Below are 69,742 nucleotides of genomic sequence, written 5' to 3'. Positions count from 1 at the left end.
AGTGTGTCTAATTAGCAACAAATGCAGGAGTCCCATGTCGCAGCAAGATTCCCAAATCTGAAACTTCATGCTTAGAGACTAGTAATGCTCCTAATAGAGGATTAGCATACCAAATTTACCATGTGACAATGTGCAGTTTTAAGCAGACATGAAAGTAGCAAAGGTATAATAACCAAGTGTACAGTTGAAGCATGCACTGCCACAACATAAAAATGAGATTAGGAGAGAGAAGCTACCAAAGCAGTGCGGGTGCCTGGACAAGGTCTTGACCATGCAATTTTGAAAATGCCTCGCATGCCCACGGAATATGACCATCAGCCAGCACCCTGTCATGGTGTCAAATAACAGAAAATGAAAATGAAGTTCAGAAAAACTCAACCAGCAAAAAAAATTTAAATTAAAATTGTTGGAGACATTTTGCTCAATCCCAGAACTTGAACTACAGCTGAGGTCCAATCAATTTTCTGAAGTGGGTTTGATACTTGGATGGCTTCTGACAGCAGACAGCCACATATGCCAAGTGGCTTGAAATGTGAACAGCATGAGCAATGCTGTCAAGAATGTAATCATGTGGCACATATCCAGATACGCACAATGGCACTGAAAGCGATGCCATGAGGGAAAAAAAAACCTAGCGGAACTAGAGAGTGAAGATTACCGTTGCTTCCTCACAAATGAATTCCAGAGATGCATCATTTGCTTCTCATCTTTGGTAACATCCACAAAATCATCGAGCATCTGCAACATATCAGCGTGCAACAACATTAACCATAAAGCTCCATATATTAGAGTAACCACATGTCATATTCTCATAGAAGCAACAATACAAGGACAATACGGATGTCAAATTGGGCCTTTTCCAATGCTCTACTTGGGGGCTACCACTATGAAGTTATTTAAAGCCTTTTCCAAATGAGACTGTCAAGCAATGTTTCAAGAAGCAATAGGCAAGGGGAAACTTTGCAAGCACCCAATCAAATATTCAAATATTCTTCATAAAAATCGTTCAATCTAACTTCATCGATGTTATCCTATCCTTGATTCTATTCAAATGGGAAAAATTAGTTCCAGGGACTCCTCATGCTTCAGGGACAGCTTGGAGACAAGTATTAAGTAGTAGTCAGTGGAATAGGACATGGTTTTACAGCTAAAGATTAAATTGTCATTTTGTCTGACGAAGGTAATAAGATGCACATTCCACAGATTGAACAAGTTTTACCACACTGACAGAAGACACACCAAATACAAATTCACAAGCACACATGCACATTATTACACATTAGCATACCACATGATGCCAAGCAATTACACCTTGACCAACAAGAACAATGGATTAGCAGATTTTGGAAGATGATGGGCTGTGTCGTGAGAAGCCATATCAGTATCAGAAGCATATTAACTTTCAATTTCCGCATCATGATTGACCTAATAAGGGTATTGGTACTGAAAAGCACTCTAAGATGGGAGCGCCTTGTGGATCCCAGAAGGTGGAGAAGGCATGGAACAGAAAATAAATTGCCTAATCTTCCGATAGTAATCTAAGTTTGCATCTTTCCAGCAAACCACCTCATCATGACTTCAACTAGCACGTCAATCAAGAAAAATTATACAATCTTGATAAACTACCGCTATCCTTTCTAATTAGCTCTTGAAGATGAATACTATAGAAACAAAAGATCACCAAAAAGAATACCAAGAAGCCATAATCATAACTCTTCTTCAAAGCAACTTTCAAGACACCAATTAGCTGTCTCACTGGTCCAATGTGACAAATAGGCTAACACTTCTGATAGAAGCTGGAGTTTTGCTGTTAAAGTACAGGATATGCCAAGTACACGCTGAGTTGTCCATGCTAATAAGAAGAGAAGTAACTGGCAAGTAAGGGTTATACGATGACCAAACATACCCTTCTATCTTCGAAATCTGCAACATCGTCATCAACTTCATCCTCACTGTCCCGATCTGACAAAACTTGCTCCAATGCCATAGGCTACAATCACAAAAGCAGGAAAAATCAGATATATCCATGGGATTCCAAAGGCATTAGTTTTAAGTAACTACATAAGAGAAAAGAATGGTCGATGGAGATGGAGATGGTATGGTCAAGTGCATCATAGTCATTTGATCCACCCGGCGTATGGAAAAGAAAGAGGGGAAGGCCTATGAACATAGTTGAGGAGACAGAACAACGTACATGTCTAAACTTAGAGATGGAGAAGAAACAATCACAAAAAGATGTCAATGGTAGTACAAGTAGATCCAAACCCATTTAAGTGTCAAGGAAATATGTCGTCCATCATCTTTTTGTCAGCACCTACAAAGTTGCACCTCTAAAATTCTATTGATATCGATGTTTAGTTCAATTTCCTTGCAACTTTTAACAGAAAAAATGGCTTTTGTACAATTAACGAATGCAGAGATCGTAAAGCTCGTAAGGAAACGAAGTCATAAATCAGCATAAATGTGACTAGTCACCTGTGCTCTATGTGAGTGAAAGAACTGTCGCTTCTGCAGGAGGGCCCGGCTGAAACGAAAGAAAGAATAACAAAAGATCAGCCACTAAAGGTAAAACGTGTAGTATCTGCCCTCAAGCAGATTCAGAACTGACATCTGAACCAAAATTCAGAACAAAAAGATGGCAAATAAACAACATATGGCATAAAATCCCTTAGAAAGCCAATTTAATAAAGATTATGTGATTCACTAATCCTTTAACTCCCTCTAAAATGATGCAGATGTAAATTGATGAAACTTCTAAAAACTCTTACTCACCACCTTAATAGTATTAGTAAGCATTTTAGAGAACTCTTAGACATCCGAGCCCTCATTTTCAGATATACTTTTCTGACCCAAATGCGTAGGTGTGTATACTTGCTTTGATAAAAAATGGTTTTTATTGGCCCTCACGAATTAAGGGTTTAAGCAAGACCCATTTAGATTCTGCACATGCCAGCAATTTAAAGTACGGGTGACAAAATACAATTACTTTTCGTTTCCACATATCACATTAACCTATGTTCACGGCACCATCTGTTGGGACTTGGGAGGCTTCAAAATAGTGATCAACAAGCTCTCATGCTATGTTTAATAGGAGCAGAAAGAAGGCAAGCAGGGACAAAACCAAAACATTTTACCATGTCAACTTTGAAAAAAATCCTTCCGTCAGTTTTTTCACGTCTCTCATCCTCCAACCTACGTCAACCAAAAAAAAAGGCAACAGAACCTCTAAAATTTTCCTTTCGTTTCACTTCTACCAAACAAACCCCCAAAGTCAAATGATAAAAGTCATCTAAGCTAGCTGGTTCTGGCGGATATGGCTGTTGCTCTGCAAAAGAGCTGCAGAGATCCAAAGACACTACCCCAGAAGCTATGGCCCAAAGATGAGTCACAGTTTAGTGAAGGTGACAGTCACTAACCCCACCTATATGATGCTTTGACTATGATTGACTAGTTTCAACTTTCAATTGGTCTAAGCATGAATTCCGCATACGATCAGTGCAAGAATTAGAAGAGACAGTGAAAAATAAGACCAACAAACATACTTTCTAGGGTCAGAACGTTCAACAGATAGCTTTCTTGTCTTTGCAAATTGTAGCATAGCAGGAGGTCCAAGGTTGCTTCCAGGTAGGGATTGGACACATTCTGGATCTGCATATGAGTGAGCTGTAGCACTTGAAACCCCAGTGGCATTAGGGCTCGATGTATCACGTTCCAAGTACTCAGCAGGACCTAAATAATTATCATACAAATCGTTTGATCTGGAAATAGTAACTATTATAATTTCTTTTTTGCCAGTACGGAAATAAATGAACCCATTATTATTAAGGAAATACAATCCGAGATGAGGCTGATTGTTCAAACTCAAACGGAGCACCAAGAAATAAACTTATATCACATTGATTATCTAGTTTCGCATTCTTTTCTTTTGAGTAGGTGAAGAGGAAAAAGGTTTGTTGAATCCAAACAGCTGCCAGAAGTGATGAGAATTAGTTTCCAGCTCATGACAGCAGTCACATTTCTCACTATCTTTTACGACCATGTTAAGTGGACTCTTCTAAATGTATTAAGAACCTGTGTTGGACTTTAATCTCTCAGTACGGATAAAGTTACACGTCCCACATATGTTTTGGAATTCACTTAAGAAACATATTAATTCATTCAAGTTTACCTTACAGCCACGCAGAAAACCCCAATAAAATGCAAGAAATACTCTATAGCACCTTGTAAATCAGCAAGCAAACGGTTATAGGAGAATTAGATGAATCCGATACTTAGACGTTTATCCACACACGAGTCCACGACTCTTATAAATGAATTTATTTAACATAGCTTGAGGATCGGCATCGTGACTGTAAGAATATGAAACACGTCATACATATTTGTCACCGCAAGGGGGGCAGTTCTATACAAAACAAATCAAAATCGAGTGAGCATGACCTATGCAATGGGAATATTTAAATGTAAATTTGGGAAAGAAAATTAATAATTTACTACAAGTTACAACTACTTAGACGTGTCCACGGCGACACAAATGAACAACTTGTTCATCATGTGACGTATACTCAAGAAACCATTCTCCAGTTTAGGAGAAAATTGTTCAAAGCTTGTCAGTAAACAAAAATAACTACATAGCCACAAGAAAGCACATGTACCATCAGTATTGCTTCGTAGCTCATTGATTGCTGCAGGAAAGTTTGAGTCCAGGACCAGTGGACGCACATGCTTTGCCTTTTGAAATATGTTTTTGGGTTTCCTGCGTCTCAGTGGCTTTGAACTGTACATCCATTGTGCTCACCAAATTTAAGTCATTGGCATCCATAGAAATAAAACCAGTAACCAAGCAACTTAACAATTCTACACCTAAGCAACCTAAACTGACATTCCTAGAACTTACCAATGGACGAAGGTTTGTTGCTTAGGATCGACACCGTCTGCAACAACCTGAGTAGACAAAATGGAAACAACGATTAACGGGTAGGAATGCCTTCCTAGTTCATATCTCCACAGGAAATTTGTCTGATATCTTCCCTAACTTTGTCAACAAATTAAGGCCGGGTAGTTGAGGTATCAAAGTAGTAAGAAAGAAAAGAGAAGGAAAAATTGTAGTCACCATCCCCTACTACACTTCCCAAAAATCTATCTTTCAGGGTTGAGCTGCCCCGTCAAGCTGTAAAAAAAATGGGGATCTTCCCCCCAAAAAAACCAACGGAGGCAGCACCACTCCCTCTTTGACCCAAGTTCTTGAAAGAGAGATTTCCACAGGAAGTGCTGTATGACGGTGCAACTGCGGGTTTTCACCTGCGTAACTTTCCATCAAGAAAATACTAACTCTAGAAGGAACAACGGTTTGAAAAGAAACCTATGTCCACACGCAGGTCTTCATGATTTATGCATTTAAACAAGTATGTAGATGTCACCAGTTGATCACGTAACTATCATCAATCTTGGGAAGGTATTTCACAGGAAATAGTATCTAACCTCAGGTTTCCATATCTCTGTTTTTACAGATACATTTACAGCTTGATACTCTTCGGTGACCTACAACAGAAAATGAATGGTGATAGTTGTAATGGTTTGAAAGTCAAATACTCAAATGCCATTTCCGATTACTGAAGTCTACTAACCCAAAACTCAAAATTGAAGAGATCATGCGAAGAGGACAAGTGAAATCTCAGACCCTATGTAGAAGTTGAAGGAAAATGTTAGAATGAACTCCTAAAAGCAGATAATATTCGTTTAGTTTCATTCAAAAGAGTAGAAAACGAAAATGAAAACCAGCATCTGTTTTACCTTAAAGCTAGCACATTTTACCAAGCAGAATGGGCAGGAGAAGTCTTCTGTCACTACATATTCGGAAAATACATCAGATGACCAACAGGAACTCGAGTCCTAAGTACAACAGTTTCTGTACTACAAAAAAAGCTTAAAATAAAGAAACAAATCCAAACATTTACCAAACAAAAAATAGACAATACCTTCAGTCCTCTGCAACTTATTATTGTAGTATCTGTAGTTGAAAATGACATTTCCAGTTCTCAACCTAGACAAATACAAGCAGCCAAAATCAGAAATTCGTAAACAATGTTTAAAAAGAAGAAAATACTAAATAGAACAAAAATAAGTATAGTTCATATAGCAGACAAAGTGTGGAACAAGAAAGAAAAAGTGCCTGTATGGCATTTTTGATGATCAAAAAAAAAAATGTAGCAGCAGCAGCACATCAAATGAAAATAAAGTAAGAAAATCCACTTCAGTATGGAGATTTGAGGACTGCCATGAGTTTTAACTTCTAAATATTAACAAGAAATCAAAAAACACTCTTTTACTTAACTTCAGGGCCTGATCCTGATGCCGATACCTTAAAAACCTTCAAAAAGAAGATACTAATGAATGAAATTTTTTGCCGCTCAAAAAAAAAAGGAAGAAAACAATAAGCACTAAAAGAGTCACCACAGCTTCATCATGTACCTCTTAAAAAATTGCAAAGTTGGATTCTCCACCTAATGTAAAACTTATTGTAGATCGTGTTCCCACTACAATGTTGTTTTAGGAGGCCCCGAAATGAAAAATCTCAGGAAAAAACACTAGAAGTACTTCAAAACCCAAAAGATATTATTGAAGGGAACTAAGGCTGTTAGCTTAGTTTAGATGTAACAACCCGCACCAGTTGACCTGTTTAACCCTTAGCCTAGCCACGTGGCTCAAAAGGTTAACCTCGAGTTAATAATAACTGGTGGGTCTTTCCTTATATACCACATAACTTTCCTCAAAGTTCCCGATGTGGGACATTACAATCTCCCCACCTTGGCTACAACGTCCCCATTGCACCACATGGTCCAGCAACTTCCACTCACCTAGCGATGTAGGACAAGTACCCGCTTAAGCACGTCAAGCTCGTCTCATGAGGGACCCGCCCAAGCACGACAAGTACCTCAAGCTCCTCACTTATCGGGCCCACCCAAGCACATCTCCCTGCGGGACCCGCCCCACTCTTACGATTGGTGTAAGTCTTGATACCACCTGCGACCCACAACAGCTACGTGCTTAACCCTAAGCCTAACCACATAACTCAAAAGGTTAACCTCGAGTTAATAGTAGCTGGTGGGCCTTTCCTTGTATACCATGTAACTTTCCTCTAAGTTCCCAATGTGGGACACTACGTTAGATGTCCATCTTTTTCCTTAAACCATAGGGTTTTACCTCTTAAACCATAGGGTTTTACCTCAAATAAGTGGAAATACATTGGAAGATAAATGCCCCTAGTTCAGTAGCAATCAATAAACAACTAAATCAAGCAAGCAGTCCATCAAGCAATAATCCAATTGATGAAGGCACAGAAGAACTCCTGAGTACACCTTTTGCCGATAGAAGTAAAGCATATCTGATCAATTCAACCCTTGTTAACCAGAGAAGCAAGAATGCACCAAAGTTATATGAGACGTTCCCATCCACTAATCCAAATTATTCACTTCCCATGCATATAGGCTATAGCATTAAAAGCAATTCAACTATAGACAGCGATGAACATTATTGAAAAGTTGTTGCTATAGTCTCTGCTTTAGGAATAACGTCATATACTTGTAGTCAAGAAAATAACAATATAAACAGTTTCAAAGCAACTAATGAAGATATAAACTACAGGTTGAAAATTGAAAACCAAAAGGAACAATCAAATGCAGGAGAAGAGACCAACCGCATAATATGGGACAACGAGGTAGGCATGTCATTGTATGAGTATGAATTATATGGAGACTTTTCTTTAGCCCCAATCTCCTCTGCAGAGATGATGACTTCCAACTGCTGTGGAGTATTCTATTGAAACCCAAACATTATAAATATATATTTTTTTTAAAAAGACAACACTAATGAACAATACGACAATGGTTACCCAGAGTTCAAATATAAAAAATTTACTTCTCCAAAAAAAGTATCAAAGCACAATTAGTCAAAGATTAAGAATAGAACAAACCGCAGTTCCGAAACTGTGGGGCGTTTGGAATGCAATATATTTCTCCTCATCCGTACAACTCAACTGCAAAAGGAAACACAAACTCGCAACGATGAGTAGAAAGTAATGGATAAAAACAATGAGAGAAATGACAAGCATCCTGTACAACCAAAGGTCAAACACTAGGGGGAAAATAGGTTTTCTGCTCTGCTATAGGATTGATATAGACCAAGGTTACCCAGATCACAGACCGCGATCGTGGTACATCGTACCCTTTGTAACACGGTAAGGTGGGGGTAGGTTTCTTTGGATCATTTGTTCGGAACAAATTAGTTTGTTCCGAAAGCAGACCAATTTTTCAGATTAGTTTAGTACTAGTAGCCTATGTGGCACCAACACTCCAAAAGGGTGCCATGTCCACGTATTGGACACGGGGACATGTAGTCCAATAATTTTTATTATTTTTTGATAGGGGACGCGGCAGGGACACGCCGGGGACACGGCTGGGGTCAAAATGTAATATTTTTTAAATCTTGGGGGGTTAATATGAAATTATTCAAAACATTTGGGTCAAACTGTAATTATGCCTTTGAAAAAAATTAATACAATTTTGAAATTATTCATATACAATGGTTCATAATTTTTTTTATATATATATGTACATATATTTATTTTTTATTTATTTATACACATGGCGTGTCCCCCGCCGTGTCCATATCCCCATTTTTTTAGAATTGCCATGTCCCGTGTCCGTGCTACATAGCTAGTCGCATCTATATATGATGTACTTATCAAATCAGTAATGGGATAAACTTATGATGTCCTTTTTATAATATGACAATCTACTTATCATCTATGTGCCATTTTCATAATCAGATCGCCAGAATCTCTATTTCAGTTTGCTACCGATTCCTGTCCCCTGATTGAAATTGTTCGATCTTGATCGCAGTTTGTAACCCCTATAGCGAATTGTGGTAAGTTGGTAACCCTGATACTGTCAGAAAGAACAGTTCAGGAAGCATATTTGCATTATGTATCCCTAGATGTTATGCTAAGAACATAATTCAAGTCATACAACCTTCTGAAAGAAAATTGACAACAAATGTACTTAGAAGACCCACAATTGCCTCAACTTCAGCTAATAGATTTTAACTTCACTACCTGAGAACGGCCTTACTAACTGGTGTCAATTTCATTTATCAAAATTTGATTTTCATCCCAAAGTTTGGAAAGACAATCTTTTAATGGATCCAGTTTCCTTAAGAACTTAGAGAACAGCTCTTTCTAAAACAGCATCGGGGAGAAGTTTTTCCAAACACAATTTCTGTGTTCCCGCATTGTCTTCTTTCAAGAACAGAAAATAACTGTCAAAAAGAACATGTGACTTGCCCTATAATATTGACTCCATTATGCATTCGTTAAATTCAAGTAACGTATAAACTCAACAGAATTTTGATCCAATCACTAAAACTACAACACAATGCAATTTACATTCTCTTAATCAAATCAGATGACAATAATGGTAACAGAAGTCTTTCAATCGAGATATAATGGTAACAGAAGTACTTCAATCGAGATATATGTATATATTTTCATGTGCTTGTTGTATACAAGGAAGCATATGATGTCTTCAGAGAAGAAAGATCTCGTGTAACTGAGAATATGCATGATGAAACTACACCAAATGAAAACTACTTAGGCTGCCCCAATCCTGTTGGACAGTCAAGCCTTCCAATTTTCCGGATATTTCTGCTACCAAGCCAGTGGAATTGGATGAATGCAGCATTTAACGCATGCACCCTTAGAAAGTTGGAACTACTAAAATGGACTAGCAAAAGGGACGGACTGAGTAGCTAGTCAGCACTAGCCTAACAGCCAGGGCACAGGCCTATCACCTCATGTCACCAGCAGTGGCGGAGAAAGGATTTTGTTACCGGGGGGGCCGGCTTAATAGACATATATTTTTTATCGGAACGTATAATTATTATATCATAAGATTTTTGCTTTTCAGTTCATTACATTTGTACATTGAATTGATTCTTTAGGCTATTTCAACTATCATGTGCTTATTTTTTATTTATGAAAGAAATTGAGAAATGAGAATGTAAAATAACCAATTTTTTATAAATCGAAGCAAAATTATTAAGATTATAAGTAACTATACACAAATAATTATCAATAATATTTAAAATCAAGTATATATAAAATAAAAATTTTAAAATTCGGACGCCCGGAGAGCCAGGCCCCCCCGGGCCCCTACATACCTCCGCCCGTGGTCACCAGGGTGTTCTTGGATAGCTGAGGCAACAGAATGAGTCTCACAATTCCCAAGTAAAAACTCCTCCTTCGCATAAGAAGGAATTCAAAGATCTCCTTCTTCGCACAAGAAAGAACTGGTCAAACCATTGCTAACTGGGCAAACAGCATGAGTCACACATTCTAGTAAATATGAAAACCAAGCTCTTTGGGCTTTATTAACTCAGCAGTCATGTTTGCCGGAATTGGAGTTGGTACTAATATTTTTTCACCTACAGGGCAAACACTACTTTACTGGCTTCAAAAGCAATAATACAACTATAAAATGAGAATAGCAAAAAAAGCATGAAACCAGATTTCTGATATCAAGCCCTTGTTCGGTTGTGGGTTTGAAAAAAAAATTCCAAACCCAAATCCACTCATTACCTATATTTTCAATAATTACTTTCATTTCTCTCTCCACTCATTACCCCTATATCCAATCATTAATCTCATTTCTCTCCACTCATAACCCCTATTCCCAATTATTACCATATTTTCTCTCCTCACTCATTACCCAAAAACCAAACCCAAAATTTTTCCAAACCCATAACCGAACAAATGACCCATGTTTCTTTCGCTTAACAGTGGAGAGGATAATGCCTCCTTATGTTATGCACTAATGTCCCCTTACACAATGGCAGCATTCCTAGTGATGCGATGTGTGCAAAGTTTTAAAAAGAGGGCATACCTTCACAAAACAAGAGTGCATGTCAAAATTTGACATAATCTCAGCTCTCTCCCCTAACTTCAAGTTTGGAGACTTCTCCCAGGACAAATATAGTAATTCCATCGGCATCTTGCCCAATAAACACAATCCTTCAAAATTTGCTGCTGCACACAAATAGGGCCCAATGAGGTGGCGAAAAACAGGTTCATGTAAAGAAAAGGTGAACTACAAGCTCACAAAGCAAGAATACGCCGAACTAAGAGGTGAAGTTACAGCCAACAGGAAAAGATGAGATAATTGAATAATACAAAAGGCATGGCTGCCAATAGAGAAAGATGAAGGTAAAGGAATATAAAAGTAGCTCATTTCCTACTATCTATAATTACTAACTTTTAGCCTTTACGTACGGCTCACTGCATTATCCAAATCAACCATAATGTTAACAGGCCATGTCAACTTCAACACCTAGGAGGTGAAACAAAACTATTCAATGAAAAGGCATAAGTACAAGGGGACCTCTATGTTTCCTCCTTTTGGTTACATGTTTTCACTAGGAGAAAATAAATGGTGAAGCTCAACTGCTCAATATACTTATAAAAATAAATAAATAAATAAGAAGCTCAACTGCTCAATATTCAAGCCCATTAAACTGTGTTTGTTCAAGGACAGTGACAGGAAAAGGAAGCCATTTGTGTTTGATCCTGAAGGATATTATGCTAATGTAATTCTCATTTAGTTAAGAATTCCCATTAAATCTAGTAGTTTAATTTATTCATGTACTCGTCCTTTATGGTAATTACAATATTTAAGTGTTGACCTATAGATAGGTTGATTGTACTAGAATCATTGGTTTCGATCTAGAGAAGTTAACTACCCTATTGATGTGGACACCTATACTCTCTTCAGGTGTGAATCCCAAGGTCTTCCTTTCCTTTAACGTTAACTGATGTCAAAGATTAGCTATTCACCAGCGCTAGAGGAAACGATGGCAACATTCAAACTAAACAAGCTAGCATTGCATAGATGACGCTATTACACAACAATGTTACGAGCTTATGCTATGAAATCCATCTAAAGACAAATCTATGTACTGTGTTTGCGTGATTGGTATGTTGACAGGATTAAGGATAGTTTGATACTTGGTTTGTTTACACATTGTATCCTGATCGTCCAGAACTCCAGAGTTTGGTTGGCATAAGGTGAGGCGCCTAGGACTTCAACCATTGGATACCAATGTTCTAAAAGTCAATAGGCGCTAGTCAGGCAGTCAACCACCTTCGAGCGATTAATAGGATTAATCGGTGCATATTAATTAGTAATTGGCGATTAATCGTTAGTCGGACCTAATCGGATAGGCCCCGCCAGAGATTAATCACCAATTAATTCCTTATTTTAGAACACTGTTGGATACAGAGCCAAGCCTTAATCCACCATCTACCAAATTCTTAGCCATTAAACCAGATTCTTCATAATGAGATGTAAGAGTTTCTTTCCTTACCAGAGAGTGGGGGCCAGACCAAAAAAGTACACAGATACAAAAAAGGGGAAAAACCAATGCTTATATCTTAAACCCCATAGTTGCAGCCCAAATTAACGGGCCAATTATTAAGAGCCACGACAGACGAATGAAGCAAAGATGGTTTACATCTAAGGCACATCTTACATGGAAAAGATGTCATGCCAATATGGTTCTTGTCTGAATCAATAGCACAACCAGAATTTGTGACTTCAGCTGCAAAAATATATAACAGTAAATATTGCAGGAGACAGCAAACTGATAAAAACAATAAAAATCCCGGCATACCGCAGCTGACAAACAAGATGGCAAGAGAGCTAGACTTGACCTCTGCTCCCAGCTTATTAATCTCGGGAAGAATAAAATTTGCTTGAGCTCGGTTTATCCCCTCAGCTCCATTGGTCAACAAACATGCCCGACTGAAGCGGTATACTGCAGAATACTGTCCCCAAGTGACATCAGGGGAAGCAGAACATTAACTTGAGTAACTGAAGGAAAAGATTGACTTAGCTAGAAGGCATTACTACCTCTGCTACTGCAACATTAGAAACTGGCCTTGCCAAAATTATATACAAAGGGAAAAGACTTTGTGCTGGCATCCCATAATTCGGAGTTCCTGACAATGAAATTGTCATTTGAATCCTACAATTTTAAAGAAAATAAACCAATTAGTATCCTAAAATAGTGTAAAAAGATCCAAATCATGTCGTAGACTCATATATGATGCTAAACGACGCGACTTGTATCTTCGAAATTAAAATCATCACAATAAGCATGTTTTAGAAGACCTCTGTCCTTTACCTAAGGACCTTATAAAAGTCCTTCAAAGCCCTAATAGCATGTTTTCTGAAAGAACAAGATACTTAATTATCGTACTATAACTCCTATAACTCCGCTTGTGACATGCTTTGAGTCATATCTAATACACAGCCAAACCCAAGCTTGGATAAAGGAGGAGGGTTGCGTGGTAGGTAGCCAGAACGTAAAAGACCCCGTTAGATCCTTTATGACATGAATCCAACATCAACGCAGAAAACTGATTCATTTAGCCAACCCCAACTGATTGGTATCTAAAGCTCAGTTTGGTTTGTTGAATGTCGCATCAACCAACAATTTATCTGTTATGTTTACAATTTTGACTAATGACACTCACCTTCGATGTAAAAAATTCAATTATTTGCTTCAACTCCCAATAGTTCTTTAACATGTGCTAAACATTTACCTATCAATATATTCACGTATTCTTGTTAGGTAATACCTCCTAGTCCTAAGAAGGTTGCAAATGAACCAAGTTGCACCGTATGTGAATCTATGGACAATAAACTACTAGATGGGTTGCACTTTCTCACAACTACTATAAGTCGACAATCAATTTGTTTTTCATACAGAAGGTGTCGTATGTTTGGAGATATGATGTTCGACAATCTGGGATAATTGTTATCAGTAATAGTGTCATATAAGGTTTAAGAACTTTAACCTTTTTTTATGCTTTGCTTGTATTTTGTACTGCAGGCATCTTTGAAGAAATGATGGCTGCATAATAATGTACATTCAGTCAGAACCGTTAAATACAGAGAAAAAAAATAGATGAAAGATCTATCTAATGCTCCATCAAGAATGAAGTAATTGAAAGGAAAATGCAGCCCAGCAACTAAGGATAAGATGAACGAAATTTGTGTGCCCAGACATTGTAGTAGCTTAAATTGTGAAGGCCTCCATCACCTCCAACCTCTGCACACAATTATGGGATACAAAACACTCTTGTACACCAGACAAGTGCCAAGCACCAACAAGATGACCATAGCTAGTGGGAAAATTCACCAGAGCAACCGTATCAAATCAACAACACCAAAAAAGAGAGGAAGTTTAGCTGGTGAAGCACATTACACTCCTAATAGCACGCCGTTGAAGAATGTTGTAAAGTTCAACAGGCTTGCAGTATATTGAAAGGCTCTCCTCAGCTGCGATTTCCTCCTCCGCAGACAAATGGACACGAGATTCTTGGCGGCACATCTGATCTGCACTTCTAGAGTAACTGCAATTGCAAAGAGAATTCCTGTTCCATGAACTGGAATAAATGAAGTGTTCTATGCTTACAGCAATCCATATAATGCAAGTAACAATAACGCTGTCATATCTTACACAAACACGGGAAATTATCTTTCTTTTCCCATGAACATTTAAGAAATCTTTCTTCTGAAATGATTTACTCTATACCGAATTCCATAAGATGCAACAAATTGTCATTTCAAACACAAAAATAGTTGAAGAACCACTCCGAGTGCAAAACCTTCACAAGTGGATTATTAACTCACTTCGGCGATACTAGGAAACAATGTTTCAAAAACCGGACTGGACCAGCAGGTCCAACTGGTTGGCTCGTCAACCAGAGCCTTTAGGTTTCAAAATGCAGTTCAACCAGTGAAACGGCTGAACAACTACGGTTCCAATGAACTGGCCCACTAAAGACATAATAGTGTGCGGAGCTAATGGCTCGTGGCTCTTCCATGGATTCAGAAGAAGTCTAGGGGTGTGTTTATAACAGATGATGAAACTTCTATTTTTCCTCTCACCCGAAGTGATACTAAGTCACAAATAATTAAGAAGATGCATCAGCATCTTCCACTGAGTTTTTCCCTTCTTCAAAGTGCAGCCATACATATTACAATTACATTTTGAAACTTTGAACTATATCAGACTTATCAGTAATACACTTGTCCAAGATTCTACCCACTGGATTATTAGGATAATTTAAATGCTCATTGCAACTCTCTATAGAGAAAAATTGCAAAGAACTGTAGATTTTACAGAACTTAACTTATGCTGCATAATATTATTAAAATACACTATGAGAGCTACGATGTGGGAAAAAAATTAGAATGATGTGTAGGTATGTTTATATTCAATATACATACTTAAATATACAAAAAGTTATAATCTATGAAGCACCCATGTTTATAATTAAAAAATTCCCCTTGATGCCTTTTCAATAAACTTAATACTAAACAATAAAAAAACTTATGTAGCACCGACACGGGGCATGACACCGACACATAAGTTTCAAAAAATTGGAGGGCACAACACATTATATATGTATTTTACTTTTCGAATAGAAACTAAAAAAGAAGGCTGAATTGTAATATGCAACCACCACGTATACCTTAAATTATATTCATCATTATGTCATTCACAAAAGTATTTCAAGAAAAACCATTTCCTCATGTGTGTCTTTCTAACCAATAAACCATCATTGTCACGCAAAAAATAAGACTTCCGTAAGTTTTCATTAGATCCTTCTATTTCGTTTATCACCCCCGACTTGTTAATTGATTGTCTGTAGCATTTTTTTAAAGTTTGCCTGGGGAGTCCAAACAAAAAACGGTGAGAAAAAAAGGGGGCACTTTGAATTTAAGTGTCGCATCCGGAGGATAGCGGTGTCCAAGAAGTGTCTAACGTACGTAACCTCCAACAAAGTGTCCTTGCTACATAGGTTATAATTGTATACATGACCGTCACGGATCAATTCCGGTTCAACCGGAGACCCGTCTGCCCAGTCCCTTCTCCGGTTCGCTCACCGGCCCAGTTTAAAAACATTGCTAGGAACGTAAACAAGTTAGAACAAAGGAGAACGTACGTGGTTTCACGAGCAACTAAGGGTATGCCCGGCATTCTGGTTAGACAATGATAAATTGAAAATTCATGGCTATCTCCACTTCAAAAGACCGTAACTAGTAGCTGCCAAACCTGAAAGAAGCGGTCAACAGGGAATAACTTCAATTACCAACGAAAAATAACCAAAAAAAAAATGAAACAGCATCGGAATTTGAAACCTTCTTCCAAGTTGACGGAAATTCGTGTTCAAGGGCTGGCCCTAAAAATTTATCAATTTTATTTGCTACACGGCTACACCCAAAAGTAAGAGACAGAAATAGCCGGGGAGGGAGGGGGAAGAGAGAGAGAGAGAGAGAGAGAGAGGTACCTGTTGTCATCGTCGCTGGCCTTGAGGATCGTCGCCGGGGGAGCTGAACCTTGTTAGATTTTGGAATAAGATTTTGATTCTGATCGATTAGTATGTTAGGGCTGACAGTCGACAGCCTGACACAATATAGTACTCCGTAATATGTATTTTCGGGTTTACCAATTTCAACCTTCAACTATTTTAACATAGCAGTTTTACCCCCAAAACAAAAAGAACAACTGACCCGTTTTGGCTAATAATCCCGCATTATTCTTTTTTATCTTTATTCAAAAAAATCATGATCAAAATTTTCAAAAATTTCTGTAATTTTGAATTACTTTTGTATTTATTTATATATTAATTTTTAGCTTCGATCATATTTTTTTATTTTTTATTTTTTATTATTTTCTTGAAAAGAACAAATAATCCACAAAACTAATAATGCCAAAAAAAATATTTGAATAACAACAAAAAAAAACCGACTTAGTTATTATGTCAAACAGTAAGTCTACTGGTACAAATTTTCTGTACAGATTTTGAGTACAGATTTTTGTGGGGCCCACTACAGGTCCCACATAAATGATCCGAACCGTTTATTAAATGTAAAACAATTTTTCAATGGCCGTCGTGAAAAATTAGTTCAATCCGATACTTATAGATGCTCGATCCAATCATATAATGTTTTATTATTCGGGAATCGAAATCAAAAGTTAGTTGATTGGATCGAGTATCTATAAGTATCGGATTGAATTGATTTTTTGCGGGGGCCCTTGAAAAACTGTTTTACATTTAATGAACAGCTCGGATCATTTGTGTGAGATCCGTAGTGGACCCCATAAAAAATCTGTACTCAAAATCTGTTCAGAAAATCTGTACCAGTAGACTTACCGTAAGTCAAAACACCTCTAAAGATTGTTATTTATGGTTTTATCAAATCGTACGGATGATACAGACGCATTGTCCAACAGATGTCCCAATTGTCAAAAATGCTACAGGTACCGAAATTGGGGGACCGAATTCGGACCGACGGCCGCCGGCGGGCCGTCTCCGGCCACCGGACGGCCGATCCGATATACATATACACACGAAAAGGGGTGCTCCGATCAAGCACCCTACACACCTCGGATGACGTTGATTCCCGCGCGGGGCCCCTCGGTTTTTTTTTTTAGAATTTTTGGACGGCTCGGATCGGCCGTCCGGTGGCCGGAGACGGCCCGCCGGCGGCCGTCGGTCCGAATTCGGTCCCAATTTCGGTACCTGTAGCAACACTCATCCCCAATTGTGGACTAGTGTGCAAACGTGCTTTTAATAAGGGTTTGAAAAAGAGTCCTCCTATTGGGACCAATCGGTCCCCGTCGAAATCGTACATATATACATAAAAAATAGGGTGTTTGGATTAAGCACCCTACATATATTAAATGTCGTTGATTCTTGTGCAGGGCCCCTCGTTTTTTTTTTTTTTTTTTGAACGGCTCAGATTAGCCGTCCAGTGACCGGAGATAGCTCGACACGGCCGTCGGTACAATTTCGGTAGAGGACCGATCTGTCCCTATAGCTTTATGGTTTGAAAAAATATAGTACTCCCTAACATAGCATTAAATGAGCAGTTAATACGATTGTACTCCATCCGTGTTCATTCTTTTGTCCATCGTCCTATTCGAATCGGATAAAAATTTAATTATAACTTTTAATTGGTAATACTATTTATATGCAATATAAATCTTGTTTAATAGATTTCAATAAACTCTTTTAAACGATGTTTTCAAAATGACTTGAAATATTATAGATTGTAAGATATAATCAATCAAAAAGTGGCATGGACTCCCAAAAGAGACTAAAAAATGGAAACGGAGGGAGTATTTTACTAGCGAGTGAACAAATCTTGCATGGTTTTTACTCTTCTTTTTTTGTCAATCAATAAAAGAAGTCATTTTTACATCAGATTTAAAGTACAGAGTCTACGAGACAACCAAACCAAATCCAATAACTCAACAAATACAAGAAATAAGCCAATTATAGGGTAGAAACAAAGAAAGAAAGAAAAAGCCTTCTGAGGGATGAACATTCACATGCAGGTGAGGAGACTCAAACTCCTGACCTCCTATTGAAATGCAAGAGTCCTGACCAACTAAGTTAGCCCCAATTGGTCCGAAGGCCCGCGGCTCGCCCTAAGCCGGCCCGACCCATTGGGCTTTTACCCGGCCCGAGCCTGTGAAACGAGCCGGCCAGCCCGGCTCATAGTTTGTAATGGGCGAGCTCGGGCCTATAAATTTTTACTCGGCCCGGCCCGTGAGCCCGCCCGGTAGCCTGCCCGTGGTACCCGTCCAAAAGCCCGCCCAAAGGCCCGCCCATGAGCCCCAAATCCCACAAAATCCTTTCTTTTTTTCCTTGCCCAAGGAAATTTATGCCCGCATTGTGGCCCGCCCGGTTTTTGTCCCGCTAGCCCGTGGGCCGTGCTTGGGCTTCAAATTATAGTAAGTAGCCCTGCCCGCCCGGCCCGCAAAAAGCAAAAGCCCAATCGGCCCGACCCGTGGGCGGGCTTGGATAGTGTCTTGACGGGCTGGGCCAGCCCGGCCCGGCCCGATGATGACCCTTAGTTCTAAGGGGTTGTTCTTTTAAAAAAGCCACTGGCTTTTTCCGCAAAAAATGAGCCAAATAAAGCCACATAAAGACAAAAATAAGTCAATAAGCCACTTTTTTCATCTTTATTCAAAAAATATTGGATTTCGATCAAAAATTTTTACTTTTTAGATTCCTCTTGTCGTGAAGATGTAATAATCCCCCAAAAATTGACAATAAGCCAAATGATACGAAAAAAATTGAATAAGGACAAAAAATAAGCCACTTTGGCTTATTTGTCCGAACACCCAGTAAATTTTGTAGTCCATGATTCTTTTTACTCAAAAAAAATTGTATAAAGTAGTGGTAGACCTTTATGACGTAAAAGCTAAAGAAGGTGGTGAGAACCAAAGTTATTAATCTCGTACCAGCAAGTGTATCATTTTTTCTATTAGGACGGTACATATCAATACCGATGTATATCTCAGTATCATTTCGGATTGATCGTAACATATATTTTATATAATTTAAATATTGGGACGGTTCCACTCACACTCATTTTGACACCTATTTTGACACTTCACCCTTTCGGGTCTCACTGTGCTATTCTAAACCGTTGATCTTATTTAAATGAGTAAAATAGAGGTCTTGCAAAAATTTAGCTTATTTTGATATCGGTAAGAGCTTGATCAAAATAGTTTTGCCAACACCAGTTTCTGTCACAAGTTCTATAAAACTATTTGGATCAAGCACTTATGAATATCAAAATGAGTTGATTTTTTGCAGGACCCCCAATTTTACTAATCTAAACAAGATCAACGGTTTGGAACATCATAGTAGGACCCGAAACAAAATCGAGTGTCAAAATGGGTGTGAGCGGAACCAGCCCCTTTAAATATATGTACAAAAAACTAAAAAAAAACTCAAAGTAGAGGTATAAAATAAATTCTAACACTTTGATATACCTTAAAATTAGTCCTAATAACAAATTAAGATGATTAACATATTATAGACTCCAAATTTTGTTGAATTATCTTAAAATTCAAGCATTTTTTAAGCAAAAGAAAATATATGCATTTTTTTTTTGTCTTGGCTGAGATTTCGGTACAAGCCCGGTATCATCCAGTATAGGTTGGTATTTGGGATGGTACAAAACACCTACTTATATGTACCGCTTTATGTACGGTACGGTACGGAATTGGAGTTTGGCTCCTATCAAATCCCAAAATAATTGGAGGATCATCAAGTCCTATTAATAAGGTGACACATGGCAACTATAAAATCTAATGGCCAAGATCATTAATGGCCACATAATCCTTGTTATCCAGCAAAACACTGAATAATTTCACTTGCCCTTAATTATTTGAGAAACCATCGATCACCGCCCTTCCCTCCATTTCCGTCCAACCCTCCACTAGCCATCACCACCATCCATTCCCTCTACGTCCCTCTACGCCTCCACCATTTTGTTGCCTGCTGAAGCTGCCAACAAATTAAGGATATCAGCGCCACCATACTTCTCCAACCTCCAATCCCACGACATCAAAATTACAATTTGTGGATTCTGCAGAGCGAAAATCTCGTTGCCAATCAGTATACCAACTCTATACTTCGCTTTATTTCTATCGCCTTGTAGGATCTGGTTTTTGAATTCCACAGAATGTGTTTTTCGATATGTTATTTTTCAGTTCAGTCTCAATCTAATTTTGAAATTCCAAGGAGCACAAACCCACCATTCTAATTTATCTCTAGAAAATCGGGGTGTACGTGTCCTACTGCTATCGATAATTTTGTAGTTCATTAAAAGATTAAAAGATCTGGTTCATTAAAATTGTCAATGGCCATGAATGAAAGAGAGGGGTAAAAATAATTATGTGTGCTCATCCTCGTATCCTTTAGGGAGGTTGTATTTAGTGTTATATTCTTAGCCATTAGATTAGAATCGGAGGATCGTCCAATTCCCTTAGGATTGGAGAGGAGCCAAACTCACAGAATTGATAACATTGGTAGGTAATGAGGTGGTAATGTTTCTCCATTTTTAGGTAATGAGATCCCATCCGCTTTCTCAAATAAGGACCGATTTTCAAACATAAAAATAATGGATTTACAAAAATAATTTTTAATTTTTTTTGCAGGGTTTAATAGATCTCATCAAAATCTATTGAACAAAATCTATATTGTATATTTTTTTTATTTCATTAAGCCTACTATTTTTAAACTTGAAAATTACAAATAAGTACTTATTTTTTAAAGACCCAATCCAAAATGGCCCTGAAACACAGTTGGACTAGTGTAGAAGTAAATCCAAATCCTAAGGATACTGATCAATAGTGTACATAGGTCGTGTGGGGCTCATTTCGAGGCCCTACACGAATGATCCGATCCGTTGATAAATTTTAAAATATTTTTTTAAATGATCCGGTAAAAATCAACTCAATTAAACATATATCGAGGATCCATAAATGTTCGGAAAAAAAAATCGCTGCCATTATGACTTTAGATACACCGTATCTACCGTCATTATGAGAGAGAAAATCTATCCCGAATCTTTCCTGTTATTTCCTTCGCGCGCAGGTAAAAATAGGTTGGCAAATCTAAAAACTAACGCATATTTGGAAGTTAACAAATGCTCGATGATTCTTGTCCATTTTAAGGCAGCAGCAGTCAAATCCTACGTGTTCCTTAAAATTTACAAAAATGATCCTGCACAATAAATGTTTTAATCCATTTTTTTAAAACATTTTTGGTAATGCAGGGTGTTCCGGACAAATTTGCGCGCACTTCGGACTAATCCGTACGGTCCTTTGGCTCCCACAACCGTTTCACACGTTTACGCGTTGAGGGTCAGCAAGTTTTTCCATTCATTTAACGCCTTTTTTTTTTTTATGAAATGTTTTGACTAACATTCTGAGTTCTAATTATTTTTACTTGTTTATAGTGCTTGGCGTTAGTTTTTTTGTTTTTTTTGTTTTCCCGGTTTTACGTAAAGCCAACAAAAAGTGTGAAATCAATAAATGTTAAATACGTAAAATGATTTCTTTTCTATATTTTATTCCTGTAACTATTGCAGTTTCTGTAATATTTTGGCCATTGAAGTTGTAGTACTTATGTTATTCGGTTCTTCAATTTAGCATCAATTGGCCCATTAAAACAATTTTACTAAAAAAATAAAGAAATTGGTCTCTATTTACCTAAAAAAAAAAAAAGGAATTGGTCTCCATCGATAAATTTTTGGTAATAAAAGACCAAATGGAAGAAATTCTAAAATGAATTTCATAATTTAAAAATATTTGAAACAATTCATTTTGGGGCCTACTGAAAAAAAGATTCATAAATTATCTTTCTTATTTTTTGGACTGTTCGAACAGTTACTTCAAGGGAATAAATTTCATTCGCTTATAGAAACCAATTTCCGCAACTCTACTTTTTACTGATGGCGCTCCAATTTTAATGTGAAGTTACTAGTAACTTCATGGATAAAGTGGAACGCCAGCAATAAAAAGTGAAGTGCGAATATCAATTTTCTTTACTTATTTATGACAAAATAAGGTGAGTCAACATTTTCATTTATCATGGAATCTGAATAACTAGACATGGGGCTCATATTCCTGGGGTTTATAAACCAGCAATACATAAATGGCCCATTGCTTTAAACCCACAGAATTGTCTATCTACATAAGCTTTTTCCTTCTTCTTTTTTTGGCTTGGCAAGGGAAAAGTTTATTTTGTTTGAACTCCACTTTCTCATAAATAGTAAATGCAATCCAAAACTTGTCATTTAGTACTTTAAATTACACCCAACACAACTACTTAAATACAAAATTCAGATTGCGTTTATATCAAAGTGGAGAGCAAAAATTATTTTCTAAAACGTTATTGATAGCTCGATAAGGATACATTCATGCATGAAATAATAGAAAATGATGAAACTATTGCATCATAGCTAAGAATACACATCCCAACTGTGTGGTTATTTTTTTTAAAACTGACCCTTCCCAACTATGTTGACACCCGTATTTTAGTGTGCAACCGAGATACCGCAAAACAATGACTCCATCCAGCAAAATATTGAATGAAGCTGAAACACCCAAAACCATACGGGGAAATATATACAAAGGATTAGTTTGGTCTATCTACAGAACTTTGTTCCACTGGATCATCATAATTCCTGGTTTAATTAATTACTACCTCTTTTAATTGGATATCAGAATCTGTTTATCTACCAAGTACCAAGCTGGATTATGCAAATCGGATTACAGCCAAACTTTTAGAACTTTAGATAATAAAAATAATAATTAAGATTTTTAACACTGGAAGGTATTTAAAGTTTATGGAATTGGCTTCACAGGCCACGTACAGCAGCACCTGTGAAACCTGTGGCAAAATGGGTATGGACAACTATTTTTATTTTTATTTTTTAATTATGTGTCCGGACCGATTAATTATCATAGAGTTTTCTAATTAAAGGACCGATTAACATTTGATCACATCAAATTTTTTGTTGTTGGGACCACTGCTACTTTTTGCCCCTAATGAAGTTTAACCTTGTTCGGCTAAAAAGGCCATTGTAGATTATTTTTTGTCCTTATTTGAAATTTTTTTTACGTTTGTTATTTTTTTGTGAATTATTGTTTCGTCTCAAAAAAATTATGACCGAAATTCAATTTTTTGAATAAAGACAAAAATAAACCAATTTTTTCATCTTTATTAAAAAAAAGAAGAAGTTTTGATCGTAATATTTTATTTTTTAAATTCCTTTCGTCATGACAAAACAATTATCCTCAAAAAATTGACCAAAAACTAATAAATGGAATTTTTTTTTAAATAAGGATAAAAAATAATCCAGAATGGATTATTTAGCCGAAGAAGGTAATGAATTATGAAAAGGATGTGTAAACTCTATGATCCCCATAAGCTTGATTGCTCGTACAGTTGCAATATGGCAGATTCATCGTAGGTTTCACATTAGTGATCCGTAACATTCATTTCTTGAGCCCATTTAAAACTTGTTTATTTAAATAATTAGGCCAATCGAAAATGAAGAGTAAATATGTCGAACCATCATTTTGTCGATGGAAAAAAGTATTTCAATGAAGCGTCTATTGATATCCGATCAAGTCGATATTTTGGAGGCATAAAATTATCATTACCATCCATAATATGAACGATTTGAATTGTCAAGATAGGATCATGGCAATGCACAACCCAATCGTCCCAAAAAGGTAATTAAGATGAGTGTAAAATGGCAATAAGAAAAATAACACATAAAACTATAGTACGCTTTGAGAATTGACCGTCCCAAAGTGTTTCTATGGTCCAAACTTGTCACTATCTCACCGGCAAGATATTCACAATTCCAATAGTAAGATACTAACAAGAGAAAAACTTCTTTACGGAAGCTCTGCAAAGAAGGTTTTTACGGAAGTGAACAATCTCACCCGTCCAAAAGTATTTTGGGCGGTTCAGATTTTAAATAAATTATTAAATTATTCGTGCGAATAATTTATTTAAAATTTGGACCGTCGATTACCGAGACAAACGGCGAGATGGGGTGGCGCAGAAACCTTTTTTCACGGAGCCTTTGTGAAAAAGACAACTTCTACTAACAAATCTGAATCGAGATATCCAACCAAAATCCTCTGCAATCCAACTTGGTAGAATCCGGATCCAGCCATAATTAATGACACTCAAATCTGTGTGCAATATATACTTTCCAAGATCAATATAGACTTTCCAAGATCAGACGGTAAAGATTTAAATGGGCTCACATTAGGAAGCTAAAAGCTTTTTGGGTAGTTTCCAAAAATAATACTACAGATAAGCAAATAATCCCCCAATCTCGGTTTTCAAAATGCCTGACACATACCTTCGGAGGAATTGTGGTCGCGAAAAACATTCAAGGGCTCTCTCTCTCTCTCTCTCTCTCTCTCTCCGTCTATATAAAAGGGATAATGCTATTCGAGATTCCTTTACATACATACAAAAAAACTCTCATCAGAGAGGCGGTATACTAGTAATTGTTGTGATCCGTGGTTCTGCTTATATATAGAGGGGGGAGAGAGAGACAGACAGACAGACAGACAGACAGGAGAGAGAGGCAAGAAGATGGTGAAGGAATCGGCGAGAAAGTGTTCTCATTGTGGGAACAACGGGCATAACTCGAGGACATGTTGCAATGGAAAAAGTGGGGTGTGCGTGAAGCTTTTCGGTGTCAACATTTTGGCCGAGAGAAAAGGAGAGGATTCCATGAGGAAGTGCAAGAGCATGGGGAATATTGTTGCATGTCATGGAGAAATCGTCGCCGCCGATGATGATGGGTATTCGTCCGATGGCCCCGTTCATTCCAGGAGAGCCCATGAAAGGAAGAAGGGTAAGAAACCATCGATTTCATGTTTATGTTTTTCTGGGTTATTTTTTTTTCTTCTGTATATATGTATCTGAATCAATGGTTTTGGGTCTTGTTATGATCTGGGTTTCTCTGATTTCACCTTTTGGATTATAGTTGTAAGAATTTTCTTGCTATCTGTTCTATGTGATGTTGATTTCCTTCAATTTGGTGTTTCTCCAGATTGCTTCTGATTCTTGTTGTATTCTTGTTAACTTTTTCTTTATTCTATCTAATTCAGTTGACAATTGGAAGGACAAAGGGATGATTGTTTATGATTAATGCAGATCATATCTGTTGACGATGTGTTTTGTAATTGATATTCAATTTTTGTTTCTATGCCTCTTGCTTTTTGCCCTTTCTTGCAAACTTAACATGTTCATAGTTATTCTGCTGATTATTGTATGCTAACAAGGACTTACCCAATGCCCTGCCAAAAAATTGCTTCCCAAAGACGTATATATTCTTCGCCCTGAGGGCATTTTGACTGATAAAAAAAAAAAGAAAAAAGGACGTATATATTCTTCAGAAGAATGAAAAGTGGAGGCTGTTGTGGAAAAATTTAAGGAAAAGGAAAGAAAAATAAGATAATCAAGGAGGAAGCTGAATTTGGAATTTAGATTCCTCCTTTTCCCTCTTATCTTAGTATATCCCACACAATCATGATCCAAACACGCCCTAAAGCTCATCAAACTCTGGAGGGTGAATTTCTAGTTATGACTTTCACTTGTTCTATGCAAGACTTTATGTGGGTTGTGGGAAATCCTTGAATTAATTATGTGCTCTCCTTTTCTTTCATCAGGGGTCCCATGGACTGAGGATGAGCACCGAGCATTCCTTGCTGGATTGGAGAGGCTCGGAAAAGGAGATTGGAGGGGAATTTCAAAGAATCATGTGCGGTCAAGGACTCCAACTCAGGTGGCTAGCCATGCCCAGAAGTATTTTATCCGGCTAACTTCAGGTGACAGGAAGAAACAGAAACGCCGGTCAAGCCTCTTTGACATGTCTGTTAAACAGCCTGGAACTCATGACTCTCCTCCTCCCCAAGTACCCCCAGACAGAACTACTGAAATCCTGCCTCAGGTGATTTAGTTGCACAACTTGCTCCAAACAAATCAAACTCGTTTCTTTTCTTTTTCACTGATGATGTGAGAATTGGTTGTAATGATGTCTTGTGCTCTGTATTAGGGTGATGATTCTCCTGTTGCTGCTAATTTGAACCACCTTGGCCACAGCAAAACACAGGTGGTTGCAAATTTGAACTTCCAATGCACTTAAAATTGTATGGAATTGATAATGGATGACTAGTTAGTGACTAACTGGCCCATTATCTTTACAGGCAATTGGTACCTCCGCAGAGGTTGCAAGACCGTTGGAAGTGACCCCGGTTGTACCCATAGCTGCGAGTTATGGTGTTCCTGATTTCCGTCAAATGCCATACATGCCCATGGTAAGATGGTCCATATGACTGCCTGATTACATAGAAGTACAAGTTTTAGGGGTGGACACAGTGTTTGGGCGTGTCATCTGAGGGTGTCGGAAAATCCTTAACCCTATCACAACTTGTGTTTACTAGTAGTATCATATGTTTACACAGTAACAGAACCTGTCAACAACGTCGTCAATCCTAGTATGACACTTGTTGACATGATTAATAAAATATTTATCCAATTCAACAGCACATAAGGATTTGTTATCCTTTATCCAATGACAGTTATTTTTACAGATAATATAGGAATATACAAACGTGTATTACATATGAGCCAGGATTAGTGTTAAACGGGAACATATTATTGATTAGTGTTGTGTCAAGTACAGGATACACGATTCGAAAATAGCCAACATGCGTCATTTTCATTTTCATGTACTTTGAAACTACACCCTAATTCGTATATGGTTTGACAGTTTGAGTCCTGTCAAGAATCCCCACCCAAAATTAGTTCAGCCTATATTGAATTTTTGACATTCGACATTCTTTATGCATTTTAAGGTCGTTAAACAATCAATCACAGAAAAAACCCAAGTACATAAGTCAATACATATTCTTCCATTGCATAGCCAGAATTAGTACATTGATTCTCTCTTATTTATGCAGGTGGGAGTCCCGAGCATCGGGCAGAATTTCCCCGGAGCCACTGATATTCCGACCGTGTCCTTCGTTCCCGTTATGAATATCCCTAACCATGGCTATTTCTACATGCCTAATAGCTATGGAAACTATGCTACTTGTGCACCTTATATGTCTCAGCAGCTCTTACATGGACCATCTCAAGCTGGACCCCTGAACTTCAGTGGCTAAGATAGGCAGTCTGGAGTGTCACATTTGGAGTGGTTTGAATCTCAATCAGTTATAATTAGCTATCTATGACCTCCTCATATTAATATGGGAAGGTAGATATTGAAATTGGATTGAGGAAATTTCATTTTTGCCGAATAAGATCACCCCGGCCATTCTTTTGCTTGTTTTATTTCGGTTTTGACTTGCTGTATTGGCTCATGAACTCCATTTAGTTATTCCATCCTTATTTTGTACTACTACTATATCCCCGTAAAGTTTGGCCTGTTTTTTTGCTAAACAACCAAATCTGTTGTAACAAATTGACAACGTGTTCATCTCGTCGTGACCTATCTTGTTGTCTGTCTAAATGAGGAGACTTGAGCACCTCATGCCAGTTAGAATAAATGAGGAGACTTGAGCACCTCATGCCAGTTAGAAACAATAAGTCTAGGAGCACAATTGTGTTCACCTTGTTTTCAGTTTTATCTTTTTGTTTGGCACATTGCTTACGGACACTACACACAATTAGGAGCATATTTCCAAATGATAGCCAAACTGTTGCATTCCCCAGGTTACGCCACAAGTCTTGAATAAATGGGAATAATGTATGGAATGATCATTCTCATGTCTGTTTGGCTCAGCAAACAAATGAAAGAATGTACAAAACCAATGGGATAATCGTTCACCGACTTCAGTATGGTCAGTCCATTGCGACCGAGAAATTGACCATTTTCATTCCTGCAAATCAACTTCTTACGAGAGAGCAGTTCTGATAAATACAGTATGTGCACTACTAGAGGAATTGGGAATTCAGCATGATTATATATAATTAATCATTGACTTAATCCATGTTTCTACTATAGGAATGCCCAAAAGTATTCACAACTTTTCCTCCAGAATCCAGATATTTCCCTCCAAACAGACTCAGTTACTAAAAAGCTTCGCCCTTTCTAGACAATCGACATGAGGATAGAAGCAAAAAATAAGGTACCGATGGGTAAAGCAACCGTGTACGAAGCTGTTCAAAGATGAAATAGACACAGCGAATTGGAATTCTGTGATATTTTACATACAAAACAGAGAAACAGAAAAAAAAAAAAAACAGCCTTTTTTGGAGGTTGGTCTTCATGATAAAAGTTGAGCAACGAAGAGGGAGGTTGGTCTTCTACGATAAAAGTGAGCAATGAAGAAATAACTTGCATGTCCTCGAAAGGAGACAGAACCGACTAAGAAGAGCAGCAACCTGACTTCTGGCCAACAGGTTGCCCTCGTATCTGCACCGTAGGTGGCCTTGCATTGTTCATAGCTGGTTGACTTGCCATCCTACGAGAAGTTGACGGAATAATTAAGACCACAATTGTAACATATAACATTGACAAGAAACTTATGGGTTTTAAGATAATCAACTACAATGTCAAATGATTTTGGAGGTTTGTCTTAGCTAGAAATTCCTCCGAATGAACAATGAAAAAAGGAAGAACAAAAGTTCTCTCCATGAAGGGGGAGATTTTAGGCAAATACTGCAAATTCAACAATTGTGGCAAATACTTCAAGAAGTTTGGGCCTTCTTGTGAATATGATTGCACATACCATTTTAGTTCTAGACCAATAGAACCGCGTATTCGGCCCTGTTTGGTAACACAATTGTCAGAATCTTTGCCCATTCTTGGGAACATAGAAAACTTGTGTTTGGAATTTTTGGAAAAGTGGAAAACACAAAAAGTTGTTTTCTTCACCTTATTTAGTAAGTAGCCTATGTTTGACATAACATCAAAAAACATGTTTTCATATTCTGGAAAACCATTTCTGCATCAAAATGGGTATGATATGAAAAAAGATCTGTGTTTCTGTCGTCAAAATCAGTTTTTGAGCAGTGTTCTGCAAGAGTGATTCTGAAAACTGCAATAAACAAGGGACTTGGGCAACCAAGTACAAGTACTATAAAATGGACATGAAAATGGAGGGGAGCTTAAATCCAGATAATGAAGAAAGTACCTGTTCTTAATGTCAGCAGCCATGGCCATGAATGCCTGTTCCACATTAGTAGAATCTTTTGCACTTGTTTCCATGAATGGAATGCCAATTTCATCTGCAAATGCCTGTCAACAACAGAGAAGCACAACCCTGATTTGATTAAGGAATGTGTTTATTCGCCAGAAATTACGAAGTAGTAAAAAGAAAAGCAAGGATATCGGGTTTGTACCTTGGCTTCTTCATAGGACACAGCTCTTTTAGAAGTGAGGTCACATTTATTTCCAACTAGAACTTTGTTCACATTCTCGCTGGCATATCGATCAATTTCACTCAACCATTGTTTAACATTGTTGAAACTCTCCTGGTCTGTTATATCGTAAACTATCTGCACGAAATGCCAAATTACATAACAAAAGGAAGTGCAAAAAAATACAGGAAGAAAGAAAATCAGTAGGGGCAAGTCAAAAAATAACTTACTATAATGCCATGTGCCCCGCGGTAGTAACTGCTAGTAATTGTCCTGAAGCGCTCCTGCCCAGCCGTATCCCACTGCATGCCCGCAAAAGAAAAAGAAAAGGAGAATAGGAGGGGATTATGTACAAATCCAAGAACCACAACGAACATGATATAACGGGCTAAGTAAATACTAGGGACTATGGCACAGAATCATCTCGTCATCCAATAAAAATACTGCTAGCGGGAATAACACCCAATACACTTTGTACATACTCATTTCCCATCTGCTCAGAGATGTTTGGCATGAAAGGCTTAGAATGATGTAACAGTCGCTACTACGGAATAACGGGATCCAAAGTATTGGAATAACCATATAAACTACTGAGTAATGATCTTCCTACTCTGAGTAAGGTGAAAGAATCTTGGCCAGTTAACCATTACCTTTTAAGATCTTGAACCAAAAGTATTTGCTCACTGCATCATACAGTTCCAAACTTCCAATACAATGGCAAAAGTATATTTTAGAGGAGATTAAATATCTTACAATTTGAAGTTTAATGGTCTTTCCATCTTGCTCCACAGTGCGTATTTTCTATGACGGGAAAATAAACATTGTTAGAGCTATTCATTATGTCTAGTTGACACTCACAAAAATAAACCCATTGATAACAAATGCTTACAAAGTCGACACCAATTGTGCTAATGTAACTGTCCACGTAAGAATCATCCTGCACCAAAGACATAAAGGTAGCAGTTAGTCTACACAGGATTCAACTCCCATGAACCAAGAAAGTTACAAGCAACTTCAGTATCTAGTGCACAATCAGAATTCATATTCAGCCACGGCCCCTGCTTCTTCGGATGGAACTCCCAATACCTCATTCATTAATCAAAAAATCCAGCACACTGCATTACCAACTGCCCAATAGGCAATAACCCACTCATCCAAAACAAAATGCAAGAATTTTCCATGTCGACATAAATGGTTCAATATCTGTGTTGGAGTGAGAGGTAATCACATTGTATTTAAAAGCAGCAAGGTTGTCAAATCGTGAGTCAAATCGAGAATCAATATGGTTCTTTTCCAAATCATGAATCTCTCCGATTCGGTCATGATCTCTATAATGCTTGGAAACCTATGTTTATAGATTCGGGTAACAAAAATATACACTACAAATGCAAGTTTTAGGGCTAAATCAATAAAAATTTCTTCTAAATGATGATTTGATGATAATGTGGAGTATTAGGTAAGTTGCTTCTATTGCAACTACCAAGAAATGATGATTCATGAATCCTACTTGTGGTTGTTTTTATAAAAAAGAGTTAAAAGTACAAACAAACCCTTAGAAGGTCTATTGGGTAGTTGTATTCCCTTTATCTTTCTCATTTTCGATTCACTCTTGTAATAAATCTCCTTTTTCTTATTACCTAAAATACATAAGGAGAAACATAGACAAAAGATAGCATATAACAATACGAAAGACCTTAAAAAAAATACTAGTTTGAACCCTTTTCCAACAACAAAAAAGCAAAACTAGAGTAAAAAATGAATTTCGAAAATTCTAAGTGAATCGTTTGATTCACTGATTCGATTCACCGAGTCTCCAATTCGGATCACAGATTCACTTACGATTCGCAGCTGTTTCCGATTCAGGCAGCCTATTCTTATTGATATTACCCACCGAATCGTATGATACAAATCGTGAATCGTACAATTCTAACAACCATGAAAACCAGGGTATTGAACAGATAAACTTGTACCATGATTTAGTTATATACATCCACATTTCTCACATATGAAGAAGCTAGTATACCGTAAGCATATACACAACCAACGGAACTTCCTATACCATGTAGTTAATCTCACTAAGAAAAATTCTACAAACTCAATGTATATAACTTTAGAAGTGACAACGGCCAACTCACAACTTAATGCAGTACATAACCCTCGTACACTTTTCATCTAATGACGCAAAAGCGATAAAGAAATGAGAAGTTAACAATGATATGGTGCCAACTGGATGTAATAGCAAAGTCCCACTGATGGTATAATTTCGAATTTTTCTCTTACTGGCAATGCGACCGGACTAGATATAAGAAAAACAAAGAAACAAGCAATCATGCATGCACAGATTTTACAATCGGCTCGCGTTCAAAGATGCATCTTGGTGATCACACACAGTGTCATCAAAGGAATTGTTGAGTTTACAATTTTATTATGGCAATCAGATTCTTAAGACGGGTTTTGATAGGAATGTTTCCAACAGTTAAGAGCATCTCCAAGGTAAGAAGCAAAATTTTATATCAAATACATACTTTGGTGACCCATGTGGCAAGTTAAAGAGTTATGCACTTCAAGGGACTCTTAGAATTTAATTTTTTATCACTTTTTTTTTTTACTCTAAAGGACTCACTTTGCTTAAGAAATCGACAATTCATCAATAATAAGCATTATAAATCTGGTGAGATGGCGATTTGAAGAGTGCATTCTCTCTTCCATGTTGAAGAGAAAGGGAGCTACACCAAAATAATATGGCAAGTTTGATTACTCCCTTGGAGAGAGTTTTGCTTATGTGGCTCTTCAGATGTATTTTGGTTTTGGTTTTGCTACCACACTTGGAGATGCTCCTAAGTAATTAACAGAAAAAGAAAAAGGTAAAAAGCCAAAAGGAGGAGGGTAAATATAACTAGTGAATGCTGCTTAACATGTTGGACTGTTCATTTGCTAAACCTAACCCAAACCTAATCAGTTTACAAAGCAGGGACCACAAAATGCAGAAGCAGGTATGCAGATGCACAAGAGAGGGAGAGAGCAGCAAAAGGAACATATCCAGCTAAATTGAGAGGGGATATCTAAGTAATGGGGCTTCCCCCAACTGGTGCAGCAATCCAATGAGATGCTGTAACTTAGAAAAGTAGGAAACATTTAACAAGCATGCAATGGAGACCGTAAATATTCTACTTCATCAAAATGAAGTAGGAGAGCTTAAAGGCAATCCAATGCCCTTACAGCAAATCTCAGAAGAAGACATGATTTTCCAACTCCAGAATCTCCAATCAGCAAGAGTTTGAACAAGTAGTCACTGCAAAAGACAATGTATAACAATACTCAGCTGAAAAATTAGAAATATTTGGGCAAGGAAAATACAACTTCTACCTTCCAAGGAATAAAATAAAATTGCTGCCTATTTAAGAGTATATCAAACATCAAACTATTCTTCCCCTTGAACACCTTTGTCGTTGGAATCATATCTTGTAGGTAAAATCTAGACGTGATACTTAACTCAAAAATACAACAAAGTCCGATAAACCTGTCAAATGCTGCTAGTGAACTACCCCGTAACAATTTTTTTTTTTATAACGAAAGTCAAACACCACTCCATTCACAATCATTTTTTATTTTTTTGATAACTCAGGTGTCCGGGCAAGCATATGCGCACCTCAACTAATTCAGAGGATCAATCCCACGATTCCCACTGTCCACTAGGTGGGGGGGCAACTCCCTTTACCATCATTTACTTAACCACCAGTTGATTTCCTTCTTTAATCCTGTTCCTTTTGTTGGGCATGGCATTATATTGGGTAGCCATTAGTTAAACATGCATCAAAAGCAGTTCACCACAAAAATTGCAGCTTTACTGGCATTTCTCTCCTCTCATAACATGGCGGTACACACAGAAGAACGCCATCATAGCAACACTTCATCACAATCCGCCACAAATTCCACAAACCCCATTTTGGCAGAATGATGATTCATGATTTACAACACTTAAAAATCCTCTCTTGCATTAGACAAATACAGTTTCTTCTTTTCCCAAATATCCAGGGAGAGGATAACTCGCAGTGAACAAGAATTACAATACATTTAGCAGTGTTTTAAAACAAGGAAATAATCGGCGATTAATCGCTGGTTGGGCCTATCCGATTAGGTTCGACTAACGATTAGTCGCCGATTACTAATTAATATGCACCGATTAATCACCGATTCGCTCGAAAGGGGCCGGAAGCCCAACTAGGGAGTAGCGACTTTTAGAACATTGACATTTAGTCATTGACGATTTCAACTACCACCATCACGTAAAACCCATTTAATCACTTCCCTTAGCTCTTTACTCACTAGTCACTACCTTTCTTCTAAATTCCGGGTACAGTTTTATGACAGGTGAAAACTATTCCGCATATTCCAACTGGGAAAAAAGATTTAACCTCAAGACCAAAATCAAATATACAATCAATATGAACAACGTCATAAAAGTCTATGTAAAACCAATCAGGTCAACAACTCAGATATTCACAGCATAAAACGCATATACGATCAACTAGAGCAAAAAAAAACTCAGATCTAATATAATCTGAACCTGAACTAGCCCTAAACTAACCGAGAGGAACAAAAGAAAAATCGACCGATTGAGTGCAAGAATTTTTCGAACAAAAAGGCATCGATCGGATACTCACTATTCGGGATTCATGACTGGTTTGATGGGGAAGGATTGTAGTCTGGGTATCCGGAATTCGGACGGATAATCTTGATCGACACCGACAAACCGGGGATAGCCGAGCAGAGAAAGGGAGGGATTATTCGGATTCCTTGAAGCAATAGATCGATCGCGATCTATTCGGCACGTTATAATGTGCACACGTTGGGTGGGCATTCCAATAGAACCAAAAAAATAATGTTAAAAATAATTTTTTTTTCTGATAAAAAAAATGTTAATTGAAGATGTGTGGCCTCTGATATGTTTATAATTCTGTAATAAAAAAAATCACCAATCAAAATGGTAAAAGTGATTTTTGTATTTTTAGAGTAAATGATGATACAAACGCAACTTTAAAACGCAACTCAAACTGCAGCTGCATTCAAGGCCGTTGGATGTGTATGAGTTCCCCATACATCTAATGTGATTGCGGGCACAGTTGTGACTGGAATTGTGGCCGAAGGATGCGTTACTAGATTTCCACTTTTTTGATATTGCCAATGGAGAAAAGGTGGATATTAGCCCCGTTTGCTAACACTTATAATCTAACTTATTTCAGCTTATTTGCTTTAAAGAGTTTTTTTTTTTTTTGAACGGCAATGAAGAGTATTTGTTACCAGTTACGAATATTCATTTATTTAGCTTTTCTGGATTATTTCAACCAAAAAAGCTAGATTATTTTAAACTCTAATTTGAAGGGTTTTTTTATTTTATTTTATTGTTAGAACATAAATGAAAAAAGAATCATAAAGTGCTATTTGATATCTTATTCAAGCAAACAACCAAACAGGTTATACTACGCAAGCTCTGAAGCTGCTGGATTTTCAGTGTCAATAAGAAGCTATTGGATTTTCAGTGTCTCTATGAAGCCCTTCCCCTCAGCAAGATCATTTTTCGCGAGGAAATTCAGAAAATCTCTGAAGCTGCTCTCTTTATATCCCTTCGGATGCTCTTCATCCACAAGCTCTTCAGCAGTCTCCATTTTCTCATCCATGCCCAAGCTATGGAGACTGGCAATAGAAATTCTAGTCCTCTCTTTATGAAGGGTAGCCCTATGTACCACACTTTTGTACCTCCCATTGCTTAGCACCTCAACATGGTCACCCACATGGACGTGTAGGGTACCCTTAAGCTCTGGGACTGCCCTCCATTTTCCATCCTTGGTGTCCAAGATTTCTAGGCTGGTTGTGCTCTGAAGGAGGATTGTTAAGCAACCGTAGTCCGAGTGAGACGGAAGTCCTAGTGCAAGGCCCGGTTGGGGGCACGGCGGGTAGCAGTTGACGGCCATGACCTGCATTCCTTCCTCCATTTTGTTGCTGAGGTATTTGGCACCGATTCCAAGGCTCTCTGTTATGGCTCCCGTAATTTCCAAGGCTAATTTCCTCACTTCCGCAGCATATCTTCCCATTTGTTCCCTGGCAATCGTAAACATTACAAATAGTTGTGTTAAAGATCTACGACTACCATACGAGGCCGCTAAGTCAGTCTGTTTTGATATCATTTGGAGGTCAAGGAAGGAAAAAGACATACACTTTCTTGCTAAATGATCAATCGTTACAAAAAAATTCATAACACATACTGTCGTTTTTCAAAAACTGTTTTCAGGAACTTTATGAAAATAAAAGAATTTTCGGGTAAAGTATTTCAATCGTAAACATACAGCAGAAGAGTGTTGGCCGTGACTTAACCAAAAAATGACTGGAACCGAAATATGTACCTATAAGCTGGTGGGTTCTCAGGCCATGACATAACCCAGTCTTCCAAGGGATACGCGTAATGTTTAAGAAATACTCGCCAAAACTGAATCTTATCGACTCCATCCTTCAAGCTTGTCCCGTACCTAACCGGCTTATGCACATCATTCGACATGAACTTTGACTTCTCCTCCGTGGGCAAGCGGAAAAAATCGAAGGCCGAAGAAAGAGCTCCATCCAGCACAAATTGATCAATTCCATGATTTGTAATCTGCAAGTCAAAAGCAAAAGCTACTAAAACTGTTACCTCCACTTGATGCCATCACTGTATTTTGGATAAAAAAAAAGAAAGAACAATATAGAAGCGGAAAGGGTTTGCTCATACTTATCTGGCACTTAACTTGAAAAAATCCATAGCGGCGACAAGCATTTCCTATGTCATTAACGGTTACAGACCGCCGCGAGGAGCTATCTCGAAACCCAACTAAGTCAATAACCGGTACGTCTGCGGTTTCCGGATTCAAACTAGGCCTATGGGAGGTCGGAATCACATAGCATTCCGGTACGTGCGTTGACAACCCCGTCTCTTGGGCAGTTTCTCCCATTGGAAAGGAGCTCGAGCACTCATCACCCTCCATGTGAAAAACCAAAACCAAAACCAAAAACAAGTTAAAGTTTCAAAGTAGGCAGTTTTCGGTACTTATATAAAGAAGCTGCGGAGTGCGGCCGGAATAGTGTTAGCTAGTGGTCAGAAGTTTCATGGGTATGATTCATATGAAGACCATAGTAATTTTGGGCATGCGAAGCTTTGAAAATGAAATTGTCGGATTTGGCTCTGTTCCCGCGGCCCTATCAAAAGGAACTGATGATGCAACAAATGCGTCACTTGTGGGCTGAAGCGTGGCCAATTCGAAACTGCACATAATACATGCAGTGGACCCAATGGCGGAGCCAGAATTTTAACTCCGGGTAGGCTGGCTTAGACGCTTAGTGAACATATAATTTTTATCGGAACGTATATCTATTATATCATAAGATTTTTGCTTTCCAATTTCTTACATTTGTACATTAAAATGATTCTTTAAGTTACATCAACTATCATTTGCTTATTTTTTATTTATGAAAGAAATTGATAAATGAGAAGGTAAAATAACTGATTTTTTTTATCAAATCGAACCAAAATTATTGAGATCATAAGAGTTATACACGAATAATTTTCAACTATCATAGTATACCAAAATTATTATTATTATTATTATTATTATGAAAGAAATTGAGAATGTAAAATAACTAATTTTTTATCAAATTAAATCAAAATTATTGAGATTATAAGTAGTTATACACGAATAATTTTCAATAATATTCAAAATCAGGTATATGCAAAATAAAAATTTTAAAACTCAAACTCTCGAAGAGCTAGGGCCAAGAGGCAGGTCCTCTCAACCTTAACATAGCTCCGCCCCTGAACCTGATAAGAAAAGTAGCAACTTTTCGGGACTTGCAAGTTGCAACCAAAAACCGGAGTCTTCCTTCGAAGGGCTTGCAGTGGTTTCACCATCCACTGCCACGTGTGGTGTATGACGAAATCATCTCATACTATAAGTGGCCACTTGTTCACCCAGCATGCCCAATGGTATGAATGTACTTTAATCTTTATCAATCCCAAAAGGGGATTGCGTGACCCAGTCACCCGGCCAAGGGATTGCCACTACTCAGTCTGAGCCAGCCAAACGGCATATCTAGGATTTCAGTTCAGTGTTGACAAAATCGTGAATGAAATTTTTGCAATGCAAAATCTTATTTTAAACACAGATTTTTACTTAATTAAAAATAAATTGAGCTTGATTTGTTTTGTTTTCATATACTATCTATTTAAAGTAGATTTTCACTTAGTACATTGACTATACACGAATGACCCAGTGCAACAATAACGAAGGAAAATTAAATTATATTTATAGAATACAAAATTTTAGTGTAATTTTTTTGAACCCCTCAAACTAGTAAAGCTGCCCATGCTTACGTTATATGATTGGAGCAAAGATTTAAATGTATTCGTCGTAAAAATATGGGAAATAAGATAGTATTTGTTATTCACGGGAAAGAATAATAGTACTTCACCTTTTACTTTTGTTTTCTTGCACCGCTTTAAGTTAAGTTCTCAAATAGTCAAATTTATTTGGGCTGAGCTTGTTTTGTTTTGTTGAGCTATAACATTTCGTGTAGTGTAGCCACCCCTTGGTCTGGGCAGTACCTAGTGGGTCCAAATGACAAGTTTATCCACATTGCTAACAAAGAGCGTAGGAAGTGGATCTTCTCCGGTACAAGTTTTGAACCGGAGCAGATAGTCAAAATCTGGACCGTCCAATATTGCAATCAGTGATTCTGATCTGCTCAGAGACTATTTGCATCACGAGAAGTTTGTGAGTAGATTTGAACCATTGATTTTTCCAATGTGCGGTCCATATTAGAACTGTTTCATCCAATCCTAAACTTGGACTGAAAAAGATTTGATCCCAAAAGTGTATTTGATGAGTACATATTACTACTTGATAAGAGCATCCTCATTATAATAAGTAAATGTGTGTGGATAAATAAATTTAACAATAATGCTTAAAAAACACCCTATATTGTAATAAGCAAAATTATAAATATTTTAGCAAATAATCAAATTCCACACATTTCATGATTAAACTTAACAACTTTTATTAATAACCAAAACTCAACAACCAAACTCAAAAATACTCTACATTGGAATCGTCTTATCGAGACGAATAATTTGGTGTGGTCGGATGCGTGATTGGAATTCGTTTGCGATTGGACAGATGTGCATTGTGTATTATAGGGTTTTTTTGTTAGGTGTGCAAAAATAACCAATGTGGAGGTAGATGTTATTAAATTTAAGTATGAACTAAATGGATAATCAAATACTGACGTGACACATTTTAATTATTGGTTTTGATTATTACCATTGCAGATGCTCTAAGAACTACAAAATAACAAGATATAGTTCTTTCTCCCCTCTTGGGCTCTGCTATGCCATGAGGCACAGTTCCCCCTACCCGCACCCCAAACGGTACCGTTTTAGGAGGAAAAAAAATCCAAGGCTTCCTATTTGTAATCCTATGGAGTAGAAACGTAATTATAAAGAGCCTTAGAGATAAAATTTAATTATGTCTCTTTAGAATAATATGATCAGAATAATAAGATCTTCACACTAGTTCAAACGGATTGAAAATTGGAGCAGTTATGTATTTTTAATATATAAATAGTCTAAAAAAAATTAAGTGCTTCAATTTTAATCCATTTGAACAAGTACAAATATCTTATTATTTTAAACATATTATTCTAAATGATCATAATTAACTTTTGTATCTAGAACTCTCATAATTAAGTATCTACTCTTTATTTAGGATCCTATGGAGCAGAAATATGATTATTAGAGCCTTAAAAACAAAAGTTAATTATGTCTTTTTAGAATAATATGTTCAGAATAATAAGATTTTTGCACTTGTTCAAACGGATTAAAAATTAGAGCATTTAATTTTTTAAACTGTTTATGTATTTTTTACTGTTTATATATTAAAAATACAGTTAAAAAATTAACTGCTCTAATTTTCAATCCGTTTGAACCAGTGTGAAGATTTTATTATTCTGATCATATTATTCTAAAGAGACATAATTAAATTTTATCTCTAGGGCTCTTATAATCACGTTTCTGCTCCATATGATTGCAAATAGGATGCCTTTTGATTGTTTTCCTCCAAAACGGTACCGTTTAGGGTGTGGGTAGGGGGTACTGTGCCTCATGGCACAGAAGAGCCCCTGGGTTCTCTACAAGATGCCAGACTTTGCAATAATGTAATTGATACTCCATCCGTCCGTGTTTGTTAGTTCCTTTTGAGAATTTGTGTCATTTTCAATTGTTCATATCTTTCAATATGTGATAAACACCCAATAATGTATATTCTTGGTACTTAAGTCCATAGTTTTATTGTACTTATGTTTATAAAGTTAGTATTTTCTTTGATACTGCGCGTAAGTATGTTGATTTGGTTTTGTAGGTAAATTGACAAATAAAGCGCAGTTTTTAAACTTGGAGCAATTGTGGAGGTTTCCAAGAGCTAGAGCGTTCAAGAATTAAGTCGACAAGAGCTGTCGGGTGGCCAAGACCATTGGAAATCAAGACGTAGGCCGAAAGCTGAAGAACCAAAGATTTCAAAGGCAGTATCGATACAAGCTTTTGCTGTATCGATACCCGTTTGCAAGATAGATTCCAGTTGGGTCGTTGCCATTGGGTATCGATACAGTCTTTTGTTGTATCGATACCGAGTTGCTACGGCGGCCTAGTGGAATTAGCTCAAAGCTTCTTGGTATTGATTCTCCACTTCTTTGTATCGATACCGAGGCCTTTGTAATAGATTTCAAGTACTTTTCGAGATATTTTGTGAGAGAAAAAGGGGGCCTATATAAATACCCCATATCTCACAGTCATTAGTACGTTTTCTCAGATCCAGCCTAGATTTCATTTCTTGTTGCCCATTCTTGCTTGTTCTTCATTTGTTCTTAGTTAATTTTGCACTTTTCTACCTTGGATAATCTTAGTTTGTTATTTTCGTCTTCATTAAAGTTGTAGCTGCACACTTGATCTATATATATCTTTAGTTTAATTTGAATTCTGCTGGTTAAATATGTTTTCCATAATTAGCTTTGTTGATTCAATTTCTAGCATGAGTAAGTAGTTAATTAGGTTTGGTCATGAGGTGATTAGCACTCCATGACTTGGATTGATCATGATTTTCTCACAATAAATCTTAATGTTTAGTTGGAAAATCAAGGTAGTTCGTGTTTGTCTATCAAAACTTAGCGGTCTTAACCTCTTTGATCTTGTTTAGGCAAGAGCAAGCTTACTTGCCACGCATGATGCTTGGAGCTATGTCATCCCTTAACGTTTACTAGATGAATACTAGAACTCGCTTGGTGTTTCGACTCCTTTTCTAGTAAAACGGTCTTAATGATAAATCTTTCGGTTTGAGAGATCATTGACGCATATCTGAAACCGAGTAAATCAAGAGAAAAACTTGTTGATCCGAGTTATGGGTGTTGAGATCCCCTAAACCTAGCCGCTTAGTCTAAATAGTTTTAAAACTTAATTTTACTGCACTTTTTCTCCGTTTCAAATTGAACCTAAAGTTGACCGTCTCAAGGCCGCGAATCTTACTTCTACAAATCCAATCAAGCCGTGATGATATTCCCTTGGGTATGATACCTGGTCTTCCGGATTATTATGCTTCTTTCAATGTAGTAGCCCTACGCTTGGGGTGTTATTATTCATATCGAGTAGACGACGAAGCAATATGGACTTCAAAAAATATGCAATATGGATCTTGTTTGATAGATCTTAATTAGTTTTATTATTCTGTGTTCTCAAAATTGTAAAAAATATTATAAATTGAAAGATAAATAATTTAAAAATTGCATGAATTTTCGTAATGGACCAACAAAGGCAGATGGAGGGAGTACTTTTTTTTTAATCATTAAAAACGCCTTAAGGGCATCTCTAGTGGGTGATGTTAACCTATTATTAGGATCAGATTTTACTAACAAAAATCAGGTAGCTAACTTTTGCTTGATTTTTTGCTTCTTGTGGTCGTGCTATGGGCTTGCTAACTTTAATAAAAGTTAACTGCATCATTAACTGTAACAACACAGCTAGCAATACAAAGAGAAGAGAGAGAGAGAGAGAGAGAGAGAGAGAGAGAGAGAAGGGACGGATGAGGAGAGAGAGGGGAGGGGGGGAAGGGATGGGTCCACATGAATACACACACACACCTCTTAACTTACACTACCTTACAACTTTAACTACACCATTATAACACACATTCACTTTTTAAATTTATATACTCTTAACAAACAATAAATGGAACCCACTTTATACATTTTATGTCATATAACACATAATTTTTAACCAAACCACTAAAGATGCTCTAATAGGCTACACAACCACATCGGCTTGGATAACAGAGACAAGAGAAAAAGGGGGCAAAGCCACCCAATTGCAAGGAAGAGATCCCTCAAAAGCTAAAGAAGCTATCGAGTGAGCTAAACTATTGGTTGTACGTACGTTGAACCCATCTCAAAGTGAGCTTGCTAGCTGCCATTAACTCTCAGATGTCCCAAACTAATGGGGCAAAAAACTTTCCAAGGAGGCACAAGCTCAGAAACACTTAAGTGGATTGCCTCCTTGTTTTCAGATTCAACTTCAATTCCGAAGAGACCCATTGCTGCCACCATCATGCAAGCTTCGCGAATAGATACGGCAAAGCTATACATCTAATCCAAAGGAACAATATCAATACGTTGTCGATTTTAGATTAATAACTCAACAACATAAAATGCTTAAAAAAACCCTAAACAAGTTATTTGTTGAACAAAAGTAGAACACAATTTAACTAAACTAGAGTCGAGCACGTGCTGCCTATAGGGCGCCTTGCCCTACAGGATCCCTCGGTCCTCAATATTGATCGTCATATTAGTTAAAATCAATGGTCAATAACTTTTGATAAAAAGTATCACACACACATGATTATGCTTTCGGATTATGATTATAATCATGTGATCACAATTATAAATTTAGTCGCCAATATTATGTTGATATATATTTCTTTTGTACATCAAAATCGCTAACGTCATTAACTACCCTCGTCAGTCGCCGCCATCACATTTTGAAATGATTTTTTTTGCCTCATAGTCTATTATGTTTTGCACTATTTCTATTGAGAACCACTTTAAATCTTCTCTTATGGATCCACCTCACTCGCTTCTACCATATTTGTCATATTCCTTCTTTAGTTTTATCCAATACTATGAATTGGTTGGCACAAGCTGTTCCATAAATAATATTTATTGCCGCCATCATCTCGGCTATCATTTTTTTTGGGGGAACACTAGGTTTTTAATTGTAGTATAGATTAGAAGAAAACAACATTAACTAACCGAAGGAACGAGACTGAGTCCCCCTATAAGCAGGGGGTAAGGGGGTTTGTTTAGAGCTCTGAGTTACTCAGCTAGCCGTCTTTCCGGATGTAACTATTGTACGGGTGTGAGTCGGGGGAGTTGAGCATCACGCCAATTCGGGCATGAGGAATGAATGAGAATAAGGGATAACCTTATCTTATAGGAGGAAGTGGTACCGTTACGGGAGGGAGTGAAGCGATGCAGTTGCGATATGTCTCTACGAGGTAAACTCATTATATGACTATCTTTTAAGTACAGAGAATCTTTGTTTAAAGTCTATGATAACATAACATACTTGAGTTTAATGATTTTGTATCATTTATCTTTCAATAGTTGCTAATAAAATTCCTTGGAGCCTGTTTTTGTAATATAAAAGTGGCTGTTGAATATTAGTGTAGACACCACAATCCGGACCTCGGAGAACCTTTAAACATCCCGATGATGAAATAAAAGAAACGATACATTTGCGAGCTTGGATAAAGAACTCATTCAGCCCAAAACCTCAAAGCCCAGCCCAAAAGCCCTGGACTGGACCTAAAATACCGCATGGAACAGTTCCACACCGCACGACATAATAGAATTCATTATGCCGCACGAGGTCATGAGGTAAACCGCACGACATTTTGGATAAAGTTCTGACTGGTTTAGCTAGTTGTCGGCCATGCCTACTTGAGCTACAGCTACAAGTTGGCTAAGCTGAAAAGGCATTTCTGGCCCGCCCAGAAAATACCTCCACCATTTGAATTCAAAATTCTTGGCTCTTGCTTATAAATACACCCCTTCACTCAAGGGAAAGGTGCCTTGAACTCTCTTTCTCTCTCATCATGCTTTCATACCCACTCCTCACTTCCAAGTCTTGAGAAGATTTGCTCTAAAAATATTCTCTGGGTTTCTCCTTTCTCAAAGTCCCCATTTTTCTCTTCATCATTAAAAGAGTGTCCTTTTATTCACTTTAAGATCCCAACCACTCAATACACCCATTTATTACACACATCCATACCCCCCTCCTCTTTCAACCGACCCCACCAACGCTCATCCGCCATCATCCGTCCTTGTCCAAACGCAAGATCAAAGGTAAAAACCAAGTCTCCTTGGGTTAGGCTCAGTTCTGACCCTGAGGGAACTTCTTCTGCTGTCAGACTTAACCCTCATTTGGTAAAGTTTTGACTTAAAAATTATTTTTTAGAAAACAAAGCAACTACTGACCTGAAGGCACCACGCCGTGCGGCGTTTCAATGTGTCGCACGACGTAGTGTGTTCAAACGCACGACGTTTCATCAGCCACTATTTTCTTGTTTAAACTGTCTGCATCCAAGTCATCTTTCATAAGGCTTGTTTCTGTTAAGAAGAGACTAGTTGTCAGCATTCTCAGAATGAGGCCATATCTACGAGCCATATTCCGTTTATAAACAAAGCTTTCTCGATCATTTCAAGAGATTAACCGCACTAAGAATTGTTTTATGTCCATGGCTTGATGAAATGGTACTGTTCTAAAGTGATCCAATGACTAAGCATCTTTCAAATGCCTATCAAAAGTGGTGAAAGTTAATTATACTCTGAGAGCTGATGGCGATCTGATAACAGAACAGAAACCCCGCACGGCGTACTGTAAAGCCGTGCGTGACATTACAGTATGTCGTGAAGGGGATCACAGTGACTCAGGCAGTTTATTTAGAAGCTTCTCTTTTCTTTTATGCACTGCATCATTTTTATCATTTCTGTACAGACTGCACCACACGCACGTCAATGTGATATATTTTTCCATGTCCCTTCCCTTCTTACTTGTTAATTAAAAGAGCTTTATTTTCCAAAAAGATACATGAAGAGTTTCCTATTTGAAAATGTTTAGTAGAGACCGGTTTCACCGGGTGAGTGGGGTGCTTTTCGACAAAATTTTTCCTATTTGTAATGTGGCTCCCAGACCCAAAGTCTCGACGTTTTCGCTAGATTAAAAGCCTTTTTCAAAACAAGTTATCGGTTTCTCGGATCATCCATCTCAAAAATCCGGGTGGCGACTCTCTTGGGCGCGCACCGATCGGAGAGCCCACAATTAGTATCTTAAAGGGCGGAACCCACAAGTAGCTGCTTATTAAATGTCGTGGGTCCAATTTCTAAAATTTTAAGTTTCGTATTTATTATTGTGGGCCCCTCAAAATAATAAGTACAAAGTTCCTACTTATAAAATGTCGGGAGTCCCACTTTAAAATTTTAAGTCTATTATTGAACCCAATTCTATGAAAAATGGTGTAAAAGAGGAATGGATCTTTTGATTCCTGAGAGTCCAATAAAGCATGATTTAATGCACTATAGACTGATACTACTCACAGAAGTTGAACAATAGCTTCATTACCCTTTGAGACAAGATCGTTTTGGTAATTTAGGATGGATCCAATTATGGAGGAAACAATTTGTTAGTAAAAAGGAGAATAATCCAACCACCTATATTAAATTAGCTCAACATTGTACTCTATTTATTTTTAGAAGGTCTAATAATCCAATAAGCCTTGTCAAAAAAATAAAAAAATATCCAAAAAGCCAGTAGTAATCCAATTAAAAAACCTAAGCCCAACAAGATCTTACTTAAAATGGGCCGGGCCGGTCCGCTCCGGACTACAAGTGGATTTCGAGAAGGGTGGATTGAATTTACTAAACTACCCTTCTATTCCGCCGACTCATCTGCCCCAAGCAGCCCTTTTATACGGACTACAGGGAGAGACAACATCGCAGCATCAGAAGAATCCGGTAAATCCGAGGGAGGAGAGAGAGAGAGAGAGATGGCAGGAGCAATGGAGGAAGACAACGGTGGCGGTGAGTTCTACCTCCGGTACTACGTAGGGCACAAGGGGAAGTTCGGTCACGAGTTCCTGGAGTTCGAGTTCCGTCCAGACGGAAAGCTCCGATACGCCAACAACTCCAACTACAAGAACGACACCATGATCCGCAAGGAGGTCTTCCTCACCCCCGCCGCCATCCGCGAGTGCCGCCGCATCGTCTCCGACAGCGAGGTACAACAATGCGAAACCCTAATTTATTGCTCTCGCCTAGAAATATTGGAAACCCTATTTACTCGTTTCTGTTCCAAGAAAAATCGTGTTGGCTATTAGGTTTGTATTTGTAATCTTAGGTTAACAATATCTGCAGTTTGCAAGTTTATTTGGTTGTTTCATGTTTGTGCTGTGGGGTGTTTTGTCTAGTATATGTCATTCCCCAAAAGATTGAATCATAATCGACTACCTGTTTATGTAGAGTGGCTCCCGAGTTAGCAGGAGCTCCTCTGGCAAATCATGATGGGTGAATGCAATGCCGGATTGAACTCATTCAAACGTAAACGACATAGGTTTAATTACAGACATAGAAAGCGATAAGCGAACTTATCCCTAAGATGGTCAATGCCCATGCCATCTTCGAGCTCAAAATGGCGAACTGATTGAGGTGAATCTTCAGTTATCACTAACTCTTCCGTTTATTCTGCTCCTAATATGGCCATGTGATCCGCACTTTGGTTAGCTTGTCAAAGGATGTGAACAAGGGAAGTTTTTTAAGTCCATGATCAGAGCTTGTTGGGGGTTGCAGGGTAGCCTTCATTGATCAATTCAACACCAGTAAGAGAGTCTGTGTCAATACAAAGATTGCAGGGTCCTTTTTCGGGGTTTATAGTGAGGCCTCTATAGATTCCCACATCTCCGTCTCTAAACAAGAGCTGCAGCTTAGTTTGCCATAATAGCCCAAAAGCCATTTGCCCATATCTCTGAACAGGCTTCCATAACCAGCTTTTCCATTGCTTTCATACCAACATCCATCTGTGTTTAATTTGATCCCAGCTGCAATAGGTGGAAACTGACGAATTAGGTTAAGGAAGCGTTACCGTCGTGGAGGGGAGAATTGAATGCCTTAGTAATCTCTGAGTAATAGGATACTATGTTTCTGTAACTCGTTTGAGTGTCTACTTCCAAATTATTAAAGCTTATCTTGTTGTGATCTTTCCAAATTTGCCAAATAATAACAACAAAAAGAGTTTTCCAAGAAACATCATATCCTATGCCAGATTAGCCTTTCAACTTGAGATTGGTAGAAATCCAATCTCAGGTTGTGCATTCAAGAGGGCTCCTCCTCGAATGGTTTTTGGGGAAATAGGTCAGAGAGCCTTTGCTTTAACACAACCCTGTAAGAGGTGAGTTATGTCTTCTGGACTGGAGTTGCAGTGAGGGCAAGCACTGGAGGTAGCAATGCCTCTAATGGCACGCATAGGATTAGTAGGAAGTCTATCATGCAAGAGAACCCACACAAAAGTTGTGAGTTTTTGGGGAATTTTCAGTTTCCAAATCCACATCCATCCAGTGATATTGTTATCCTCCCGATTAAACAACAGAGAAGTTACCATTGTGGGAACCAACGCAATGAAGACTGTCAGGAATATTGGAGTATCTGGGGATATGAATTTGTAAATCTCATCCAAGGTCTGATTAGAGATCATGTGGGAGATGTTTGAAAGGTCCCAGTTAGTGCGTTAAGTAGTAGTGAATCATGGATTTCTCTTTGTCCATGTTCTCGTGGTGTTCTTCGTGTATGGTTTCGTTTTCTTTATTGTCTGTGCAGATTGATTTGTGTTGTTCGGAGATTATATTGACTCAGCTACTGAATAGAGTATTATGGTTGTTGCATTTTGTTTTCTTGTTGCATTGGAAGTGGGTTATTTCTGGGGGTAGTAAGGGTGTTTACCGTTTAGTACATGGGTATTTGCCTTCACAAAACTTTAGATGAATTTTTTGTGTTCTATTTGGTGTAGATAATGAAGGAAGATGATAACAACTGGCCAGAACCAGATCGTGTCGGGAGACAAGAGCTGGAGATTGTTATGGGGAATGAACACATATCATTTACGACATCGAAGATTGGGTCACTCGTTGATGTCCAATCCAGTAAAGATCCAGAAGGCCTCCGCATCTTCTACTATCTTGTTCAGGTCATGAAAATATTTCCTTCAACTCTTACAGCTAATCTCTCTCTCTCTCTCTCACACACACACACACACACACGCACGCACGCACACGTGTAAAGTCTTTCTACGTCTTCCCTGTATAAAGGGAGAGTGCCTTAAACAGTACTTTGGGCCTGTAATTAAACAGTGTATTCGCTCTGAAATTAAACAGTATATCCACTCAAGTATGAGTTACAACTTGACAATAGCCTAATTCATTTACCATTCTACCCTTAAGAAACCTTTTTTGCTTTGGACATAACAAGTAAATACATTATGCCCTGTGGATACTCTCGAAAACAAGGAAGAGAGCTCTTTTTTTTCTTCTAGCACTTCTTCTTTGAATCAATTCAATAGGTACACTCCTTTCCACTCCATCATTCTATGGAAACTTAGGGCTTCGAAAACAGAATTTTGCAGTGAGTTTTTTTATCCTCTTCCAAATTGTTCAATCTTTTCTATTCAGGTGATTCCAAAATTGGTGATGGGGCTCTGAATTGTTCTTTTCCATATTCTTTTCCTCTAATTCTGTGTCTCTACCAAAAATTAGGAATCTTACATTTTTTTATCTGAAGTGAAAATGAAATTTGAGCCTTCTACTCTTATGAACGAGGTTGTTTAATCCTGTTTCAGTTTTTTGGGGGATTAAGTTTCAGGCATGCCTTGTGACAATTTCTAGACCTCAATACACTGTGAACTATCATTTTGATTGGTAGAGAGACCAATGATTTCAACGACTCACTTTAGACCTAGATAACTTGGATGAATTGTTATTATAAACTCTTTGCTTTTTTCAGAGATATTTCTTGAACTTTAACAGATTGTTCGTTTCATTTTCAGTAGAATGAAGTGGTTGGGATCTTTTATATTGTTTGATGGATTGCACTTTCTTTGATGGATAAACCATGTCCTAAAGTGCTTCAGTCCCCATTTTGAAAATAAGATTCCATGATCAACAAATAAATCTCTAAAGATGTCCAAATTTGGTACTTATAAAGAAGTTAATTGCAGATAATTATGGCATGAAACAACTAAATAAAGCTTTAAAATTGTTTTCCTGCCGCTCTCCTAGTGGTTGGGATCTTTTCTCCGGTTGTTGCTTGGAGAAAAGATATTTGCTTTGTCTGCGGCAGTTTTCCCATGTTGAGTTGCCTTGGCTGAAATGCACAATACTTTAAGCGATAAAATGGTCTTCTCAAGCCAGTTTAGCTTGATTGTTGGTTGAAGACTTGGAGTAATTTGATGCCATTTGATTACTCTAGTTATTCCTGTGTGATGGGAAAACTCTGTATATATAACAAGGGTTATCTAGAAAGGGAACATGTGTACGCATATTGCTCTGAATGGCCGGGATTCCCTGGAATCGTACTTTTTTTACCTTCTCATCCGTCTAGATATATTTCTATAATTCTTTTACAGGCCTACTAGTTGACCCCTTGCCTGTTGTCATCATGCACAGATGGTTTAAAAGAGTCTACTTAGAGCATCAACAGTGAAATAAGCAAATGTGAATAATCAAAACATGCCACATCAGATTTTGATTATCCATTTAGAGGTTGCTAAAGTTAGCAATGTCAAATCCTACATTGGTTACTTTTTGCCCATAATCAAAATCAATGGGCCCTCTAAACTTTTTTCCTTCATTTCACGCATATTTTTTGAAAAAGCGGTTTTTGAAGGAAAAAAAACAGTTTATGTTAAAAACAGTTTAAAAAAAAAAAGTTTTTCGAAACAAAAAACTTTTTTTCAAAAAACACATTTTGTTCACTTAAAAACTGTAAATACAATTTTGAGAAATTTTGAAAAAATTATATTTACACAAATAGTTTTGAAATTTTAAAATAGATTTTGTGTAAAAAACAGTTTTCTATGAAAGAGTTTTGAAATTTGAAAAACACACTTTATTTACTTATAGTTTTTAAAATTTTTTGAAAAAATTATTTTTTGTAAAAAAAAAGTTTCTGAAAAAAACAGAAAAAAAAAAATCTGAAAGTTACAGTTTTTTAAAATTATTTTTTGAAAACATTTTTGGGAGAGAGAGAGAGAGAATGGAAGAGAGAAGATTTTTGTGTAATGTTGATGTAGTTGATTGAGAGATAAAATTTGGTTATTGACAAAATATTGCTAGCTTTGATTATTGAAGAGCCAAAATTTGATGAGTTGTAAAGAGGTTGCTAGGTTTGATTATTCCAATGTGAGCACTTTTTTGATTCAACATTGCTAACTTTAATAATTTTTTGTTTTGCTTATTCCACTGTGGATGCTCTTAACTAACTATAGCGCTCAGAATTCACCATTAACTCATTAAGTCTGACAGTCTCCGGAGATGAAACTTATCTTCTCTGCTTGCAGTGTGTGGAATTCATCGATGGCACCTAGCCGTACATAACATAGATGTGCTGATAAATATTACCTTCCCTATAGATTTACCTATCTGTGTTGATAAAAGTACTTCACCAACACATATATGCTTATACTTGACGCGGCCATGATAGGGTTTGTAGAAATGTCCTATAGATGCAAATGAAATGATTTTAAGTTCAAATTGCGTAATATTTAGGATTTATTCCTGGTGTTCAGCACTACATGATCTTTCCTTTAGACGATGACTATTTCTTTTTTCGTTGCTGATGAAGGTGTATCCATTTTCCTGTTCTTGTGGTTGCAGGATTTGAAGTGTTTCGTGTTCTCTCTTATCTCACTCCACTTCAAGATCAAACCAATATAATGGCAGGTGGTGATATCGCTGAAGAGGTGATTCAATGAGCGTTTGAGAGCGTTTTCCAATCACCGATGCGGTTTTATTCTGATTTAGTGTTAAGTGGGCTTTCTTAGGTTTTGGGTTGTATGACTATGCAGTTTGAATGGGAGTATGATTGGAAACGTTGATGAGATGAACTATGCGTAAATGAGTCTTATTTGTAGTGGAACATGTCATATATCCATTTTAATCTACTTCTGCTGATTAGTTTCATGAGTGTGTTTTTGTGTCTTTTTATAACTCCACGGACCATTGGACCAACTACCTTGTGAGACTGGCTTTAACGGAGCTCATTTAAAGCCGAGGCAAAGTCCTGTACTGTATGGGCTGGATTAACACGGCTTCTCAACATACAAGGTTGATAACATGCAGGTGGGAGTGAAACTTTTTTTCCCTGCTTTTCGAGGACTTTCCAGACAGATTCTGGAAAGTGGAGGAAAGAAATTCTGGTGATACATGAATTCTGCTTTGTTTGGATTGGAGTTTGAAATTTTTTTTTAGAAATAGTAGGGATAATAAGTGGAGAGACATAGAGAGAGAAATGTTGGAAGTATGAAGAATTTAAGGAGAATCTAGGGGGAATTTTTTGAAAAATTCTTTTTGAATTGTGAAGAGAACAAAGCAGAAAGCGGCATATCATTCTGCCCACATAATGTGCCGCTATAATAGCATGGTAGGTAGGTATATATTCTGGTGGAGCATTTGGACAAATTTTGTAGGGTCACAGGCATTTTCTCGTAATTTGTTGTTTGTTTTCCTGGTGGATTTGGCTTTAATTTCTCCTCAAATTATGTGAACTTAGCCTTTCCAACTTTAGAAAAGTAGAATTTAAAGGGTTGATAGTGTTGAGAATTGATAACCACTTGATTTTATGTTTATCTTGTTGTCTACGCATTGAAGGGCCGGGTGAAAGTCTCCTGTGTATCAGGTATATATCTCTGTCCTCATAATTCAGAGGGTACATGGTGCTTCAAGGGTCTTTTCTACCACATTTGTGTGGCAATAACCCACTTGGTGAAATTTACACAAGATACCACTGAATAATCACTCGAGAGGAGGAGATATATACCCCTTCTCTCGAGCACTGAATATAGATCCGTCGCATAGGGGTCTTCACCTGTTTATACAGATATATCAACTTCTGCCCATTCCAGACTCTTCCAACTTAATACTCCACCAGACTGCAACAAACTACTCAGAACTTGGCAAGGTTAATCAACTCGACAGAAATTCCACAATCTAAAGTCAGCTTAAACACGTTTTTTTTTTTTTTTTAGTGTGATCTGCTTAAACACGTTTTTTGTATTCACACCTTCTGGGCTGATATTAGAAGATCAGGAGAAAAATAAGTGGCAGAGTACGAACCATCACAATATTTTTTTGGAAGCCATCAGAAATTAAAAATTACTCAGAAGACAGACAAAAGAGGACTACAAGCAACTGTACTATTTTTTCTATTGATATGTCAAAAACTGGAATACCATGTATATGATTTTTAGAGTATCGAAGTTAGGGTATCTCCAATGGCATAACTAAAATTGGATAGCAAAAATTTGTTATCTTTTGATTATTCATTTATGTCATACTATCATCTTTCGGTTATCCATTTAAAAGGTTGTTAAGATTAACAATGTGAAATCCCAAAATGATCCATAATTGAAAACTCATTTTTATTAGAGAGAGTTGGAAATAAAAGTAAGTGGATGGGTCCATTGATATTTATCTGAAGTTGAGCTCTGCTAAGATTTTTGGGGCTTTTTCTTGTTTTGTCAGTATTGAAATTTTGTTCGTGTTTGTTAGTTTTGCATCTAATTTTTGTGATTTTTTTAAAAAATAAAAAATTATGACTTTTACTCAAATATTTTTGAAAATTTCCAAGATAAATTTCAAAAAACTCTTAGTGGAACTTAGCCTCACGAGCACATTGTTATAAATTCAGTTTCATTCGATTGTGTTTTCAATCACATCGAGGAGTCATTAAACGTACTTGCACAGACCACAAAAATTCTCCCATCATTATCAACTCGACTTTTTATTTTTCAAGATCTCTTGCATTGCCAAAAAACGAAAAGGGAATAATTGGAGAAAACAAGGGGAAAGTAACAAAGAATAGTCTAGAAACACAATTTTGAATAATATTTCGGACACAATTGTATCCCGAAACCTCAAATGTATGTGGGCCCAAGTACATCTAACAACTCTAAATTTCACTTGTGTTTTTTAAAGCTGTTTTCCTATCATTTAGTCTGCACATATTTTTGGAGTCCGCATAAATAAATATGAAAAATTTTAAAATCAGTTCAATGGGCTGACAATAATGAGTGTGTAAATGTGTATTAAATGGTATAAAAAGTACACAGAAATACATGTTTTCTTTATTTTCTAATGTGTTTATCGTCAACCCAGTGGAATGACAATAGCAAGACCGTAATAAATATACTTCGTAGTAAAAATGGGAGAAAAAAAATGAAACGCAAAAATCATCTCCAACCAAACCCCCCCACATCGGTTCTTCCCAGATAACTAAACTCAACACGTCACCCCCCAACAAATCACAATGCTCCTCCTCCACCCCGCCACCCCCACCACCTTCACCACCTCCTCCTCCTCCTCTCTCTCCTCCTCCCCACTCTCTCTCTCCAAATTCCCCACCCGCACCAACCTCCCCACCCTACACTCCTCTCCTCTCTCTTCCCCCCAAAAAATGAGCAGCTGGCTAGGCAAGCTCGGCTTCGGTGCCCGCCTCCCCACCGAATCCCCCACAGACCCCTCCTCCTCCTCCATCGCCCAATCCCCCGACGACGATACCCCCGCGGCGGGCCAGTTGTTCGCCCAATTCGGCGCCGGGTGCTTCTGGGGCGTAGAACTGGCTTTCCAGAGGATCCCCGGGGTGACCAAAACGGAGGTGGGGTACAGCCAAGGGTACGTGGACAAGCCGACGTACAACAACGTGTGCTCGGGCACCACAGGGCACTCGGAGGTTGTCAGGGTTCAGTATGATCCCAAGGAGTGCAGCTACGAGGCCTTGCTCGATGCGTTCTGGGACAGGCACGACCCCACCACGCTTAATCGCCAGGTGGGTTTTGTTGGATTTTTATGGTTCTTGTTGCTGGATTCCGTGGCTTTTGTTGTTGAATTTAATTTGATGGATTTTGGTTTCGAATTGCCATTGATAATTGAGTTGGTGTTTGTGGTTTTTGGGGACTTATAAACAAAAGCTCGTACAGGGTTTCTTTTGTTTCGAATTGCCATTGATAATTGAGTTGGTGGCTTTTGTTGAATTTTTGATGGGTTTTGATTGAATTGCAATAGATAATTGAGTTGGTATTTGTGGTTTTTACTTTTTTGGGACTTATAAACAAAAGAACATACCGGGTTTCTTACTGGGCTGATTGAGTGTCTTAGTATTTGCTCAATCATCAGGTGGGTTTGTTGGATTTACTCAGTTTAGGTTATAGTGGCTGTATTCTGTGGGTTTGGGTGTTTAATTTTGATGGGTTTTGGTTGTATTGATAGATAATTGAGTTGGTAGTTGCCTCTAGTGTTTGTGGTTTTAGCTTCTTCTTTTTTCCCTTGTAGGGCTTATTGGGTATCTTATTTTTGGGATAACAATTAGTTCATTGAATCTGTTTTAGGTGCTTGGAGTTTTGAGGGCTTTAGATTCTTGATCTTTTGGGTTTTTTTATCAATGAGTTTTAGGTTTCAATATATTTTGGGTTTGTTTATCTATGAATTTTTGTTTTTAGGTTGTTCAATCCCTCTTTTTTTTTTTTAAATGAGCTCTGCTGAGAGCATCTTGAAACATGATGGCTTTGACAGAGCTCAATAGGAAAACATATTCATTTAGCTGACTCAGTTTGGTTTGGGTTGGCTTGGTTAGTTTTTGTTGATTATATCTGGAGACAAGAGTGTTCCATTCCCTGTTTGTTGGACTTGGTTCATGAGTATTTACTCACTGATTTTTAATAGGAAGAACCAGGACCTCTTGTTTGACACTTTGAACTTTGAGGCGCCTTCCGAGATCTGATAGGCTGTGGTTTTTCCTTTTCCTTTTTTGGGTGGATGAGTGCAAGTTTATAGGAGTACAAGGAAAGAAGTAGATAATCAAGGATGGTATACGCCTCTGAAGAAAACATCAAACTATCCTTAGGAGACTATAGGAAAAAGTAGGGGACTAATGCTGCTTAAAAATGAAATGAGGAATTGCCCAATTGATTCAAAGGACACTGATTCGGCTGACTCTAACAATACTCAATTCTTATTTTGCTTATACCTGTTGTAGACTGAAGTCTAGTACATCTGTGGATCCAGATCTAATACTTCTAGGTTACTCTGACATGGGCTATTTCTGCTTAGCAGTTACCATCACATGACTAATGCTGAAAGTCGAACTCTATTGGGGGACTAGCATGTACATTTTCACACCCAAATGACACATTTTTTGGCTACCGTTGTGGTGTCCAATTAAATACCTATGTTGCCTTGGCTCAGACTTTCTGCTTGCAAATGCTTACCACCACTTCAGCAATTTTGCAAGTTTAACTCAATCGGGGATTGGTATGTACAAGAGAGAGTATCCAACATCGCGGAGGAGTTATTTTTCCTACATCAAGACTACAGACTGGGTCAGGGTCACTGTAGCATGTAGGACATTATGTACTAGGGGGAAATGGCTAGGGACAGCCCAAGGTATTTGGGGGCCCTAGCCAAATCGTCAAGTGGGGCCTTAAATTTTTTCACAATTAAATAGAATAGAGATAATTTCTGTATATAAATTTTTTAGACCACATTGAACATAGAGCACGCTTTGGTTTAGCGGTTTGGGTGTTTCCTTGTGTTCCCTTTGATGCAAGATCAAAACCCAGTAGCGTCAGATTTCCACAAGGCTATCATTTTTTGACAAATAAAAACTTAAAAGAAGTGTTTAGAGCGGGAATCGAAACCAATCACACTGTGGTATGAAAATCATCTTACCACTGCACCAAGGGGGGACTTGCATAGTTTATGTTGCGAAGTACTAACATATATATCTACTTCTAACAGGGGCCCCTCTTTTTGGGCCAAAATTTGGGGCCCAAGGCCTTGAAAATGGCCCATTGGTTTAATTTCTTTGGCTTCAGCTTCAGAAGGCCATGAGAGTAGCTCTTGCCAGTATTAATACATAGGTAACATAGCAGCTATGTTACGTGGACGTTGGGTGCTGCTACTTGTCGAATTATCAAATTCATCTTAATTTTCATGTCAAGGATAATACGAAGCGCTGGAATAGTAAAAATCCTGAGTATATAATTTCTGGTTTCCAGCTTAAATGGTGTTTACTAGTTGTGTTAAGACCTTTTCATGCATAATATAGGAGTTCTATGCATGGTCGTGAGAAATTTGAGTTATTGTCTAACTAAATATGTCTGACACGGATCCCATACCCATATGGGTGCCAAGTGTCCGCATGGGTCTGCCATTTTTTTATTGTCCACCACAACTTGGGGATATAGAGTCTATTTAGCCTCATGAGCTTCTTTCCTTCTCTAACAAAACCATGGTCGTGGTCGAAACTTTTCTTTTTGAAGAAGTTATTTGGGTGAAAGTGGAGCATCAGAATGGAAATAGTTTTGGGCTGATGCTGTTCCTTGACCGGTTAAGTTCTTAGTGTGCTGTGCCTGCGGATGGGTAAATGCACGTCCTTCGCATGCTGTGTCTATGGATGGGTAAATACTCTAACAATGTTAAAGACTTTCCTCTGTTTTCTCATTCCTCCTTTTTTAATAGAGAAGTTTTTTTTGTCAGGAATGTTATTCTACGGTAATGAATTCCTAGAGAATGTTTAAGTTTATGCATTATGGAGTCTGCAATGGTTATTTGTTATTTTTGTATTCACCAACTTAAACTTCTATTATTGCGTTATCATAGTACTGTAGTAACCTTTGATTCGCACTTTGTTTTCATCCTTCCTTTTCCTAATTCATAACAGATCAATCTTGTATTCCTCTAAGGGGACTGTGAAATCGGATGAGATAGAAAGGAATGTGTTGTGTTTGAAGTGTTGGTCTGTCTGTCTGAAGGCCCTTAGCCCCGCGCTAGAAGTCTTTATCGCGTAGCTAAATCAAAAGATAGATAACCCTTTCACTTCATCTATATATTTTTTTTCGCGTAGTTGTCCAAACTATAATGCTTTTCCAGTAAGGTAAGAGAGTTAGCACACCCATGTCTGACCCCATCTTCAACGACTTTTACTCCTCACCCTAACTGCTCACCGTCATTTGGACAGGGGAACGACGTTGGAACCCAATACAGATCTGGAATATACTTCTACACACCCGAGCAAGAAACGGCTGCATTGGAGTCTAAAGAGAGACAGCAGCAGATCTTAAACAGGAAGATTGTTTCAGAGATTATGCCTGCAAAAAAGTTTTATCGAGCTGAGGAGTACCACCAGCAATACCTTGCAAAGGGTGGTCGATTTGGCTTCAAGCAATCTACTGAGAAAGGCTGCAATGATCCAATTCGATGCTACGGCTAGGTTGCTTGCTGTTTAAGGGCGATCACCACCAGTGGCATTGCTCTGGTATTGAGATATATGTTTATTAATAGGCTTGTGATTGTACTTTATTGGTACGGCTGACGTATCTTAGCATGTGTTTTGGATTGGTGCTTCATAGGAGCAACTTAAGTATGCCCCTGCTAATACAGACTTGATTCTAGTAATTTTGTGTTTCAGCTTCAGCTTTGTGCTCATTTGTCGAGTTAGTTAGGGTTGGCGCACTCATGCATTTTGCATAACTGTCTTCGTGGGATATTATGTAGCCATGTATTGTCATTTTAATGAAGTCAATGCAGTTTCCCTTCTACGTTGTCATTGTAATTGGTTGAGAGTGTTTGATGGAGTATATGGGTTGAGATAGATCTGTCGACTAGGGTCGAAGACTGTCAAAGTGAGTTTCTCTAGTTTGGATCTCATAAAGTTACAGAAAGTTGAATCAACACGCATGCCATCACACTCGTTCTGAATTTACACTTCAAATAGGTCAATTGCCCCAGCCTAAAACTCAACTTATCCGGCATGAGCTACACAAGCTCCTGGTCGTTTACTCGCCAAGCGAAATAGCTTGTTGGGAGACCAACCAAAGCTCAAGTTTCATTAAAGACATCTACACAGGTAGGACATCATCCGATAATACATGGTTTTCATGAGGCTGATCTTGGAATGCCATCCAAGCACGAATAAATTTGTTGTAATAGACTATTATGGTATAGAAAATCTCATAACTCAAGATGCTTCACTGCGCAAAAGTTCCTGAGAAATGTAGTCATAGGCATGTAGGTTCAGAGATGGCCTTTACATTTTACTAGTAAATAGACTGGTTGCGTGTTGAATACTTGCAGAGACTAAAAGAACTAGTGCCCCAAGCTCCTGCTAGGCTTGTTCCGCTAAGGTTTTTATTTCACAATACGTCACATTTAATTTAAAAAATAAGTAGTATTTATTTCTCTTAGCAGAACAGGGCCGAATGTAGACAGTCCTGCTAGAGTGCTTACGATTTGCATGGACACTATCTCCCCGCACTACTTGATCGAACTCTTCAGAGAAGCAGCACTTCAAGTTTTGTACTCTCTCTAAATGAATGACTCTGAGTCTATGGAAATATGGACATAAACATTTTTCCAAAAACAATGTAAAATGAAAGGGGGAACATTTTATTTATAGACCAACGGGTGACCATTCTGAATAGTCACCAAGAGAGGAGACACATATATTCATATAAGATGCGTCCGCCCACAACGAATGTGTCATTGAAAAGACACGACTCTAAATCAAGTCAATTCACATTTAAACCAAATTAAAATATTATATCCCAATAACATTTTCCAACATAGGAAGGTACATAGAAACAAATTACAAATTGACGAATGAGAGTAAATTCTATCTACCATAGGTGGAAACCATGGGATTTCCACCACCGCATGTGGGCTCTACAAAACTTTTTTTTGTTACAATCCGAATTATTCATCTTGTAAAGCACATAGGGTAGTATGCCCATGAAAAAAATCAGCTTAATTGGATATCGATACATATATAAAAACTTGAATTTTAATTTACAGAATGGAAGATCAGAGATTTTGAAGTTAAATTGTTTATGACTGTCCATTTTCTAAACTGAAATTCAATTTTTAATATACAATTTTTAATATACTTATTGATGTCCGAAGAAGCTCATTCTTTGCGTCCATGTACTATTTTGCGAGCTCTAAGAGATGAACAGTTCAGATTATAACAAAAAATACTTGGTGGGACCCGTAACAGGCTGTAGTGGAAAACCAAAGGTTTCCACCACCACAGGTGGAAAGAATTTTAACTCTTGACGAATATATTACAGCAAATGGAAATTTAAACTCCTAGGAAAACATCAAAAGAAAAATAGTGGAGAGGTGACATAGTTTTGTATTTTTTTTCCCTTCAGCAAAAAGATTTTATTAATCTTTGTAAAAGATACAAAAATTACATGGATCTCGGACACATCGACAAAAAGTCACACGAGAACCGAGCCCAGAGGAAGGTAAGATGCCAACCAAAACCCCACAAACAAGGCCAAAAGCTGCAAACCCTAAGCACACCAACACCTATAACTGAAACAAAAGGCCAAGCCCGAAACCAAAACCTAGATTCAAAGAAAGAACTAGCCGCACTGAAACGAGACCCAAGCCAGGCCCCCTTGAAAAGGACCAGGCAAATCCTTCCACAGTACAACCTCCCACTACACGAGCGAGAACCACAATAACAATCCTTCCTCTTGATGTCGCCATTACCATCACGAACTCCATCCACCTTATAGTTGTAATCATAAGTCAACTCTCTTAAAGGAGGTATGCTTTTGGAAGCAAAGAACATTATGTGTGGCATTCTCTTGTCATCATGATCATAAAGGACGTTTTGGGCATAGAGGTTTGGAGAGCAACTATGGTTTATGAACCTCCCCACATTCCCAAATTTAGCTGCATCAATAGTGAAGCCACTACCATTCTTCCCGATATCGAATAGATACTCATCGTTACCGACTCTTTCCTCTGCTTCCTGTTCTCGAAGCAACTCTCCCGTGTACTCGCAAACAAAACCGCCGGATCGAATGAAGTCCCGCGATCTAACCCCCCACCCCATTTTCTCGGTCATAAAAATCTCCAAATGGTACCGAATTCCGTTTTGGCTAACCCTATTTTGGCAAGAAGGCAGGCATTTGCAAGATGGGCCACACTCGTAAACGAGAGGCTTTCTCCTAACGATAGCATCTTTCGAAGTGAATGGAATGTCGTCTTTCGAAGTGAATGGAATGTCGCCCCCATACGCAACGGTGCATGGACATTTCTCGAAACCTAAGCATCCATTGATGCAATCGCAACCCCTAGGGACAGAGTGGGTAGACTCGTACCACTCAGGGTAGATCACATTGGTAACATAATGAAAAGGTGGAAGCTTCTCATCGTCCACGGTGTTGACTGCGCGAACAGGCTTCTCCTCTTTTCCTTGAGAAACATCATCAGCAACCACACTAGGTAACTTCAAGACTTTAGACTTCTTTGACTTCTTTGGCATGCCAACATGTGCTCCATTGACTTCCGGTTGCCCGGCCAATCGATGCAAAACAAACTTATAAACCAATTTTCCATAATTCCCTCTTTCTTGCCTACATTGGGTCACCGTATACAACCCATTATACAACCCATTGCCTACTTTATATATTTAGGTTTAGACTCCGATCACCCTGTTGTGTGTCCTCGGCATGTGCTATCACGAAGAATATTTGAATTTAATAGTAGAAATGCCACAATGGCGTGTCCTTTGTTCTCACTTCTCATTTTAACGCAAAGAATCAACAGAAAACCAGGCAAAACAAACCCAAAACCCGTTAATTAGGTCACATTTTCAAATGTAAAAGAGAAAGACACACAGGAAAAATGGAGGGAAAACGGGAGAAATAGAACAGAAGCGACAGATGGTAGTGTGGGAACAAAGTGCTAGAAAAGCAGAAAGTGGAAATCAAGCTGTTCATTCAAGCCAGAACTCTACTACTTCGCGGTTATTAATTTTCATTCATTCATTCATTCAAGAGAGAGAAAGAGAGAGATAGAGAGAGATAACTATTTCAATATTCAAGCAAGATTAATCACACTAAAATATGAACAAACTACTAACGAAAATAGTAACAAACAGAAAGGAAATGACAACAAATTACGCTACTGTAATTCAAGATTCAAGCAAGAATGCGAACAAAATTGGCTTACTGCTGATGGGTCTTCATGTGTTTGGAAGCAAGAGGAAACTAACTACTAGGGCTTTTAGTAGAACTGTAGAAGTGTTCCGATTTCGTGCTTATCCTTGTTTCTCGGGGGGAGTGAGAACCGCTTTTGACTGGGAATCGTGGGGCTGTTGCCCTTGGACACCGCAGGGTCCAGCAATGCCCCCCATATTAATAATATTATACACCGTTTTGGTTCCAAAATTTATAACCCCCCTTCCTCCACCCCTCTATTACCGCCAATAATTATAGCATCATACCCATTCACACATACATTTACATATTCTTACTTATAATAAGAGTGGAGTCCACATACATATTTCACTCACAATAATAATGGAACCCAGACACACTGAGTGTAATGTGTGTGGGGCCCGCCCTTATTATGAGTAGAGGTATGTGAATGAGTGTGGTGATAGAATAACTGTAATACCATAGATTTAAAAAAAGCTTATTCGGTTGGAAATGAATCTTACAATAAAAAGTCGGAAAAAGTCAACTGAGACATAAAAAGGTAAAAAGGTAATTTGATGAGATAAAAAGTATATTATATAGTTAATATTGTGCAAATAAGTAAAACACGTAGTATTTTATGATCGGGCCGATGCCTTTAAGTTATTGATAAACGAGCAATTTTATTAATTAATCTTGAAAGTTGAATTTAGTCATTTAGTTGAGTGTAAAGGTAATTCGGTCCTTATGTAATTGTGTGAAAATAGATTCTAAAAAAAAAATTCATCAGAAGAATCTTAGTGTAAATATGAAGTTTAAATAAGTTATTACTTGAATTATAAGGTTTCTGTTTATTTTCTAAAATAAGGTCTACTTTCTTTCTTTAATACTATAATTTTATATATTTAAACTAGAAAACTAATAGAACTTGTTATTTCTAATAGTTACTAGTTTTTTTTTTTTTTTTAAATGTAAGAACTAATATTTTAATCTAACACTAGTATTTTCTAACTTGTAAATGAGTTAAAATAAATGCATATTTATACACATTGTAATCACATTAACATTGATCAAAGGTAAATTAGTCATGACATACATTTAGCATATTAAACATTAAAATGTAACATGTAGGGTTAAAATGAGACAAGTCATAGCATAGGGTCGAATGTGATAAGCACAGGGGACTGAGTGTAATATTAGTATAAAATTTTCGAAAACCAACGTCCACGTACAGAGTGGGCTTATTGTTTCAGAAAACAGAGTAAAAATTCGGATCACTGGGTTTTGATCCGTGGGCTGATTTCTTCCATTTTAACTCATTAAAATCATCACTTAGGGGCTAAATATACTTAGGGGAAGTAGAGTAGAGATTGTTCTACTCGGTTCCGGCCGAAAAAGCGGGTAACGGGTTTGGACGGTTTTCGGCCAAACAGGAAAGACGACGGAGAAACGGAACGTCGGACTGACTTCGGTTGATTGGGGCTCGGTTCGGAGAAGCTCAGGGATGTTCCAGAAGATGGGATAGCCCGAATTGGTGCTTAGCTAAGTGTGGAACCGAACTCACCTAAGTTTCTCTCTCTAAACCTCCATTAATGGAGTGAAGAGCTCTCTCTCTTTTCTTTTTCTCTTCTACTGAGATTGCAGTAGTGGATTGAGGCTGTTTTTGTGTGATTTGCGAAAGGAGTGAGGTGGGTTTATATAGGCTTCAAACCGGGCCACGATCGCCGAAACGGGCGGCGGGCACACGGTTTGGAGTGCGGCTGGCGTGGGGGTTTGTGCGCGCGGTGAGCTTCGAACCGTGATTTTCCGAGACGGATGGCGATAGGGGCGGCTAGCAGGCGTAGGGGTGGCTGGCGTGATGGTGTGGTTAACGGCCGAAATTTTGGACTTCGGCTGGAAGCTGGGGGGGGGGGGGGGGGAGTCGTGGGGTTAGGAGTGAGAGTGAGATCCGTTGGGAATTAAAACTAAGTACTTATTTTTTAATAAGATAATTTCAAAAATAATCGCTGTGTTTGGTTCACAATTTTGGATTGAAATTTTTGAGTTAAAATCTAAAAACATGTGATTGGATGAGTTATTTTAAAGATGAGTGGGTCCCGATTTTACTGTGCGGGTCAGCAAGTGGGGGCAAAAAGTACTCTCCTCCCTCTCTCTCTCTCTTCAATTTCTGAAACTCCAACACGTCTATCTCTTAAACTCATCCCACCTCCACTGTAGAAATTTTTTTTTCAAAAGGATACAGAGGGAATCCCTGCGAATCTGCAAATCTCTGCGAAAGTCTCCCCCTCTCTCTCTATTGCTCTCTCTCTCTTCAATTACTTCATCCCCAAATCTCTCTCTCGAAACTTATCCCAACCTCCAGCTAACTCTTTTGTTCAAAAGTCACAGAGAACGAATCTCACACGTACGCCTCTTCCCCAGGTCGAAGCTGCTTCGCGAATATCTTCTGTAAAATTAAAGACCCATCTTCTCAAACATCTTCTCAACCCAGCTGGAAATCTGGACCTTATTTGAAGGGTTTGGTTGTATAAATGAGGAGGTGGACTACATTCCAGGGGGAGCCCAAACCGACACCAAATCCAGGCACCACGGAAGACCCGACGAATTCCTCCTTCAGATGTGCCAAATGGCTTCTCCGGTCAACAAAGATTCGAAGATCTAGAGGTAAATACACCAGAAATAGAAGGGTTTCTTCGAACTTTGTTGTTTCGGTTGGGTTAGGGTTTTCATCCAATTTTTTTTTTTAATTTTCAATCGACTGTTTTTATGTTCGAAAAATCATGTCAAAGATCTCCTACTCCTTCGACCAAATGCAGACTCTTGGGGTTCGAAAAAAGGCCCTCGGCCAAGTCATGGGGTATGAAAAAATTGGGGTTAGGAAAAAAACGGATTTTCTGTGATTTTTCACTTGTAGAAAAAATTGGACCTAGAAAAGAAGATATTCTGGTCACCGTAGGTTGGAATTTTCGAAAATGGGGGAGCATGCTGAATGAAACAGGTTTTTTTGCTTGCCTCACAGTGCTCGTGCAAATCCATTGTCCAAATATTCTCATTTTAGAATGACCAGGCTGAGAGTTTTGGATTTAGGGTCAGATCTAGAAATTATTAGAAAAAGCATATATCTCTTTTTTGGCATTTGCTTTTGTTTCTGGAGGTTTATTTCCTGGGGATACACTTACACAAACATTTTCCTATCAAATATGTTTTTCGCAATGCTGACCTAGTTTGAAAGGATTGTTTTTCTGTGTGGTTCTTGTTCCAAATACTGTAACAACTTTTGCACAATGTCTGACCACAAATTCACACGCCCCTGTTTATGGTCTATGTAGAAATTTATTCAGTGTCAAGTTTAGATTAATCCTAAGCTGGCCTATGTTGATTGAATGCGTGTGTTTCATTTGTTCATTTTAGGGGACAAGCCCTTTCAAGTAAAACCACCTGGGAGCCAACCATTGAAGAGGAAGCGAAGTTCCACCTCTCCTACTTCTTCAACCAACTCTTGTACTGGCGAAAACATCGTTCAATTGGTAAAGGATTTACAAATCTCGCTCCCCTCTGTGTATGGTCCTGTTAAGCATTTTTTATATCTTGCATATCTATTTTCCAGTTGTTTATGCTGCAAATTATTTGTCCCAACTGTTAGGCCACCATGGACCGCACAAAAATTGATGTAGACATGTGGAGTTATGCCAATGAGGAGATATTTCTTAAAATACTCCTTGACGAATCAAGCAAAGAACAAAGTGTGAACACACGTAAGACAAAAACGTTCAATCAACACCAATGGACTTCTATCCACAAAGAATTTACTCGCCAAGTTCCTAGGTATGGGTACAGTATCACCAAAATGCAACAAAAGTTTGAACGCCTCAAAGCACCTTACAGGTTATTCTGTCAATTAAAAAAAGTTCATACCGGATTGGGTTGGGATGCGGAGCTTCAAACTGTCACAGCTCCTGCTGGAGTATGGGATGAAATAATTAAGGTATCAAAACCTAAGTGTTTTATTTAATAGCTGCTAATATTAGATAAATCCCCTTTTGCCCCGATATACTAACAAACATTTCCCATTACCTATATTCCATGTAGGCCAACAGTAAGTATGAGAAACTTCGCAATAAAGGTATTGACCATTTTGAGTTGTTGGACGAGCTTCTCCACAACTCTATGGCGACCGGTGCCTTTGCACAACCCGGTACCCTTGGTGCAGCCACTTCCGATGAAGAGCGAGCCATGTTTGGCCCGCCAAAGTCCATTCTGGGGGACGATAGCATGTATACTGACTCGCGAAAGCGAAAATCTGACGGGAGTGGTGCGAGTGTTTCGAAACACGTTAGGGGTGAGCAAATACATGCTTATGAGAGTGTGGCACTTGCTAATGAAAGAAAGGCAGGGTACTACGAGGCTTTAACTATCAACCGTCAACAATCTGGAACCCCACAATTCACCATAAAAGAAACCATTGCTGCTTTGGATGACATTCAGGGGATTGTTGGGGATACACAATATTGGAAGGCATATGGCCTTATGATGGGTCCTGAAGGACCTTCTTGGAGGGAGGGGTTCATGCAACTCAAGCCGCATAATAGGATTGGTTGGGTGGCACAGCTGAATTGACCGATTTGGAAGAATAGACAACTAGGTGGTTGTGTAAGAAGGCCATTAGTGGCCAATTTTTTTTTATTGCTTAACTTCTAATATTGTTCGTGTTATGGAACACATTTAGTTTATTGAATTCTACTCCATGTTATTTAGTCATGTTATTGGAATATGTTCTGCCTTCATATGACTAAAGGCCTTTACCATTTGTTGCTTCATGTTGGTTTGTAGTTTTATATGTTTTACTATTGCATAATGCAGTTGTTGGGCTATTGGTAAAACATCATAGTTTGGAAAGTGTTATTATGTGGTTCATCATGATCACTTTCCTTTTGGCCATGCAAATGGTAAAGATACCATCCTTTCATCAAAGGAAAAAACATAAGTTAAAAAACAGGTTTCTGGGCAAAAAGAAAGCAGAAGAAACTACAGAACTTGTAAGCAACCCCTTGCAGTTCATGTTCAACAATTTTGAAAGATAAAAGCTACAATTATCCTAGAGAGTAAAAGATGATTTGATAGCCTTGAACTAAAAAACAACTGCAATAACAGTACGATTGGAAGATGGAAATAGTACTATTGAGAGTTAATAAGCAACCGCAACAAATTACACTTCACTAATCCTCCTGCAGGTTGATTGAATCCTTGAACTTGCCATAAAGAATTTTCTTTAACTCAGCCATTTGAACCACTTCCTCGTCAGTTAGGATTAACTCGTTGCTCGAATCCTCGAGATTCTCGTTTGTTTCCTGTCAGAAAGACAAAGATAGAAGAAAGAGTAGAGCTTAAACTAAAATAGAGAACATTTTAGAAAAGAGCCTGGAACAAATTGAACATGCATATATACACCTCACCAGTAGAAGTTGAGATCACTATAGGAAGTTGCAAAAAAAGGAGGAAAAAATCGGTGCTTTATAGCTCTAATGCGATGGGGCTAGAAATATGCAAGACAGTTGAGGATCAGTGACATCTTTTAGACAAGTTCCGATTAGTTATTAGGGTTTTCCCCTGAATTAGGAAGCAAGCAACCCTGCATATATAAAAATCAGCACGTACATTCTAACCCATGTCAAATACAAGTTTATGAATTGTACGAAAGGAGAGGTACAGAACAAGAGAATGAAGAATAAAAAAAAAGACACGGAAGCGTTAATCAGCGTGCCTTCATTTGTAGTTATTTTTGTTAATTTGGAGAGTTAGAGCAACAAACAAGACAACTATTTTCACCCCACTGTATTGTCCTCTCTAAAAAGGTGAGTAGAGTGCTAAAAATCTGTACTTTTCTATATTCCTAACAATGTTATCTATATATGGTATTCTAGAAGTGCCGCAATCTTAATTTCAATGGTAACAAAATAAAATATTACATTTTAAATACCTCGAATACATTTGCATGAGTATCGGAGGAGATACGTATGCCAGTAAGGATACAACTCCTAAATAGAGCCAGGAACTAACTAGTGTTCACTTTGCATTTTAGTTTTGAATGCAGTACACTTGAAATTAGGTATCTTTACAATCCGCAATCTCTTTTATGCTAGTGCTTGTCGTACAAATTTTTTTTTTTAACACCAGATTTATTGGGAAGAAATGTTTCAGGTGATCGTACGGGTGGTATGTTTATGGGTCCTTTCTGGATTCTTTAAGTAGCTAACTGTCACTTAAGAGAATATCTCATGTAGTATTTATTCGTACCTTGCATGTTATTTTGTATCTGTTAGTAGAATGTCTACACGTACATACATACATAAGATAAAGTATAAGAAACTGCATTTTGGAAAAACCACACAAAACTGCACTATGCCAAAAATTCCTTGCTAAATGTTATGTTATACTACCTTGGTATATGTGTTTGAACTGTTATATTTAACAAAATCTGCCTTGGAGAGTAGTAATGCATTTATCTAACTATTGTACACATTCAGCCTACACCCATGTCATCCAGCGCTCATCCATGGCATAACGAGGATGAAGCTGTTACCAGCGATGACGACGACTTACTTGATCTCGAATTTTTGGACTTAATGGAAAATGACAAGAAAAAAATGCCACAACGAACTAGTGAATTTACTGGTCAAGCGTACACAAATTTTTTGTTGGAAAGACACCCTCAAACCATAAAAGACGTTCTCCGTGTCGATGCATATACATTTAGAGGATTGGTGGCTGAACTTCTTGCTAGAGGACAACTACAATGGGATCATAAACGTGTTTGCCTAGAAGAGTCCTTGGCTATTTTCTTATACATATGTGGCCATTCCCAACGCCATCGATTGGCTGCTGATCGATTCCAACGCTCCACGTCGACCATAAGCGACCACTTCAAATGGATGCGTCGTGCTCTTTGCAACTTGGCACCCCACATCATTCAACCACCTAACCTTCATGTAACGCCGCCTGAAATATTAAACGACGGTAGATATTACCCGTGGTTCCAGGTTAGTTAAATAAATATACTTACACTAATTCCTTCGCCAATAATTCCCGTGACCAAATTATGCATTGTTTTGTAATGATATTTTGTTAAGGATTGTGTTGGAGCTATAGATGGAACACACATAGAAGCTTGGGTACCGCGTCGTAGACAAGTTGCGTATCGCGGGAGGAAGTCCACAATAACACAGAATGTTATGGCTGCTTGTTCTTTCGATATGAAGTTCACTTTTGTGTTGCCCGGTTGGGAAGGAAGTGCCCATGATGGACGTGTATTCCAATCGGCAGTAACAACCCCGGGCTATAACTTTCCGCACCCCCCACTCAGTACGTAACAATAATTACCTTTCCAATTGTAATCAATCAATATCGCACCCTATTAAATCTAACTTGTAACATTTTAGATAAGTACTATTTGGTGGATGCTGGATATACAAATATGCCGGGGTATTTAGCTCCTTATCGAGGAAGACGTTATCACAGAGAGGAATTTAATGGGCATAATACGGAGTTCCACACGCCCATGGAGTTGTTCAATTACAAGCATTCGTCGTTGAGGAATGTGATAGAGCGATGCTTTGGAGTCCTAAAAGCAAGGTTCCCCATCCTTAAGCACATGCCAAGTTATAATGAAGCCCGTCAACCTGGAATTGTAACTGCATGTTGTGTTATTCACAATTGGATAATAATGAACAGGGGGAGGGATGAATTTTTTGATGACTTCGAGGACGACGGACAATGGGAGGGCGGAGAGAACGAGGAAGGAAATGAGGGAAATGTGGGTCCGGTAGAGCCCTTCAACTTGTCGCCACATAACACACAATTGATGGCTCAAAGGCGGACTGAAATGGCTAACTGGATGTGGGAGTCTTATGATGATTGATCTTTAATTTAACTAGTTTCACCATGAGATTATTGAAAACAAAATTGATTGATTACGGAGAACGTGTTTTTATTTCCGATTTATGTGAGGTGAATAGAATCATGGTGAATCTGCTGCTTTGTTTGTGCACTTTGGTTGAAAACTGTGTTATACTTGTGTTTATGTTGGAAACTGTTACTAGAAAGTGCCCATGATGTTGGTTTGTTTTATTGTGTATTTGAGAAACCTACTAAGCTATTTCAATTGTGGAACTTGAACAATGAATTCCATGTAAGCTATATTGGTGCAGGTTTTTTTTCCATGTAATCTGCTGCTTTGTTTTTCACAAAAATCAGCACTTTAGTTCAACATAAACATTCATTTTTTGGTTTAAATTTGGGCTTCAAATCTGCAGCTTTCGGTGCACTTTGGTTGACACGCATTACTCATGTTCATATTTATTATCGTAATGATATAGGAATGAGAGGGAAAAAATTCTATGTTGTGTTCGTGGGGAGAAATCCAGGCATCTACGATTCTTGGGCAGCTTGTAGTGATCAGGTTAATCGGTTCCCAGGTGCTGTGCATAACAAATTTGCCTCATGGGATGAGGCATACAGTGCTTGGTTGGCTTACACCGGCCAAGTAG

At 38.0% G+C, this 69,742-nt stretch overlaps 8 protein-coding genes across 19 annotated transcripts in view; 4 read left to right on the top strand and 4 right to left on the bottom strand.

Annotated features, from left to right (window-relative positions):
- Nucleotides 1-16,544, bottom strand: part of LOC131320718 (polycomb group protein EMBRYONIC FLOWER 2) — an 18,314-nt gene extending 1,770 nt beyond the window's left edge. Inside the window, exons 1-21 of one of the 8 annotated variants that reach the window (XM_058351522.1) lie at nt 16,409-16,544; nt 16,064-16,173; nt 14,317-14,485; nt 13,907-13,962; nt 12,957-13,071; nt 12,718-12,871; nt 12,577-12,645; nt 10,935-11,077; nt 7,970-8,032; nt 7,694-7,812; nt 5,976-6,040; nt 5,791-5,843; nt 5,625-5,678; nt 5,479-5,538; nt 4,895-4,941; nt 4,653-4,774; nt 3,543-3,729; nt 2,476-2,524; nt 1,907-1,990; nt 659-738; nt 237-326 (exon numbers count right to left, since the gene is read on the bottom strand). In XM_058351522.1, the coding sequence (XP_058207505.1) occupies nt 237-326; nt 659-738; nt 1,907-1,990; nt 2,476-2,524; nt 3,543-3,729; nt 4,653-4,774; nt 4,895-4,941; nt 5,479-5,538; nt 5,625-5,678; nt 5,791-5,843; nt 5,976-6,040; nt 7,694-7,812; nt 7,970-8,032; nt 10,935-11,077; nt 12,577-12,645; nt 12,718-12,871; nt 12,957-13,071; nt 13,907-13,962; nt 14,317-14,485; nt 16,064-16,098 (1,814 nt within the window). In that variant the 5' untranslated portion in view covers nt 16,099-16,173; nt 16,409-16,544. The remainder of the gene's footprint in view (nt 1-236; nt 327-658; nt 739-1,906; nt 1,991-2,475; nt 2,525-3,542; nt 3,730-4,652; nt 4,775-4,894; nt 4,942-5,478; nt 5,539-5,624; nt 5,679-5,790; nt 5,844-5,975; nt 6,041-7,693; nt 7,813-7,969; nt 8,033-10,934; nt 11,078-12,576; nt 12,646-12,717; nt 12,872-12,956; nt 13,072-13,906; nt 13,963-14,316; nt 14,486-16,063; nt 16,174-16,408) is intronic. The other 7 variants (XM_058351528.1, XM_058351524.1, XM_058351523.1 and 4 more) reach the window with 7 other exon arrangements.
- Nucleotides 16,545-24,908: 8,364 nt separating this feature from the next.
- On the top strand, nt 24,909-27,866 carry LOC131320717 (probable transcription factor At5g61620). 2 transcript variants are annotated; one of them, XM_058351519.1, is made up of 5 exons: nt 24,909-25,316; nt 26,134-26,414; nt 26,520-26,579; nt 26,671-26,781; nt 27,427-27,866. In XM_058351519.1, the coding sequence occupies exons 1-5, from the start codon at nt 25,052-25,054 to the stop codon at nt 27,628-27,630; spliced, it is 921 nt and encodes a 306-aa protein (XP_058207502.1). In that variant the 5' UTR covers nt 24,909-25,051; the 3' UTR covers nt 27,631-27,866. The 2 variants fall into 2 exon arrangements, with proteins under 2 accessions (XP_058207502.1, XP_058207503.1); XM_058351520.1 differs by having other exon boundaries at nt 24,913-25,316; nt 26,520-26,576.
- Nucleotides 27,867-28,411: 545 nt separating this feature from the next.
- Nucleotides 28,412-34,726, bottom strand: LOC131320716 (ras-related protein RABD2a). Its single transcript, XM_058351518.1, has 8 exons — nt 34,495-34,726; nt 33,050-33,122; nt 30,720-30,767; nt 30,584-30,631; nt 30,061-30,132; nt 29,813-29,968; nt 29,605-29,708; nt 28,412-28,932 (listed from the first exon to the last, which is right to left on the bottom strand). Exons 1-8 carry the CDS (start codon nt 34,689-34,691, stop codon nt 28,836-28,838), a joined length of 795 nt encoding a protein of 264 aa, XP_058207501.1. The 5' UTR covers nt 34,692-34,726; the 3' UTR covers nt 28,412-28,835.
- Nucleotides 34,727-35,319: 593 nt separating this feature from the next.
- On the bottom strand, nt 35,320-36,861 carry LOC131320715 (flavanone 3-dioxygenase 3). The gene is made up of 3 exons (XM_058351517.1): nt 36,610-36,861; nt 36,232-36,479; nt 35,320-35,929 (listed from the first exon to the last, which is right to left on the bottom strand). The coding sequence occupies exons 1-3, from the start codon at nt 36,844-36,846 to the stop codon at nt 35,356-35,358; spliced, it is 1,059 nt and encodes a 352-aa protein (XP_058207500.1). The 5' UTR covers nt 36,847-36,861; the 3' UTR covers nt 35,320-35,355.
- A 9,022-nt stretch (nt 36,862-45,883) lies between these two features.
- On the top strand, nt 45,884-51,174 carry LOC131320714 (protein mago nashi homolog). Of its 2 annotated transcripts, XM_058351516.1 has the most exons (3): nt 45,884-46,227; nt 48,009-48,185; nt 50,869-51,174. In XM_058351516.1, the coding sequence occupies exons 1-3, from the start codon at nt 45,997-45,999 to the stop codon at nt 50,926-50,928; spliced, it is 468 nt and encodes a 155-aa protein (XP_058207499.1). In that variant the 5' UTR covers nt 45,884-45,996; the 3' UTR covers nt 50,929-51,174. The 2 variants fall into 2 exon arrangements, with proteins under 2 accessions (XP_058207499.1, XP_058207498.1); XM_058351515.1 differs by lacking the exon at nt 50,869-51,174 and having other exon boundaries at nt 45,928-46,227; nt 48,009-50,178.
- Nucleotides 51,175-53,423: 2,249 nt separating this feature from the next.
- Nucleotides 53,424-57,806, top strand: LOC131320713 (peptide methionine sulfoxide reductase A3-like). The gene is made up of 2 exons (XM_058351514.1): nt 53,424-54,037; nt 57,227-57,806. Exons 1-2 carry the CDS (start codon nt 53,519-53,521, stop codon nt 57,476-57,478), a joined length of 771 nt encoding a protein of 256 aa, XP_058207497.1. The 5' UTR covers nt 53,424-53,518; the 3' UTR covers nt 57,479-57,806.
- A 1,599-nt stretch (nt 57,807-59,405) lies between these two features.
- On the bottom strand, nt 59,406-61,511 carry LOC131321279 (histone-lysine N-methyltransferase, H3 lysine-9 specific SUVH5-like). Its single transcript, XM_058352277.1, has 2 exons — nt 61,508-61,511; nt 59,406-60,678 (listed from the first exon to the last, which is right to left on the bottom strand). The coding sequence occupies exons 1-2, from the start codon at nt 61,509-61,511 to the stop codon at nt 59,456-59,458; spliced, it is 1,227 nt and encodes a 408-aa protein (XP_058208260.1). The 3' UTR covers nt 59,406-59,455.
- A 1,869-nt stretch (nt 61,512-63,380) lies between these two features.
- LOC131320712 (uncharacterized) lies at nt 63,381-69,525 on the top strand. Of its 3 annotated transcripts, XM_058351510.1 has the most exons (5): nt 63,383-63,863; nt 64,611-64,726; nt 67,724-68,236; nt 68,327-68,558; nt 68,636-69,523. In XM_058351510.1, exons 1-5 carry the CDS (start codon nt 63,731-63,733, stop codon nt 69,112-69,114), a joined length of 1,473 nt encoding a protein of 490 aa, XP_058207493.1. In that variant the 5' UTR covers nt 63,383-63,730; the 3' UTR covers nt 69,115-69,523. The 3 variants fall into 3 exon arrangements, with proteins under 3 accessions (XP_058207495.1, XP_058207493.1, XP_058207494.1); XM_058351512.1 differs by lacking the exons at nt 67,724-68,236; nt 68,327-68,558; nt 68,636-69,523 and adding exons at nt 64,843-65,184; nt 65,289-66,002 and having other exon boundaries at nt 63,381-63,863; XM_058351511.1 differs by lacking the exon at nt 64,611-64,726 and having other exon boundaries at nt 63,722-63,863; nt 68,636-69,525.
- The last annotated feature ends 217 nt before the right edge of the window (nt 69,526-69,742 follow it).

This window comes from Rhododendron vialii, chromosome 3a (genome assembly GCF_030253575.1).
Source record: "Rhododendron vialii isolate Sample 1 chromosome 3a, ASM3025357v1".
NCBI classification, from domain to species: Eukaryota; Viridiplantae; Streptophyta; class Magnoliopsida; order Ericales; family Ericaceae; genus Rhododendron; species Rhododendron vialii.
Note: the sequence above shows the minus strand (reverse complement) of the source record. Positions and strands in the feature narration are given on the sequence as shown.

Bases quoted from the DNA above. Each gene is read 5' to 3' on its own strand.
- LOC131320712 (XM_058351510.1), top strand. From the start codon at position 63,731: ATGAGGAGGTGGACTACATTCCAGGGGGAGCCCAAACCGACACCAAAT. The intron at 64,727-67,723 runs GTAAAGGATTTA...GTACACATTCAG, and splicing joins GCGAAAACATCGTTCAATTG to CCTACACCCATGTCATCCAG. The intron at 68,559-68,635 runs GTACGTAACAAT...GTAACATTTTAG, and splicing joins CTTTCCGCACCCCCCACTCA to ATAAGTACTATTTGGTGGAT.
- LOC131320714 (XM_058351515.1), top strand. From the start codon at position 45,997: ATGGCAGGAGCAATGGAGGAAGACAACGGTGGCGGTGAGTTCTACCTC. The intron at 46,228-48,008 runs GTACAACAATGC...TATTTGGTGTAG, and splicing joins GCATCGTCTCCGACAGCGAG to ATAATGAAGGAAGATGATAA.
- LOC131320717 (XM_058351519.1), top strand. From the start codon at position 25,052: ATGGTGAAGGAATCGGCGAGAAAGTGTTCTCATTGTGGGAACAACGGG. The intron at 26,415-26,519 runs GTGATTTAGTTG...GCTCTGTATTAG, and splicing joins CTACTGAAATCCTGCCTCAG to GGTGATGATTCTCCTGTTGC. The intron at 26,782-27,426 runs GTAAGATGGTCC...TTATTTATGCAG, and splicing joins AAATGCCATACATGCCCATG to GTGGGAGTCCCGAGCATCGG.
- LOC131320713 (XM_058351514.1), top strand. From the start codon at position 53,519: ATGCTCCTCCTCCACCCCGCCACCCCCACCACCTTCACCACCTCCTCC. The intron at 54,038-57,226 runs GTGGGTTTTGTT...TCATTTGGACAG, and splicing joins CCACCACGCTTAATCGCCAG to GGGAACGACGTTGGAACCCA.
- LOC131320715 (XM_058351517.1), bottom strand. From the start codon at position 36,846: ATGGAGGGTGATGAGTGCTCGAGCTCCTTTCCAATGGGAGAAACTGCC. The intron at 36,480-36,609 runs GTTAAGTGCCAG...TTTGACTTGCAG, and splicing joins GCCGCTATGGATTTTTTCAA to ATTACAAATCATGGAATTGA. The intron at 35,930-36,231 runs GTACATATTTCG...TACGATTGCCAG, and splicing joins GAGAACCCACCAGCTTATAG to GGAACAAATGGGAAGATATG.
- LOC131320716 (XM_058351518.1), bottom strand. From the start codon at position 34,691: ATGCCCACCCAACGTGTGCACATTATAACGTGCCGAATAGATCGCGAT. The intron at 30,768-33,049 runs GTAAGGGCATTG...TCTTTGGTGCAG, and splicing joins GTCTTCTTCTGAGATTTGCT to GATGATTCTTACGTGGACAG. The intron at 30,632-30,719 runs GTAAGCATTTGT...TTCCCGTCATAG, and splicing joins GCACAATTGGTGTCGACTTT to AAAATACGCACTGTGGAGCA.